General features: G+C 35.7%; 7 protein-coding genes across 7 annotated transcripts in view; 3 read left to right on the forward strand and 4 right to left on the reverse strand.

The window, feature by feature from the left end:
* Positions 1–1,555, reverse strand: part of LOC143632637 (uncharacterized) — a 2,122-nt gene extending 567 nt beyond the window's left edge. Inside the window, exons 1-3 of the mRNA XM_077101104.1 lie at positions 1,080–1,555; positions 197–500; positions 1–21 (exon numbers count right to left, since the gene is read on the reverse strand). The exon at positions 1–21 is cut by the window's left edge and continues 567 nt beyond it. Of these exons, the coding sequence (XP_076957219.1) occupies positions 1–21; positions 197–500; positions 1,080–1,555 (801 nt within the window). The remainder of the gene's footprint in view (positions 22–196; positions 501–1,079) is intronic.
* Positions 1,556–7,543: 5,988 nt separating this feature from the next.
* On the reverse strand, positions 7,544–9,266 carry LOC143632638 (UDP-glycosyltransferase 87A1-like). Its single transcript, XM_077101105.1, has 2 exons — positions 8,774–9,266; positions 7,544–8,424 (listed from the first exon to the last, which is right to left on the reverse strand). Exons 1-2 carry the CDS (start codon positions 9,264–9,266, stop codon positions 7,544–7,546), a joined length of 1,374 nt encoding a protein of 457 aa, XP_076957220.1.
* An 8,047-nt stretch (positions 9,267–17,313) lies between these two features.
* On the forward strand, positions 17,314–19,309 carry LOC143632691 (protein FLC EXPRESSOR-like). The gene is made up of 3 exons (XM_077101146.1): positions 17,314–17,819; positions 18,896–19,099; positions 19,219–19,309. The coding sequence occupies exons 1-3, from the start codon at positions 17,314–17,316 to the stop codon at positions 19,307–19,309; spliced, it is 801 nt and encodes a 266-aa protein (XP_076957261.1).
* Positions 19,310–20,575: 1,266 nt separating this feature from the next.
* Positions 20,576–28,939, reverse strand: LOC143632639 (gamma-interferon-responsive lysosomal thiol protein-like). Its single transcript, XM_077101106.1, has 5 exons — positions 28,659–28,939; positions 28,124–28,190; positions 21,292–21,432; positions 21,128–21,220; positions 20,576–20,791 (listed from the first exon to the last, which is right to left on the reverse strand). Exons 1-5 carry the CDS (start codon positions 28,937–28,939, stop codon positions 20,576–20,578), a joined length of 798 nt encoding a protein of 265 aa, XP_076957221.1.
* A 2,173-nt stretch (positions 28,940–31,112) lies between these two features.
* On the reverse strand, positions 31,113–36,108 carry LOC143632659 (transcription initiation factor TFIID subunit 15b-like). Its single transcript, XM_077101123.1, has 6 exons — positions 35,784–36,108; positions 35,575–35,680; positions 34,343–35,042; positions 33,409–33,559; positions 33,243–33,324; positions 31,113–31,498 (listed from the first exon to the last, which is right to left on the reverse strand). Exons 1-6 carry the CDS (start codon positions 36,088–36,090, stop codon positions 31,375–31,377), a joined length of 1,470 nt encoding a protein of 489 aa, XP_076957238.1. The 5' UTR covers positions 36,091–36,108; the 3' UTR covers positions 31,113–31,374.
* A 12,510-nt stretch (positions 36,109–48,618) lies between these two features.
* Positions 48,619–52,212, forward strand: LOC143632660 (gamma-interferon-responsive lysosomal thiol protein-like). The gene is made up of 5 exons (XM_077101125.1): positions 48,619–48,906; positions 49,521–49,586; positions 50,391–50,531; positions 50,615–50,707; positions 51,587–52,212. The coding sequence occupies exons 1-5, from the start codon at positions 48,619–48,621 to the stop codon at positions 51,812–51,814; spliced, it is 816 nt and encodes a 271-aa protein (XP_076957240.1). The 3' UTR covers positions 51,815–52,212.
* Positions 52,213–53,761: 1,549 nt separating this feature from the next.
* Positions 53,762–58,665, forward strand: LOC143632641 (gamma-interferon-responsive lysosomal thiol protein-like). The gene is made up of 5 exons (XM_077101108.1): positions 53,762–54,046; positions 57,734–57,799; positions 57,907–58,047; positions 58,139–58,231; positions 58,320–58,665. Exons 1-5 carry the CDS (start codon positions 53,777–53,779, stop codon positions 58,542–58,544), a joined length of 795 nt encoding a protein of 264 aa, XP_076957223.1. The 5' UTR covers positions 53,762–53,776; the 3' UTR covers positions 58,545–58,665.
* Positions 58,666–72,089: the final 13,424 nt, after the last annotated feature.

Here is a 72,089-nt window from a genome sequence, read left to right on the forward strand (position 1 = left end):
TCTATCACATCCACACACGCCCTGTAATTCAATAAATTGTAGTAAATATATAAGCAATTATATAGATTTTTTGTAACACCCAAACCTAAATATAGGCCAACGATTGAGATTAAAAAGCATAAATATTGAGTTCCAAACTTCCAAAAGCCAAATAAAGCAATTGACAGCACACTTATAACAGTTTTCATAATAATACCTGACACTGTAACTGAGTCTTGACAACATCAAGTGGAGTAGTAACAGCAGCAGCCAATGCCCCTGCAGCTGCACCGGCAGTAGCATGAACGACCAACAGCTCATCATTCGCACTTTCCATCGAAATGCCCATCAATCCTCTCTTCGCTGCCTCATACGTTGCAAAATGCACCGCCGTAAAAGGCGCGTTCATCAAAATCGTAGTCCTATACGAAGCATAAAAAGCCCTAAATCCCTCTTCTCTTAACACTGTCCGTACACAATCAAACACACCTTTATATGGACTCCCGCTCCCCAATTGCAACCTATTTCAAAAAAATATATACATAAAAAAAATTAACCGTGTTGACGATGAACATACTGATCACAATTCACATATAGGCCTGTAATCAAACCGAACAAACATGAACAAGGACATGTTCGTGTTCTTTCATTTATCTTTAACCGAACACAAACATATAATCAAACAAATTTTTTTTATTCATGTTCGTTCATTAAGAAAATGGGCGTGTTCATGTTCGTTTAAAACTAAACGACGTTCGCAAACATAAACAAACTTAAACAAGCATAACTAAACAAACATAGGCGAACACAAATTTACATAATTGACCAATCATAAACTAGCACAAACTATAGTGTATGATCACAATGATTTTTACTTTTTCAAAAATAAATAACAAAGCGTGCATGTGTATTAAATTTAAATGAACCTTTTTTATATTTAAATATAACTACTTATGTATTCACCAAAGTTCAATCAAACATAAGCAGACAATTTTTTCACTAACGAACTTCCCGCCGAACAATTCACAAACAACCCATAAACATTCAATTCATTTAAAACCCTAATCCCAATTAATAATAAAAATAATAATAATAACAACCTTTGTTTAACCATATCCATGGGAGTAAACACGGCGTCACTAGCCACCGTGGCCACCACTCCCGCCGCCGCATGGGCCGTCGGGTTATTAGGGTTTCCTCTCGTAAACGCCTCCTTACACATCTCATACACCGAAAAATAAACGGCATGGGCCGGGCCAGCACCAAGGCCTATGGCACCAATACCGCGGTAAAATCCGGCGGGCCCGTCGGACTTAAGAATCGACTGCAAAGCTTGGCGGAGGCCCGCGGACTTAATGGGGCAGGAGCCGAGAACCTGCATACGGGTCTTGATGGTGTCGATTGGGAACATGGCCATATGTTCGACCATGCCGGCGATTGAACCGGCGATCATGAACTCCCAGAAGTGAAGGCCGTCGTGGGCCGGTGAGACGACGAGTTCTGGGTGGTAGTCTGGTGGCTGTGGGATTGGGATTAGGTCTGATTTCTTGAATTTGGCTGCTTCAGTTGTTGCCATTGAAATGGATTTGGAAGAATGAATGGAATTAGGGTTTTGACATTGTTGTTCAGGACAGAGTTTGATGAGTAGATATTAGTGGGTTATGTATCGGTCCTTGTAATATTCGTAGGTTTAGGATTGGTCCTTTGGTCTTTTAAATCTTCTTTTTTCCTTTTTTTTATAGGCTGGACTCCTGCAAGAAGTGGGAGCCCGAACGAGATCAAACATGGATGTTCATTTTGTGTCCAATGGATATAAATAATTGCAGTCTTAGAGCATTCTCATCCAACCCTTTATTTTATGTGAAGGGTGTTTTTATAATTTAAAGAGTAATTCAGGGTGTTGTGAGTGAAGAGTTGTTATATTTTAGAAAAAGTAGTGATTTTTTTGTATATTTAAAAAGCTACTGTTCTTACTCTATAATTTTTTAATATATTTTCAAGGTGGTTGTGAGTGAATGAAAGAGAAAAAGTAATGATAAAAGGTATAAAAAATATTATTTAATTGAAATGGAGAGAGAAAATATAGTGAGTTTTAGTGTAATTTTTGGTTTAGAGATACGAGGTGGGATGTGAATGCTCTTATATCTTGTGTTCACGAGTTTAATTTACGAAAGGAAAAATCAAAAAAGGTGTTTCCAAGTTTCTTTAAAGGAAAGAAAATAAAAGAAATAAATAACAAAATAAGAACAAAAACTTTATTTCCAAATCGGAAAGAAAAAGGAGAAGTAGCGGAAAAGAACAAAGCATAAAGTGAAAAAAAAATTCTTTTCTTTTCTTTCATTAATTGTAAAATTGTGTGACTGTTTGGTCAAATCTAGGGCTGTAAACGAATACGAAAAAGGCCTTGTTCATGACCGTTCGTTAGAAATTAATGTGTTCACGAACACTTTCCGAACGAGATTTTGTGTTTGTGTTCGTTCATTAAGGAAATTAATGTGTTCACGAACGGTTCACGAACACAAATAAAATCAGCAGAGCCTAGATATTGAGAACGATGTATTCATCAATGTAAATAATGAAAGCTTGTAAACGAATCGAATGAACACGAACAAGGGCATGTTCGTGTTCGTTCATTTAATTTTAAAAGACAACGGACACTTAATCGAACAAATATTTATGTTAATGTTCGTTTATTTAAAAAGGGATATTTGTGTTCATTTGTTTAAAATCTAAACGAGCATACATGAACAAATGTAAATGAACACAAACAAACATAAACGAACTTAAATGAAAACACTTAAATGAACACAAATTAACAAATATAAAACCTTTAAGCAGACGACCTATCTAGATAATATTTAATTATTTTCTATTAATACATAAACGAACATAAATAAACAGACATGAACGAACTTAAATAAACGAACATAAACGAACGTTCATGAACATAAATGAACGAACGGAACATGTGTTCATGTTCGTCGTTTAATTAAACGAACACAATTTTTTTGTTCATGTTCGTTCGTTTATTAAATAAACGAACATAAACGAACTTACTGCCGAACGGTTCATAAAAGTTCACCGAACGTTCGGTTCGTTTACAGGCCTAGTCTAATCTAAATGTTTTGGGTTTTGGGTAGTCGTGTGTCGTTGAGTTTTTGTTGCGTTTACAATTTTAGAAGATGATAGACATTTATTCGTAAAAACTTGAATCAAATGAGAGCTAGTGTCGAGGTGCCAACAAAAGTGGCGCTGCAAGGGAGATATGGTTTTCCATGTGGTCCTGTTTGTCTAACTTAGCCTAGTAAGGGATGTGAGATGAGTACCCATTAATTATGGTCTCTCTCTCTCTCTTATGGTGAGCGGCATTATGGGAAATTTGGACGGATGGACACTTTGGTTGTTCCCAAATAATCCAAATTAGTTTTGATGTTTTCAAGGAAGGTTTCTGGTTTTCCGTATGAAACTCAATAGTTTTGAGCTATCAAATGTAACGCATAATTTGCCTTGAAAATATGATTTAAGTGTCACGACTTGATTCAACTAGTATAGCCAAACAGTCACACCCTGCCTTCAGGCCTAGGCGTGTGACTCACAGTTGGTACCACTTTTGTCAATTTATCAAAATTTGCAGCGGAAAATGTTAATTTAAAATATTTACTTTTATAATATAGGAAATTAAATACCCTTGATTGTTTTACAAAATTTACTTGCTTAAAAACAAGTTTAATATATATATATGCCTTATTACAAAATTAGCTGAGCCACAAGCTGTATTCTATACCTAGTGATCTTCTATCTCCACTGGCATATCCATCTCTATACCTTACTCTTGATTACCTGAAAACAATTTGAAAATACGTCAGCTATCTGCTGGTGAATACGCTGACTTGATAAAACATTTTCACAATTCGTAATGACACAACACCAATAGTGTTAAACGACTCAGTGGGTCTCAATCTCATCTCACCGGAACTAAACATACGCACAAACCACATAATCAGACTTCACTCGCCCTAGGACGGTCACTTGCCTCATGGTCAGTATGTCTGTAGTGTGCCTACTACAGTACATATATGTAAGGATCCAAACACATGTGTATTTTAGTCTAAGTGTTTAGTACCACCTTGTATCAAAACGTTTTAGAGGATTTAAACCAACCCTCATGCAAATACTTTCATAACTCTTTTACATATGGATAACAGTCCATAGTTTATAAGAGTAAATACCTTTTCAAAAAGACAGTACATAGACGTATTCACGTCATAAAACATTTCACACTATAAAAAGGTTTGGACGTATTCACCTTATAATCAATTTATCTCGGACCTATAGTACGAGAATAACATTTTATAAATAACTAGATCTACAATCTAGCTATAGACCTTAAGTCTATTTACATAACCTTTACCTTAATATTCATTTCATTTTATAAAATATTTATATACTACGTTTCTTCATCATGAAGAAACGCATATATATCACATTTCTTCATTCATAAGAAATATCTTTATAATAAAGAATAATATTTTATTCATAACCTTATCTTATGAAAGCTACATTTCACTTATTATCTGATCAAGGTATAGACTATACCCTCGACTAGGGTCTAAGCCATATAAACCATATATAATAAAATAATCGGGCAGAACCCCTACATGGTATGGCTTGTCTATACAATATACGGAATACTTAAACTTCCCGTGGGCAGCACTCCTACCTGCACGTACTTCTAGACAATTAACGCGTCGGAATTGTCGGGGCTATGGCACAGTTTTCGAGGTAAAGTGTGTGTGATGTGAGTGTGATGTGATGGGAACTTCATCTCATGGCCGGCTATTTATAGGCAAACTTTGTGCATCTTCGCGTATCGCGAAGGATTCTTCGCGATGCTCGAAGGACAAATGTAGCCACAATTATTATTATATTTTTTCGTGTATTACGAAGTTGCTCAATAGCTTTGCTGAGTCAACCACTCGACCTGTCACGTGTCAGCACCGGATGAGGTTACCTCATGCATCTTCACGTATCGCGAAGGTGCTAAATTTTCAGTTTCAGTCCCTAGTCTTTGGTAGATTGTCATATCTTGATCATAGTTCAAAAATACTAAAGCGACCCTTATGCGGCTCGCGGCGATGCGAGCGTGCAAAGTGCCAAGTGCGCCATCAAAACGCCACATTACGCCCATCGCCCGAGTCCGTGTCCGTTTCCGAGTCCGAGTCCGTGCGCGTGCGTGTCGGGTGCTTCGCACCCTCCGCTAGGACTAGTAAGAGTGGTTAGCCACACAAGAACATTACCATGGAAAACTCTTTCCTTATAAAGTGCTTCCATTTCTTTCCTACTTTCCATATGAGATGGAGTTTCCATACTTATTTCCTTAACATAAACATGCCTTTATTTCTTTACTTTACTTTTCCCGTTACTTATCTCATAAATATCTTTAGTCCTTTTACTTCATAAACTTGTCAAATTTGAACCAAAATTTTGTGGATGTTACATAAAGTAGCAATCCAATGGACATTAAATTAGTGGGAATATAACCCAATCCATCAGAATAAACCTCTAAATTTGATACAAGATTTATACGTGACCAATTATAGAATGCAATTAGGGATGACAATGGGCTGGGTTTAGGCCAAGTATTGGTAATCCTAGTATCATCTTTTAAAACGGTGTCCCCGGCCCATTACCATCGGGTATTTGTCAGCTAACTAACCGTCGGTTATTACATAGTATGTAATACATACTCAATGCAAATGAATACCAAAACTAAGGCAATGCTCGATATCAAAGTCGGCCCATTGATGTTCCCTCATGTGCCAATATCTAATCACGGGCTCAAACATAAATCTCCTATCTTATACATGGCCTAATAATAAACACATAAATTTTTCTACAAAACCACTTAGTAGGCTTGTAAATGAATGGACAGCGAACTATTTGTTTATCTTTGGCAAGAAATTCATTTACATAGTAAACGAACAAATATGAATTATTTTATTTATTTATTATTTACACGAAAACAAGAGCGCATGTCTCGTTTGCTCATTTTTTGTTCGTGAACGTTGCTTTATATATTCACTTAAAATTTTCGTTCGTTTACGTTCATTAGTTTACGTGTGTTTAAATTTGTTCATTCACGTAAATTTTTTAGACCATCACATTTATATCTACTTTGATTAATTTTTTAGGCCACACACATTGATATTCACGTTTAATTTTAACCGGGACTCGCTCTATTATGTTTGTTCATTTATGTTCAGTTTTATTCTATCGTTTGTGTTCGTCTATGTTCGCAAAGTGTTTGTTTATGCTAATAACAAACAAACATAAACAAGCGCACTCATTTTGTTTCCTTCTTCCTTACATTAGGTTTGTTTTCTTCTCTCTTCCTATGAATTTGATTGAATCTGACCCTTATTGTCACAATCTTAGTGTATTCAAATTGGGTTAAAATAAATTAGTCATTTAAAATCGGATTCTTCAGTTTTGTTTATCTTTCAGTTATATGCAAATGATGCGATTTAGTTGTTGTTGCAGACATTTTGGAAATTATATATTGGTTGCTGCAAAAGCTAATTAATCACTTGAAAGTTAGCAGGTATTATTCTTAACTAATTGATGTATTTAGTATTAGATATCAGTAGCTTTAATATAAAGGGAAATTCCCATAATGCCTATTCTCTTAAAAGATATCAAGGTTCCCATTTGACTAAAGTTTTTCCAAAATGTCCATCTCATTTACCGTCGACTACTACCTTATTTGTTGTTAGACAACGGTATTCTTATCCAATCGGTAGAAGCCACATGTCTTTTAAATAAGTTTACAAGTGAGGCCTAACTTTATATATGTAAGGCTGACTTTATAAATGTGAGGCTGACTTTAAGTGGAAAATTTCTAATTTGAATATTAAATTAATATGATTAATATCACTCTCATTTTTGTTTTTCTTTTCTAATTTTTTAATATTTAAAGTTTGACAAATTTTTGAACATACCATTGCAATATGATTACTTTTATCAACATGAGACATAAGTTTAACTAAAATCCGAGTTGAGTCAAATATATATCGAAACCCAAATAATTCAAGTTTACGATAAACGAAAGAACAATGGTTATTTGAATTTCTAATAATGTAATTTACATTTGCGTTTTTCAACATGAAGCAATCATATTTAGACAACCCAAATAATTCAAGTTTAAGATAAACGAAAGAACAAGAACACGTCCCGTTCAATCAGTTCATTTAAAAACCGATGGACCAAACCAGAAGTTGCACTCATCTTTGCAAGTCCAAACTAGGTTGGGCTTAACTTAGATAACTTCCGGTCAATCTAATATTCAGCCTACACCAAGCATTCGGATTCGGCTTAAACCCATAAATTTCATCATAAATAACCTGCCTAACATCCTTTGACTTCCGTTGACTCTGACTAATATTAACCAAAAAGTCAACGCTTACTTTATTACCCAGTTTCCAAATTTCATCCATTTTTTTTGTTTTCTATCATCAAAGCCTAAAATAACTAAAACCTAAACTACATTACACTAATACATATTTTATCAATTACTGACTCTACTCTTTGAAATGTCGCTAATGAACGAATCGATATCTATCTTAGAAGACCCTCTTTCTGCGACCGCTTGTTGGCAAGTCTTCCTGACTTCTTTTGCACGTTTCCTCATCTCTTTTCCTTCTTTGCTTTCTAGATCCATGAAACTCCTCACGAGTTTTGAAATTTCTACTCGAGTGACAAAAATACCCTCTCTGGCCGACACCCTCCTTCCCATTTTCCAATCTTCCACTATCATCTTACTATTCGGAACTTGATCAAAAAATATAGGAAAAGTGAGCATTGGCACCCCAGAAAAAGCACCTTCCTTCGTCGAGTTCCAGCCACAATGTGACCAAAATGCCCCTATGGAATCATGACACAACACTCTTAATTGGTCACACCAAGGTATCACAAGCCCTTTCTCATCATTTTCACAATTATGTTTAACCTTTTCCCCACGCGCAATCCACATGTATCGGACACCACTATCGAGTATACCAGCAATGATTTCATCCAGCTGGGCATCTGTGACAGAAAGAAAACTCCCTTGTGAAATATATAAAACCGAAGCCATGGGTTGACGATCTAACCATTTAAAGTATTCAAGGGTATTTTGGTCCTTTTTCATGTCGTTTAAACTAAAGTAAGGAATTGTGGGTCCAATGGTGTAAACAGGTACGGAAAGCTCAGATTTTAAAGCGTCAATGACTTGGGGTTCAAGCTCGTAAATTGATACGAAAAGAAGAAATTGAGCTTTGGTTGCCATTGAAATGGCTTGTAAAGCCGCCTGCCTAACTTCTTTCCCCTTGCCATTGAAGAATGTCACAAGATCAACAACCCGAATTGGAGGAACTCCGGGTATGTAATCCACTATATCCTCCACATTTCCTATAGATTTCAAATTAATTTTCAGTAAAATCGAGTGAAAATCAAGAGTAAATGTAAATATGTGATCATTAACTAATTATGTAAGTGAGATTCCCCTCACAACAAAAATGAAAGTTCACATTGTCAACATTGATTATTATCAGCCAATAGTTATGATTTGTAAATTGTAATATTAGAATCCAATTCGCATACTAATAAATAAGTCATTACTTAAAAAAAATGGCACCCAAATTATTTTGACCCAATTTATTTTCTGTCTAAATATTTTAAGCTTAAATGAAAAAAGCGAAAATGCAAAAACCAAACCCAAACTAAAACCAGAAAAAACGAACGGTTTCCACAAACTCACCTGAGAAGTTATCTCCGGCATGGCAGTTTTCAACAAGGAGCCGATAATAATAACACATCGAGAACACGGTCGCCGACATCGTAAACAAGCTCGCCACGGGAACATTCATCCGACCACCCATATTCACAACCCACAAAAGATAAGTATCATATACAATCACACTCACGGGTACCTCCATCCTCCTAATCACTTCCTCCACGGATTGTTCCATTTTAGTTAACGTAGCATGAAAGAACCCGGAGAAATCAGCCGCCCGGTTCAACTCGGATGGAATAACATTGGGGATGGTATCGAACCGGATGCAGTTTGGTTTGGGTTCGGTTTCGATGAAGCCGAGCCATTCCTCGGTTATTATGAAGGTGATGAGGAGGTTTGAAGGGTGGTGCTGAGCCATGAGCTTGCAGAGGTTCATCATGGGATTGACGTGGCCTCTGCCCGGATATGGTATTGCCACCACATGGTGGATGGTGGATGAGTTTGATGGTTTAGACATTGAAGAATTGGTTGCAGTTCAAGAGAGTGAGATGGAATTTGGATAATATAGGACATGTGCCGCCACCACATATTGCAAATCATATGCAATCATGCTGTTTGTTGTTTTGTTGATGTCATAAACATAAATACTGTATTAAGAAGGAATTTACGAAATTCAATTTAGCGAGAAAATTATATTGTTGTTGGTGTTATTATTATTATTATTATTATACAATCTAGGTACCGATTTTCTCATAATATTGGTACCAATACCAAAAATGTTTGATTCGGTAGCAGTATCGGTACCGATACCAAAACAATGTTCGAGAAATACTGGAACCAAATTCTACCGGTACGTGTACGGAGCATCGTTTAATCATCCCTAATTTACACAACCCAATTGTTCACCAAACACTAGACATTTAAATTTGTAACAGTTTAATTTACATTTAAGTTTTTCAATTTGAAGCAATTAATTTAGGACTGCAAACGAACTAAACGAACACGGCACAACCCAGTTGTTCACTAAACACTAGACATTTAAATTTGTAACAATGTAATTTACGTTTAAGTTTTTCAATTTGAAGCAATCAATTTAGGACTGCAAACGAACTAAACGAACAAGACACGACCCAATTGTTCACTAAACACTAGACATAAAAATTTGTAACAATGTAATTTACATTTAAGTTTTTCAATTTGAAGCAATCAATTTAGGGCTGTAAAGGAACTGAATGAACACGAATAAGACTTTGTTCATGTTCGTTCGCTAAGAAAATAATGTGTTCACGAACACTTACCGAATGAGATTTTATGTCCGTGTTCATTCATTAAGGAAATTAATGTGTTCACGAACGGTTCATGAATATAAATAAAATCGCAGGGCCTAGAGATTGAGACCGGTGTATTTATTAATGTGAATAGTAAAAGCCTGCAAACGAATTGAATGAACATGAATAAGGGCATATTCGTGTTCGTTCATTTAACTTTAAAAGAACACAAACACTTAATCGAACAAATATTTATGTTTATGTTCGTTTATTTAAAAATGGGCATTTGTGTTCGTTTATGTTTGTTTTTTTAATTCTGAACGAACATAACTGAACAAATATAAACGAACATATATGAATAAATGTAAATGAACAGAAACAAACATAAAAGAAATTAAATGAACACAAATTAACAAATATAAAGCCTTTAAGTAGATAATATATCCAGATAATATTTAATTATTTTCTATTAATACATAAAGGATCACAAAGAAACAGACATAAATGAACGTAAATAAATGAACATAAATGAACGTTCATAAACATAAATGAATGAACGGAACATGTGTTCATGTTCATTCGTTTAATTAAACGAACACAAATTATTTGTTCATGTTCGTTCGTTTATTAAATAAATGAACATAAACAAACTTTCCCCCCTAACGGTTCACGAACTGTTCATCGAACGTTCAGTTCGTTTACAGGCCTAGTAATCATAGTTATTCAACTCAAATAATTCAAGTACAAGATAAATGAAAGAACAACAACATGTCCCGCTCGATCAGTTCATTTAGAAACCTGTTGATCAAACCAAAAGTTGCACTCGTCTTTGCAACTTGCAAGTCCAAACTAGATTGGGCTTAACTTAGATAACTTCCGGTCAATCTAATATTCTGCCTACACAATGGGCTTAACCCATAGATTTCATCATAAACAACCTAGCTAACATCCTTTGACTTCCGTTGACTCTGGCCAGTGTTAACCAAAAGTCCGCGCTTACTTTATTACCCAGTTCCCAAATTTTATCCATTTCCCGTTTTCTACCATCAAAGCCTCCAATAACTAAATCCTAAGGTAGCGTTTGGTAGAAGAAAATGAGAGATGGAATGCAATAGGTCATTTGAAAGAAATGAAAAAACCATGTTTAGTTGTAATGTAGTAATGGAATGAATCATTCCATAATGAATGAAATTCCTTCTAAATATAGGATTTTCATTCTTTAAGTAGTATTTTTTTTTCATTCATTCAATTAATGGAATCAACAACAACACTACCAATAATAATAATAATAATAATAATAAAATATTATGATTATTATCATATTAGAATTATTATTATATTATTGTTATTAATTTTATTATATTATTATTATTTTTTATATTATAATATAACAATTATTATATTAGAGTTATTATCGTATTATCAATATTATTAAAATTATTTGATGAGCCAACGCTTCATAATACACATGTGTGATTCCAACATTTTTATAATTATTTTCATTCGCTTTAATGATCTCGTTGAAGTACGCAGGTCTTAAAAATGAATTAATACGAATATTCATATTATTTATTATTATTACTGGTAGTAGGAGTGATAATAATAATAATAATAATAATAAATTCATTCTTATATGGTAGCCAAACAATACAATGAAATGGTAATGGTCTATTTTATTCCTTTGTCCATTCCATTCCCATAGTCATTCCATTCTCTCATCAATTCCATTACGTTATACCAAACATACCCTAAACTACATTACACCAATACATATTTTATCAATTAATGACACTAATCTATGAAACCACCTTATGACTTATGGGATTCCTTATTTTTACATCCTTATGACTTATGAAAAAGTCATAAGTTATAACTTTATGACTTATGAAACTTTTCCTCTTTATTAAGCAAATCCAAACACCTTTTTAACTATGGAAGTCAAAATAAGGAATACCAAACACCCACTGAATTAAATAAACAATTTCACACTCCCGCAACGCGGAGGGTTTAACACTAGTTTTAATTTTAAATAGTAAGTTTTAGCATATAATAATGATGATGATGATAATTCAAAGTCTACATTCTGTGGAGATTTGCATTAAAAGATAAGATCAATTAATTAAATCATCATAAACATAATGAATTAATCATGTAACGTAACTTTAAAGTAAATAATAATTGAGCTAGTTACATGTAGAGTTTTATTGGTTTGTGTTTGTGGTGTAAGAAACAACTAAAAGGCAAAAGACGAGGATTAGTTAGTGATTGTCGATCTATAAACACTGATGTTTGGTATCAGTGTGAGCTCAATCGGTTTAGGCTTATTTCGATCAGAATGATTAGTTTGCTTGTTGCTGTGACACGTGTTTATAGGGTTGTATTAATTAGTTGGAATGTGATAAAGCATACGATTACCCTTAGTTGAGTCACACTAGCATGGACCGTTTGAAAACCAGTACGTGTGTTAGCGATTATTGATGCCTAAGGTTTAACTAGTTGATTAACCAGATTCGTTATCGATAATTAATCTGTTAAATGACATGAGATTGCTGTTTGTTAAATGCTTGAACCCCAGGTGTGATTTCCTGTTGTTAATTGTTTAAACTTAGATTAATTGCTTGCTTAGTATTAAAACTAATTCTTTGCTAGTGTGATCAGCACTCTTAATGGTTACTTCATAATTTTAGGAATTGATTGCATGTTACACTGACCACATACTCCTTGTGGATACGATACCTGATTTACCTTGGCTATTTAGGTTAGTTATGTTTTTGCATGAATCGAACGACGATCGTCAACCCGCTTATTTTTTTATTATAAAATTGTTTCTTAATTATAAATAATATATTTTTTTTAAATCAGATATTAATATTTAGTAAATCCCTATTTTATCTAATTAACATATCAAATATTTGGTGAGATTAATATTTAACTTAATGAGATATTATAACCCGTTTAATGGTTATCTGGGTTTGGTGAGACCCATACCCGCGAATTCAGGTCAAATGGATGAGAAGCCTGCATTTACAAATAGGGATTTTTACATATTTCGTCTTACTTTACACCCTTAGTTACATATTTTCTCATACCTAAACAAGCAATTACATATTTCCTTTTTTCATATCAAATTATCAAGTTACTCATATCTCTTACCATTAATAAATTAATTAAAAAACAAAGTTATATTAGTAATTATAGAGTTAAACCAACAACATCAAATAATCTTCTCCAACCTACTTCCGGCAAGCTCGATTTTTCCGGCAAGCTTCTGGTCATCTCATCACCGCCATAAATGACTACCACCACTTTTTCCCTCTCTGAATACTGTCGTCTCATGTACACTTTTTTATCATACTTGAGTTGTTTTTGTTGGTAAAAAAAATTAAATCCAAAACCTTTTATATTGACTATTGATTAAAAAGTTCGATGGCAATTGGTTTATTAGTGTTCGATATGTTGGCCTTTACATAGACTCGGTTTGGATTTAACTTGAGGAGATATGTACGTAATTGATGTTTTAAGGAAGAGGATATATGCAAATACTTATTTAATTATGTCTTTAAGGGTAAACGGTCATTTAATTAGTTACTTTTAATACAATGGGGAGATATGTAATATGCGTAGTTTAGTGAGGGGAAATATGTAATTGATTTTTAAGGGATGGGTAAATATGTAATAAGGTAACTTAGCAATGAGATATATGTAAATAACCCTTACAAATAAAACAATCTGGTGGCTTAAGAGGATGTAGGGATGTTTCGTTTATATATATTGAAGATACTATTATTAATTTTGTACTTATATTAATTACTAGCTTTAGAACCCCATGTATTACACAATATAAGTTAATGTATAAATTATAATTAATAATTTAATACAAATAAAATAAAAGATAATTAATGTAAAAAGCAATACCACTGGAAGCAGCATTTAAAACAATGAGTCATTTAGATCTGAAGGATGTAGTTAAAGACTTTCACAAAAATGTTTTTCACTTCATACCCTAACCCCTAAAATCATAAACAAAAAAAACACCAGATTTTTCTTTTTGAACAAACACGCTGTTTTTCAACTGTCACAATAGTCATATACTAAATATAAAAAATGGAAAATTTGTCTATGATTTTTAAGACTTATTATTAAACATTTTATATTTTTAAAAAGTAAACAAAATTATTATATTTTCTTAAATATGAAGATGTCTCAAGAATTAAATGTTAGTGTATTCTTTAAACACAAATTCTTTTATATACGTTCTAATTTCAAAGAAAATATCTTTATGACACGTAATTATTATATATATTAATATTTTTTTTATATTAAGTGTGTTTACAATATAATTTATATTATTAATAATTCAATTAATAGAGATTGACCAATTAATACGGTATGTTGAATTTGTAATCAATACTATATTTATAACAAGGATATTTTTTTTTCCTTTATATCAATAGAATAGAAATGATTTAGGCAGGAATTTGATAGTGAGAATTAACCTCAGAATGCCATGTGTTCAGATTATTTTCTTTTATTAGTATAGGTAGATTATGCAATTATTGTTATGATCTTATTATACTAATTCATTATATTATTATTGCAGTTGCTGTTGTTATTATTATTTATTCAACTTGATTTCTCACCAAAAATATTATTATACCATTATTATTATACTATTATTATAATAATTTATACTATTTTTATTTATATTAATTGTTGTACAATTGTTGTTATAATGTTATTACTAGGATAATAACCCGTGTTACACACGGATGGAAAACATATCAAGAAACAATATAAAATGTATAAAAATATTTAATTAACACAAATATTTGACATAAGTTTTTTATAGTCCATAGGCCCGTTAAGGATGGGATTGATATAAAATTCCTTACACTCTTATGGTAATTTTATAGTCCATAGATACGTAGAGTTGTGTATTCGACTTTTTATCCTCAATAACTCCTATTATATAGATTTTGTACGCATTGTTATTTTAATTCATTTTGGATTCATGTTTGTTGAAATATTTGTGAAACTTACATGCTTATTATTAATGTTGTGTTTCCGAGTTAATTTACTAAATGACAAGAAAGGAAATGATGGGATGAAAGAAAAAAATGGTTGTACGGGTTTAAATGTTTCTTTTTTTCTTTTCTTTCTTTTTTCTTTTTTTTTATTTTTTGAAAGAAAGGGAAGGAAAGAAGTGCTCCTAAGTTTACTTAAAGTTGAAAAGAGAGAGAAATGGTAAATGTCGTCCTTCCAGATTGGAAATCATTAGAAAGAAATGAAAGAAAACGAAAAAGGAAAAGTAGATAAAGGTAACAACAAGAAAATGTTTTCTTTATTCTCTTTCCTTACGTTAACTTGGGAACACGGGTGGTGAAAAACATCCTATCACTCCCATTTCACAACTCACCATCATCCACATTACTATCACATCACATTTTTTTTCCCATCTTATTCCTAAACCATAAAAAATACTTCTTTATTGTTGCTTCCCCTTGGATCTTATTTGTATATCACCTTGTGGATAAGCAAATGATTTCACAAAGGTTACCTAACTACGGTACATTCCATCAGAAAGACAATACACATGTATGTATTGTACTTCGTTAACCTGAAATGGACACTTTGGTGTTGATATGTGTACAAAGTTAATGAATAATGGCAATTAATAAAAACGTTAAGATCGTTGTTGGAAATGACGACACAAAGAAGGAATGTCCAAGCCATAATTTTTTATGTTTTGGTGATCTCCTCTCATGTATTGTCTTCATCATTTCATTGGGAGTTCCTTCAAGTCCATTGTGTACGAGCAATCAGTAGTATCTACCATTTCAAAAAAATCATGTTTTCTTTCATGTACGACATACAAATATTATACAAATGTTGAATGTGTATATAGGTTGGATCTATGCAAATATTATTCTTTTATATACAACTTGATAACACATTCACAAAAGTGTCATAGACTTTCATATGAGGTTCTTAATTTTAGTCATATTCAAGTACTTATCATATGTGCCCAGGGCACTCCTGTATGCTATTTGATGTATCGTCAATGTGCACTTATGCAATGAAGTAAAGGTCTTTTTTCGTCTAGTATCATGTCATGTTTGGAAATCTTCAAATTACTTTTCATATCACCAACTATCTGTACGATAATTCTCTTCACATCTGAAACCTTCACCTAAACATCTCATTGTTGTATATAGGATTCTTATCAAAGTAATATATGGACGTCACAATCTCTAGGTTCATGAACTCTTTTCCTTGTGTGTTTTCAACTTCATGACATAACGATGGCAAGAAATCCAAGGAGAACGTAGGGCCAGGCGCTTTTTGTCGTGGGAATGGAAGAGGATGCTGATAAGAGGAATTTAATTAGAAGAATTGGCACCCTTTGATTATGGAAATGAATCTATTAGCTTATCGGACCAAGGTGATACATAATATTCATTAGGAAATGCCTCATGAATGTTCTCTGTAAAATCATTTAGGAACCTTCATGGATGTTAACATTAAGGATCAACATGATGCTTTCATTTACCTAAATTAGATTACTTTAGAGGTTAGTTGCTTCATTTGATGTCTAAGAAATTCGATGCATAGAGGCATTATGACACCGTATTCAAACTACCATTTTTACAAGCCTCTTAAAAAGGCCATAAATAGTTTATTTTTCTCATGTGATTTCCCTGCATCCTTGGTGAACTGGTCATCTTCGTGAACGAGATTTATGAATCATTCTCTTATCAAACAAAGCGAATCTTCAACCCTTGTTGAAGGTCTCTTCTGCTTCCGCTTATTGGCACATCAACCTATACTGTTAAAACAAAACTACTTTTTTTATATGTCATTCAACTAGAATAGGCAACTAATACTATTACCATTTATAAAAATGATTACTTTAAATGTTATATTAACGGAGTTTTTAGATATTTATGAATTATAAAATTTTATTTATTATTATATATATCATATAAATCTATAAGATATGTTATTATGTATATTATTAAATTTAACTTTTTTAAATATTTTTTTAACCATCAATATATTACGTATACTAGTAATAAAAAGAGAGGGAGAAAGAAAAAAGACAAAAAATTCACTTTTATATTAAAAAACAAAAAAAATATATATATATAGTAACGCTTGCTGACACCAGTGGTGCTACTGCTATATAAACATAATAAACCCACGCCGCCGTGACCACTGTGGCACTGCGGCTGACAACCATAATCATAAGTCATAACCCACTCCACCAATACCCACACTCACTCCGATCCAGCAAAAATGAACCGACGAAACCACATTCCACCACTACTCCCAACTCCACCTCCTCAATTCATGATCAGAAACCATAATACCACCACCGCCGCCAACGCCGCCGCTGCTGCCGTCCACCTCCATCAAACCCACCTCATATTCACCGAAAACCAACGTCTTGCAGCCGTCAACGTATCCCTCTCACAGTCACTCGCCGCCGCGCAACAAGAACTCCGCCACCTTTCGGCGGCGGCCGGAAAAGTGAAGGCGGAGAGGGAGGCGGCGGTGCGTGAGGTGGAAGATCGGGTGGAAAAGATGGCGGCGGAGGTTAAGGTGGCCGGTGAGTCGAAGGATGAGCTGGCGAAAACGTTCGGTGAGTTAAGGAGGTTGGTGTCCGAGAACAAGGAGCTTGAGGAGAAGTTGAACAAGGTTAAGGATGACGTGGCGGAAGTTGAGGGGTCTGATGAGTGGAAGCAGGTTCCCATGGTGAAACAGGAGATTGAAATGATGAAGAAAGAAATTGAAAGAGGGAGGTAATATTATTATTATTATTATTATTTGAAACGCTAGCCCTAAATATTTTGATTTTATTTAGGGTGCAATCCAAGCGTACCGAACGAACACGAATGGGACAAGTTCATTTTCATTCATTTAATTTTAACAGAACACACACACGATCGTATAATCAAACAAATTTATTGTTCATGTCCATTCGTTTAATAAGAAAATGGGTGAGCAAGGCATGTTCGTGTTCGTTCGTTTGAATTACTGAACCAATCGAAAAAGTGTAACTCAAGTGGACGATCACGATGATTTATTTTTTTCAATAAAAAATAACCAAATGTGTGTGTGTGTGTGTGTATATATATATATATAATTTAAATGAGCCACTTGGTGTTTACAGGGTTGTGTTTCTTACATAACTCAAAAAAAACTTAAGAACTTTATTTATATAAATATAACTACTTATGCATTTTATAAAATATAAATGAACAAACATAAATGGATGAACAGAATATGTGTTCATATTTGTTTATTTATCAAAATAAACAAACATAAAAGAGTTACCCAACGAAGAGTTCATGAACGTTCAATTTGTTTACAGCCCTATGCGGTTTGGTTTTATGTCAACATCAGTTAGGTGTTTTAATGTTTAATTATGTATTTCTAAATTCTGATTTAGAAGGTAGAACATGAACGGTCAACAGGGGATCTTGTTGATATCTGAACTTAATTATGTTATATCGCGTATTATGTAACGCTAAGACATATGTTGCTTTATTAGTTAAGTAATTAATGCAGGGTAACGGCTGTTAATTAATCGGTATATAGCCGATGTTACAGTTAGTAGTTATGGGTTTGTTACCGTTAAAACAGTTTAAGACATAACTGCCACCGCGTGCATATTTAAACCCTTGATTGTATCCGTATTTACTTACCAAGTTATTCGATAATTCGTTTAACCATTTCTGCTGTTCACAGTTCACTTACCAAGTTATATTCAGCACCATCAAGTTATTCAATAATTCGTTTCTTGATATCCATCAGATCAATAAGCCGTATGGATTAGACAAATCAATTAATTTGTGATTTGTGATTATGTTTGCAGGGCTGTAATTGAGCATGAGCGAAGAGTTTATGACTGCAGCGTCAACCAAGGTCAAGTAATGGAGAATTATAAGATCTTAATGGCTGCTGAAATCGTGAAGCAGCAGGTGGAAGTTAGTGACGCAGAGAAGATAGCCAGGGCTGCAGCTGCATTAGAAGCTGCAGAAGTTAGTGACCCAAGGAAGAGAGCCAGGGCTGCAGCTTCGTTAGAAGCCACTTTGATTCCATGTAGTTTTCTACTCTACATCTGCTTTATTCCTTTATTTCTAGTATTGTATTCGAGTCAATAAGCAAAAAGGTTTAAGATTTGAGTTCTTTAAACAGGTACTTCAAAATCGACATAATGCAGTATACATCGCTTACAAGGTTGAAGATCAAGTTCCGTTATCATCATGGAAGCATAGTTTTTGGTTAGTGATTACATATTACAAAAGAATACCATAGTACACATGGTATATAACAGTCTTTGACATATTAATGAATACCGCAGATTTTTGGGTTTTGGAGTCAAGTTTTATGAACTATCTTGGTAATATTAGTTTCGCGTATGTTTTATAAACTTTATATGAATGCATATGAAATTATCCCTTTTATTAGCGTATTTAGTATACTTGCGTGTTTCTGTTTTTAGTATTTTAGAAATCTTATTGCTCATGTTTCCTTAGCACAACATGCATTAATATCCCGTCTGCCATGGCAAGAAGTTTAGACGATGTTTTGGCTTTTATATAATCAACGAGCGACTTTAAACACTTTTTCTTGTTCGTTTAATTAAAAGAACAAACAAGAATTTAGGTTTTAGGCCCGTTAGCTTATCATTGTGATTTTATGATATGATGCAGTCGGTTCTTTTAAAGTATTTAGGCTCATTAGCTTATCAAGTTAGCCCGTTAGGTTATCATTTAGTATATGTTTATTAATAGTATGAAGTAGTTATTAGATGTCATAACCGATTACTCCAATAGAACCAAAACCAGTTGGTAACCGATGGATAGAAACTGGTTATACATATTTGAAGTAGAACGATTACAAGGTGGTTAACCGGAACTAGTTATTATTAATAGCTTAGCAACCGGTTACTAACGTTAGCATGAGATTTTAAACATTATGAACGTTGTTAACATGAGATTTTAAACATTATGAACGTTTTCTGACGGCTATATAGCCGTTAGAAACCGGTTGTTGACCATTTTAAGCATCCTAACTTAGTATAAACCTGTTTTTTTTTTACTATGTTTATTTGTTTGCTTTTTTTGTTCTCTCTGTTTGTTTGTTATTTCTTTTTTAAGTTTAATAAAGTGTGTCTATTAAACATTTTAGAATTTAATAATTAATTACTTTTATTTAACTATTGTAAAACAAACGGTCATTGGTTAACTGGTTCGGTTAGGAAACGCACACGGACAAGAAAATATTTTAGGTTAGTTGTTCATGTTTGTTTGTTTATTCGATTAAAGAAATAACAAGTTAACGACCAACACAGGAAAAGCGAAGAGTAGCAGGCAAAAAATAATTGGAACACCAAGAATTTATTTGAAGTTGTTTATTTGTTTGCCTTAGAACTTAAGAGGTTAATACATCAAGTTTATAACATTTTATCCCACACTGAAGCAAATGTTACACTTACGAAAACTACTAGGAAAACAATGTGTAAACATGCCTTAATCTTACACCAACTTTCTTATGCCAACATGGTCATCCAAGAAGCTGCCATTGATGAGATGATTTCTGATAGTGTTGACATTGACTTCGCATCATCTTCTTTGTAGCAGACATGATCGGACGGTTTTACTGCCTCATTTGGAGCGGTAATCGGGTGGGATAAATCGAGGCAAGCTTGCGGCACGTTAGAACCTTTATAAGCTTTACATACGTAGCTTATGAAATTTGCATAATCCTACAACTCGCAAACATAAATGTCACTATTCTAATTTTATTTAATGCTTACAAACTTACAATTTTTAATGATAACTCTCACTAAGGGCTGTCTTGTGACTCACTCGGAAAAAGTTCAAAATAGATAATACAAACTTACAGTTGTATATATTACGTTTCTTTTTAAAAAGATAATACAAAAACTTTCAAAACTATTTATCAAATTTCTTTTTACAAACCGAGCCGCGCTCAAGCTCAACTGATCAAGCTTAAATTTTCAGCTTGGTTTCAAAACTGAGCCAAGCCTGAGTTTGGTCTGGCTCGGCTCGGCTTGTGAACATCCCTACAAAACACTCACATCATAAAGTGGTTGACCGTCAATGACGACCCATGGCACATAAGCATGAGGAGGTTGAAGAGCCTTAGTTTCATCTGCATATTGAACCTCAAGCTGCATAATAAATGCATAATATAATCGAATCCCATGTGAAGAAGCAAGAACTTATTAACAAGAAAACGAACCTCGTGTCCAAGACCGCTACTATAACAATCAGCAACAGGTTTTGGATCCAAATTCAGGGTCTCAAAACATGATTCCCCCTCAGTGTACTTTCCTTCATGATTTAATCTTTCCACACAATAGATAAAAGGAAAGTGGTCGGTCTGCATTAAAGATTTGTGTTAGGAGCATCCTTCTAAAACTACAATATCTTCGAGATTTTGGATGCCTCGAGCATTTTTTCCCCATAGATTGATGATACTTGCGATAAAAAAAGTTATTGCTATAACTTTTATCGTCTTTTTAAAAAAATTAGCTTACACTATTTAGTTTGTTAAGGCATAAGGGGCATATTTTTCGGGTTCGGCCGGGGCACGTGAATTTTCAGGTCACCATTGATTATAGCAATAAACAAAACAATAAATAAAGCATAGTTGTTATGGTAATAAATAGTGTAGGGACTATATTTTTTTTACAGAAATATCGAAGTTTTATATAATTTACTATAAAACGATTACAATAAAGTGGCAGGCAAACGGGTAACAAGTTGCGCCGCAACCCCCTTTTGAACAGCAAAGCCAATCCTGCTAAAAACGTAGCTTTGGGACCTAGAAGCTGAAGAGGTTCCGTGTACGACGCGCTGAACCCTACTCAAAAATTTCACAGCCTCTGGAGCCAGAAAACCAAATGTATCAAAGGCAAATGGTAGAAAGACATGTTGATTATCTAAACAAGCTTTCTCGTGTTTAACAACTTTGCCCGATTCAGCCTTCAACGCAGCCCGACCCACAACAAATCCACGGTCCCTGAGCCCAACAAGAGGAGACACTCCTGTAAGATCCACACAGGCGTGTTTCCCCCCTGCCCACCCGAACACAAGAATATCAGCTGGTCGTAAAGTAGACCTCCCTTCAATAGGATCCGTGAGAAAGTTAACAGGGGCCTCCTTTTTAGCAGAAATCCCTGCCCGTTTAAGAACATCACACAGAACATCCCTAACCAGATCATGTCTGTATTTAAAGCCAGACAATTCTTTGCAATGCACCGCATGGTCACCAAAAGAATCCAAACAGACCTTACGACAAATTGGGCAAGGTTCATCCGTCGGGAACATAGGGATCATTAACCGGTACTTAAGGATAGCCCGATACTCCAAACCCGACATACGTTGGCCTAATCCTTCAATGGGGATGGCCGTTAGAAAATCCTGAGCCCGAGGACTATATTGTAATTATTGAATAGTATGAGGGGTCCTTTGTAATAAATAGTATAGTTGTACAAAAGGAACAATTGAACATTTTTTCTTAGTTTCTTCTCTCTAATTCTCTGTATCAATTTTGCACTAATTGATAGTTATTATGTGTATTTTCGTGTAATGAGCTAAAGGGTAACGTGGATCTTGTTTTTATTTTTAATGTTTAATGAGGTATTTTGGATAATGTGTTGTATCTGTATTGGGCTATGTTTGTCGTTCTTGAGTTTTAAATTGGACAATTGGCTAATGAGGTAAATATTTGCTGAGTATTAAAAATGAGTTGGTTTAAGAAAAGTTTATGGATTTAGTCATAAAATGTTTTAAGTGTTATTGTTTTAAAATTTCTTTTGTAAAATATATGAAAAAGTTATTTCTAAAAATTTGGGCCTAGTAGGAATGGAAACGTAAGCAGGGGATAGCGTAAGCTATCGTCTATCCCCGCCCGCCCCACCTAAAAGACGGCCCTGATACGCTACCAAAAAATGACTATTAATCAAAGCGCTCTAAAAAGACTACTTGCAGCGATTAAAATGGCCGCAAAACAGTCAGACATGTTGCAACCTTTTGTGGCCTGTGGTTGCATAAACCTTGTCTCATTTTCGTGCTGTAATAAATTTGCAACCAAATTTAGCAACCAAAATATCCGTTTAAGAAATTAGTTAGGAAATTTATGAGTGGCTGACTTTTTTTAACAAATTTTCGATCAAACCAATTAGCTGTCGATTTGCACCCATCCATTTGTATTCGGTCACTACTTATGCGTTTGGTCACTAAATCTGCAACTAATTTGTTTCCGGTCGTGAAATACTGAATCGACAACCCATTTGTTTATTGTATATATTGCGTACCTGGATGATAAATTCGATCAAGTATTTAAACCTATGATCTTGAATTCAATCTTCTTAAATAATCAATAACCTTGATTAATCTCTTTAAATCATGTGAAAACTTTTAGATAAACCTATTTCGCAAGTTACACACAAATGATTTATCGAATAAGAAAGAGATTTCTCTTGTTACTGGAATTGAATTCGTATGTTGCTGTGAATTCTTTCAAGAACAGATGGTAACCGTCCTTTTGTCGATCTGAAATTATCTACCCTATATATAGTCTCCATCCTTGAAATAAAATTGATGTCATGGGTTTTAAACCAAATGATCATACGAAAACTTTTTGGGAATTGAGAAATATGAGAACAATTTTGAACTACAAAAAACAAAAAAATAAAAAAAAATCATAAAACAAAAAAAAAACACAAAAATAAAAAATAAAAGTAAAAAACCAAAGTTCTTATATTTCATTCCGATTTCATAAAAATAATAAAAAAACCCGCAAAAAATTCTTGGTTTTTGCAAAATTATATATATATATATATATATATATATATATATATAAGGTCAGGATCATGTGAGAACTTTTTAGGAATTGAGAACTATGTAAATCATTTTGGACCACAAAAAAAACCCATAAATAAAAAAAAAATCATAAAATAAAAAAAAACACAAAAATAAAAAAAGTAAAAGAACCAAAGTTCTTATTTATCATCCCGGTTTCTTAAAAAAATATAAAAAAAAAATTCTCGGTTTAGCTAAATTATACATATACATATATGTATAATATGTACACACATGTTTTTTTTCCTATACACATATGTATAATTTAAGGTAAATGATAATGTACATATGTGTACATTACATAACTAGAGATTAAATGAAATTACACATATGTGTATAGGTATAGTACGAATTAAAAAGAAAAAAAAATCGGTTTTTTTTATTATACATATATGTATAATATTGTAAGGCCCCGAACCCGGTAGCCCTACTTTCGCGTCGGATTTACTCATAAACACAGTTCTTACAAATCAGAGTTCATTAAAACTTTCGCGGAATATAAAAACTTTCATGAAACGTTACAGCAATCCAAAACTTGCCTTAATTAAACATTCTTGTCTTTCAAAATAAACGTCAATTACATTAAAACATCTTGAGTCTTCAGATGCCAGTCTCCTATTCGCCCACCATGTGCCCGCTCAAGCTAGCTGTCTCATTCTACTCACCTGCGTGCATACTAAAAGTCAGCTACGCTGAGTGAGTTCTAGTTAATCAAGCAACTTATCATACAACCACGACATACAATATATACGTATCCGAAGACACATAGTCCACAGTCTAACATGCCACTGCTTAACCACTTAATTACCCCTATAGCTTAGCCTCTTAATTACCCCTACAGCTTAGCCACTTATGCCACTTTATGCCACTTGATGCCACTTTAATAACGAATATCGTTATGCCACTTTGCCACTTTAATAACGAAGTCACGTATAGGCTTACCCTACCACGTACTATCGTCATGCCACTAACACTCTTACTAGACTCTGCCACTTCTATCACAATCTACCCCTACTTGTCTACAGCACACTTTATATCAATACAATATTTACATAATAAGCAAGTCACATCATAGAATACATACACACTAACAACCACTTGACAATCACTATCCTTGGCGATACGTGCAATATCCGAAGATCGTTCACATACCGACAAGCATTACATAATAGCTACTTGTATAACATCTATACACTTACCACTTAAGGTAAGTGTATTCCCACTTTCACATCTAACCTGCTTACCTTACCACTTAGCCTCTTATTTACACCTACCACCTTGCCACTTTAATAACGTATAACGTTATGCCACTTTGCCACTTTAATAACGTATAACGTTATGCCACTTTGCCACTTTAATAACGTATATCGTTATGCCACTTTGCTACTTTAATAACGTAAAACGTTATGCCACTTTGCCACTTTAATAACGTAAAACGTTATGCCACTTTGCCACTTTAATGACGTAGTCACGTATAGGCTTACCCTACCACGTACTATCGTCATGCCACTAACACTCTTACTACACTCTTGCCACTTCTAACACGCTCTACCTCTACTTGTCTACAACATGCTTCATATCATTTACATAATAAGCAAGTCACATCATAGCATTCATACCCACGTAATAACGATGGCACGTACAGGCTTTCCCTATCACGCGCTCACATTATGCCACTAACACCCTTAGACTCTTGCCACTTCTAACACACTCTACCTCTACCTGCCTATATCACACTTCATATCAGTTCAGTATTTACGTAATGAACAAGTCACATCATAACATTCATACACGCTATCAACCACTTGGAATTTACTTTCCTTGGCGATACGTGCAATATCCGAAGATCGTTCACGTACTGACATGCATTATAAAACATATACCTCGTATAACATCTATAGCATACACTCACCACTTAAGGTAAGTGTATTCACACTTCATATCGAGTATGCACACAGCCCCGAAAACATAACAAGGAATGGGGCTAGAAACTCACCTGAACTCTGCTTCTTCCTCCGATAGTTGTAAATCCCTTCTTTAACTGAGCTCGGCTGACTGTATAAGTTACACGTATCAATACTCGCCTGATTTAATCTGGTGGCCTAGTATTAGCTTACTTTTACTTATCGTTTTTAATCTATTTTCTAATCGAACTTGACTTTAGGCGAAGTTAAACCTTAGGCGAACTTGGCTTTAGGCGAAGTTGCCATCAGGCGAACTTAGCTTTAGGCGAAGTTGTCATCTGGCAAACTTAGCTTTAGGCGAAGTTGCCATCAGGCGAACTTAGCTTTAGGCGAAGTTGTCATCAGGCGAACTTAGCTTTAGGCGAAGTTATCAGTTAGGCGAACTTGGCCGTAAGCGAAGTTATCAATTAGGCGAACTTGGCCTCAGGCGAAGTTATCGCTTTGAAGGCGAAGTTGCCCAGTTCGCGGCGAAGTTGCCCAGTCCAGCCGCTGTTTGGTTTCTATCAAGCATTTTGGCGATTTTAACACCCTTGTTATGGTTCAACATCACCCACTACGTTCCCCAACCGTTTTCGGTCGTTTATACACTATAAAGCTTGGATCTTTAAACTTCAAAGATCAAGAATCATACCTTTTTGAGCTTGTTTGGATCTAATTTAACTTGTTTAATCACAACTAATCGCTCATCCTCTCTCGGATCTTGTTCGTTCCTCTCCTCGGCCGCCGGCGGTGTATGTGGTGTGTGTGTTTTGGGTGTGTGTAGAGATATGGATAAATGGATGGAATGGAAAGGATTGGGGTTTAAGGGGGTATTTATACTCCCTCAAGCCCATGGACCGAAGGCCCATATTTCCTTTTGGTCCATATCCAAACCCATCTAATTATCCTACTAAGTCTTCATATTATGCTGTTCCACTAACTCGTTTATTTCACCCGACAAAATAATATATTAAATATTACTTAGAAATTTCGGGATGTTACAAATATGTACACATATGTTTTTTCCTATACAGATATGTATAATTTAAGGTAAATGATAATGTACATATGTGTATATTACGTAACTAGAGATTAAATGAAAGTATACATATGTGTATAGGTATAATACGAATTAAAAAGAAAAAAAATCGGTTTTTTTTAATGAAACTGGAATGAAATATAAGAATTTTGGTTTTTTAACTTTTTTAAAATTTTTGGTTTTGTTTGTTTTATAATTTTTTTAATATTTTTTTGAGGGTTTTTTTAGTGGTCCAAAATGGTTCTTTAAGTTCTCAATTTGCCAATGATTCTCTTAGGATCCTTACCCTATATATATATATATATATATATATATATATATATATATATATATTATGTACATATATGTACACACATGTTTTTTAATACATATATGTATAATTTAAGGTAAATGATAATGCACATATGTGTACATTACGTAACTAGAGATTAAATGTAATTATACACATGTGTATAGATATAATGCGAATTAATTAATTTTTCTTTGTGTTTTTTTTATAAAACCGGAATGAAATATAAGAATTTTGGTTTTTTTACTTTTTTAAAATTTTTGGGTTTTTTTTGTTTTATAATTTTTTTAATGTTTTTAGTGGTCCAAATGATTCTCAAAGTTCTCAATTTGTAAAGGGTTATCTTAGTAATGTTACCCTTAAACCAAAACCCATTTAATTAGTAGCCCCTAGATACTATATTAGGGCCCAGGTTATTATTATAATAACAAAACCCAAATAACGTCTAGAATTAAATCAAGCTCGCTCAACCACGCCACCCAACTTGTTTAATCTCTAACGTTGCTTATTCGATCGACCAGTTACCAATATACTAAAATACCCGTTGACAACACTAAAATTACCAACATTGTTTTCTGTCCTAATTGTGTGATCGATACAATTTTACGAGCAGTTTGGTGTTGGTCACTAACTCACTAAATCTGCAACTCATTTGTTTCTGGTCCCTAATTTGCGACGATCTATTGGAGTTCTTTCCTGAATCCAAAAGAGTGTACGTGGGATCTCCAGATAGAGTATAAGTCAATGAATTGAGTTTCATTCATCGATAGACATTTTTTTTCTTTCTGTTTGAATTTATTTTAATAATTCTTTTAGTTTGTGGTGAGTTATTTTCCGAGAGGTTTGTTTCGATCACTACTTTTACTCAAATCGCCGAAAGTGTCCACAAAACTACTGAAATAAATTTATCAACAAACAATTTGTTGAATCTTACCACATCAGGCCATGCATGAATTGCACAAGCTTCTACAGTATTAAGCAAGCATTCCCATTCACCATGCAGCAACATTACATAAAAAAATAAAAATAAAAAATCTTCACAAATCAAACAGCATTTGTTGTCTCAATGAACTAGGGGTTCAAACGAGCCGAGCCATTCGCGGACTAATTTAAATTTGGTCAATAAAAAAGTTTGAGCCTGTATGGAAAGAGTGAAAGACCTATATATTTTAAAACTTTAGCTCTTTTGGACTACTAGGTAATAGTTTCGCACTACACAACCAAGCTCGATTCGAACTTTAGCTCGAGTAAGGTACTGCACTACTCGCCCTTTGGCTCGTTTAAGGTTTCTCGAAATATATAAAAATAATTAACAATGTTAATAATTAATAAGTTAACTAATGGTAATAAATAATATGAGAGTGACATCAAGCTTTAGAAAAAGAGCTCGAGCTTGGCTTGGCTCGTCTGCACCACAAATGTTTAAACCACTCAAAGCGATACGATAATGATCGAATAAACCACAAACCTGACATGCAATTGTCCCATTAGAGCTAATCTTAGCATTTCCATAAGGACTAAGCTTGAGATCAACGATCGAAATTAAACCGTTATCAAATATCTTGTATAGATGGTTGATTATGAAATCTTCACTTGATGGACACAAAGTTTCAAAGTATACTGTTAATTTCACTTTTTCTTCATTAGCGAAGACGATTTGCGACGACAATGCAGGTAAGGAGACTATTAGAAGAAGTATGACGGCATGTGATCGGTGGTTTTTGGGACGGTGTGGTCGATGAGAATCCATCTAAGGTGGTAGCCCGGGTGACTTGAAAGTTTGGGTGTTTATTTGTAGTGGTTTTCTAGACAAGATTGTCATTGTAAGTGTGCTAATTGTCAATTTGTCAGTTTCCTTGAATACGTGCTATGCAATTCACCGACTCCAATGACAAAAAGGAATAATGACAAGCGGTGAGGTTATCTTCTTCACAAGTGTCTCTCTAAAATGTATAGGTGACTTGTCAAATTGCTTGTAGGTTATTTGAGATCAACTCGTTAGAGCCTCCAAGGCTCGTACGAATGAGTTTAAATGAACTTGATGAGCTCAAGTTTATATTAAAGCTCAACTTTACATAAGAGATTTAACTAGGCTAGTGAGTTTAAATTCTGTGTAAGCTTAAACAAGCTTATAATTTATATAATTATTATTATTATTATTATATATTTAAAGACAACTTGACAAGTTGCATTTCTTAGACTTTTACCACTAAATTTTGATATGTATAATACATTTAACTCCCCCGTCACAATGATCGAGTAGAATTATTTATTTACTCTGGTCGTTGATTTTATAAGAAATTCCTTTCATGTCTCTCTTTGCTCTAAGGAAAAACTATTTTTTAATTAAGATTTTGGCATAGTAGATAAGGTTTTCGACTAGTAAAAACTTCCTCTCAAGTTGCTGATGTTGAATCTATGCACCAAAGATATATATATGACAACGTTGATATTGTCAAGACAAACGCAAAAGGTCACGCACTAAGCGATTATTTTTAATACGCATTTAAACTCAATCGCAAATGGTCATACTAAGCAATTATTTTTATTACACATTTAAACTCGAATATAACGTAGGCAACCCGATAATAATCTCAACATATTACTATTAAGTAAAACGATAATATAAAGTTGGAATTCAGGCCAAACATATTATATATTAGAAAAGTTAATTTTGATCAGGGTATAGAGAAAAAAAAAAGAAGAGTATCAAAATGAGTAGCAACTTGCTGATGACGACCCCCAAAGGCGGTTGAAATGCCAGTACAAGAAATGGCAGCAACACAACATTAGTTGGTGGTGCTCACGGCTTGTCAACTTAAAAGTTAAAACTCATTTTAAATTATGAAGTTCTATAACAATAGCAAGACAGACATAATATATAATTCGAACAAAACACCAAATTGAACTTTTAATTTTTAGTAAACCGAAATGAACTCTTAAATATATCAACCCATTCTTGATGAATGATTAAACATCGACTATAGTTTTTGAGGCTGAAAACAAAATATTCATTTACATAACTGACTTCTGAAAAACGATTTTAGTTTTGAGCAACACAATGTTTTAGTAGAGGTAGTAATCGTGTCAAGTCACCCTCAAAAACAAAGCGCGTGTAGCACGAACTTAGCCATTTATACAAGTTGTAAATAAATCTATAAATTAAACCAATTTTAAACACAACTACTTCACCTACATATTCTACGATAACACATACAATATGTTAATTAAATAAATTGAATCAAACATTGTCGTGTTTGCCGTCCCAAAAACCTATTCTTTTCTCAACAAAATGATAAATGAATTCTAGATAAACAGAAGACTTTATGTTTGTTAAGCCCTGGTTCTACTTAATCATACATGAGGCGAGTCTTTACATTTCTAGGTTTAAGTGGTCAGCGTGAGGTCAAAAAGAAATTATTAGGCATGTTAGTCGTGCCATTCAACAATCGTCATTGCTCCATTTTCTCCCAGCTTCACCACAAAACTAACAAAAAAACAACATAAAATCTATGGTACTTAAATATTAGAGAAAAGTATAGATCAACCTACAGTTGGCTCCCAAATCTATGTTAACTAATGTTAAGAGAATGATCCAATTTGATTTGTATAATTTAAGTATTACAACACGGCCCATTAATTGATAAACACATCATAATTACCACGCTCAGGTCAACCCTGTTTGACCTTTCTCGACTACCTTTTGACATGCTACTTAACCCGCTCATCTAATCTTGGAGCAATCCTTGATATCTAGAATCTAATCAAGATACTAAAATTAGGCATGTACGAATGGAGTTAACAAATGTCAGCCACAAAAGCCCAAAAACCAATTTTACAACGACCGATTCTGGATACTGGTCTTTTGACAGATATAAGGTCTATATCTACTACTTGTATTTGGTTATTCAAAGCAACAACACTCACCTGAAAATCTCAACCAACCTACCTTAAAGAAGCATTTGGAGTACATATATCATCCACTTGGTCTCTATAAAAACATTTGACACAATTCAGACCAACAATAATAATCTCAACCCAACATGTTCCAAAAGATAAGATAAAGAAAGGAGAAAAGAAAGGTGGAATTAACCTACCTCTTAATCTCCTCCTTGTAATGCAATGGACTACAAGAAAGCCTTCTCTTTTCGTTCACAGTTTTACTCTTAACTTAACTGTGCTCGTTTAGTATGGACGAGAGCGGTTTCCTCCATGATAATTCCTATCTGGCCCACCATCTCTGTTGTTGTCTCTACGCCTATCACCACCACCACCATAGCCGCCGCCACCTCTTCCACCACCGCCGCCACTGCTTCAACAAACAAGCAATGTTAGTATAAGTACAGTGCAGTCATTTCAACCCATTTTCTTGTGTACCCCAATTTGCATTTTTAATGCATAAAAACTCCTTAAAATCATTTTATTAAAAAATCACGTCTGACACACTAATTATTCATTTCAAAGTTTAAATAATAGTATGACGAAAGATGCTCCAGATCAACCCGGTCCATTTCAACTAGTACTATAAAAACCTTTTCCAACTCATTCCCCAGCTTTGCCCGACCCACCCATTTTGTCACAGCTAAACTTCTATGAAGAAAGATATTAAAATAGCACATAATAAAAACACAATTGTTTGTGCCAGTCAAATATAATGAAATCATATCCTCAAAAGTGGGAATTGAGAATTAGCATACAGTTATACAAAACAGAACACACTTAACGGGGTCGTGTTGTTATGATGTGTTTATCACACTGCTGACGAACATCATAAAAGCACACTGCTGACGAACATTATAATAACACAATCGTTAATTTTTACAACTCATCAGTGTGTAATCAAGGCAACTGCGCTGACGAACAGTATAATAACACACTACAACAGCAAGCGTATATCCTTTAGGCAAAACGCTACATGATGCTATCTAATGGCCTTCACAGATTCTGATCAAACTTAGCACAGCAATACATGAAATACATTAAGAAGAAAAGATGAAAAAATTTGTAGAACATTTTGGTCAACTGATTGGAACTTATTAAACAAAAACAGAAAACTGAACTTAATAAAATAACTTTAAATAGAAAGACAAGAAACCCTAAAACCAATCAAATAGAAAACTAAATAAAGACAATTATCTAAATCAGTAAATCCTAACATAAGACTCCTATAGTAAACAAACCCGATATAAACTAATAACCAGAACTGACCCACAATTTATAAAGACTAAACAACCCTTAGAATATTCTAACCCACATCAGACTTGAACCCTTGCACACCAAAATTAATCAAATCTCCCCACTTCACAGCTTTTCATATGCGAACCCAAACAATCAAGTCTTAAAGCTATCAACTTGCAAGAAACAGAACCCTTATAAACCTAATAGCTTGCTGAAGCTTATAAGCCGTTATGTTCTTCTGATTTTATCCTATACATACTTCACGATTGACTAAAATTATCAACAATAGTACAAGTCATGAATATAATATGCATGACGCCATGACGGTATACAATTACAAATGATGCTTTCCAGTTTCAAAGGAATTGAAACCACAACTCACAAACTTTGACCCGCAATAATCGTCCCTATTTAAACAGACCGAAAACCCAAACCTACAATGGCTAGAAACCCAATTAAACAACTAAACAAGACCTACCTACAAATACCAATAAACATAACCGATTTGAATTCAAATACTAATCTAACAACTCAATAATTATAACTAAATAAATAAATAAAACAGCTTTATCTTTCGCCTCTTGGTTTTACCCGTAACCGGTGAGGATTGATGCTTCAAAGTCCAGGTCATATACATAAAGAATATCTTAAAACAGAATTAATGCTTCAATGTCCAAGTCATATACATGAAGGTTATCATAAATCATGATCTTTGATTGCATATAAAACAGTAATGAAAGCAAGAGAAGAATTCTAATCAAAGGCTATTAACTAAACATTGAATTTTCCCTGTCCCCAATATCATGACTACATTTGTAACATATTTTTGGTGAAATAATCCTCATAATTGTATAAAAAGGTAAATAACAACATACCCTTGACCATATGCAGAAGGGGGCCTCGGAGCAGATTTCTCAGCCATTCCAACACTAATTTTGTGGCCTCTCAACTCATAACCTGATAACAATAAAACCATTAAATTTAACCATATAATACAATAGCATAACCTTAAAAGAGAAGAAACTAAGAATAAAACTGCACCGTTGTAAAATCCACCAGCCGAATGTGCAGCAGAAGGATCCTCATAAACCAAAGCAGCGTCTCCTTTATTCTTTCCTTGTTCATCAGTGTAAATCTTTATGTTATAAGGCCACTGATCCTTATAACCACGTTTCTGCTTAATTCTCCCAACCTATAAACAGGATTTGCATGCAACTGTTAAATTAGGGGTAGGGGGTACAAGAAACCGTAAAACCCGATCCGTAACCGAAAAAACCAATATAACTTAACCCAAACAAAAACCAACGTTTTCGTAAAAACCAAAGCTACCGTTCGGTTTCGTTTTGCACGTATTTAAAAGCAAAAAAACGAAACCGAACCAAAATAACTAAAGCCAAATAAAAACCGATGGTTTGGTTTTATGTTTCCGTAAACAAAAAAATTGGTTTGGTTTCGGTTTGAAAGTAACTAAAACTGGAAAGACCGAACCAAAATAATGAAACCCTGACAAAAATCAACGGTTTGGTTTTGTATTTTGTTTTCATAAAAACCAAATTTTCGATTCGCTTATTAAAACACGAAATAACCAAAGCAAACCTAAAATATATAACTTCCATTTTTATATTGAATGAAGAAGTAACTTATAACAAATTAATCAACAATGCACCCAAATAGTTTAGCCCAAATGTATAATAAGCAATTAATCATTAACAAAAAAAATATTTAATTGACCAATTTATTTTAGCCCAAAATTTTCAAGCTCAAATGGTAAAATATAAAAAACCAAAACCAAAACCAAACCAAACCCAAAACAAAAAAGATAAAGGGAACGGATTTCAAGAACTCAATCCAAATACTCAGTTTTTATTAAGTGTGAGCCCAAACCCAGCCCATACACACCCCTAAGTGTCATTAATAAAATTGAAAAGAAGAGAATATGGCTCAATACTGTAATAGAAATAAAAGTGGTGTTTACTTGTCCAATGCCTCCAAACAGCTCTTTCAATTCATCAACAGTGACATCCGGAGGCAGATTTGAAATGTAGATGCGTGCATTATCACACGATTCATCGCAATTCTCGTCACACTGTTTGACCTTTGCAGGTGCTTCATCAGTAAGACCACCACCACCATAACTGCCTTGATTCTGTTGACCACCACCATAACTTCCTTGATTCTGTTGACCACCACCATATCCACCAGTTGACTCACCACGATCGCCAGCATAACCACCACCACCTCCTCCTCCATAGGATGGTGGATATGAAGTTGGTCCACCATTGTAGCTTGCAGGAGGAGGAACAGCATCAGTTCCATAACCAGAATTACCCCCATATGAGCTCGGTGGTTGAGGGTAACCGCTATCAGATCCACCATACCCAGCTGCAGCACCCTGACCATAACCGCCGCCACCGTCTCTACCCTGGTTGCCACCATAAGAACCGCCACCACTTCCTCTGCTTCCTCCGCCACTTCCACCATCATAGTTACCCCTAGATCCTCTATCACCACCATATCCCCCTCCACCACCTCCACTGCCGCCCCTATTGTAACTACCACCATCAGTGCGTCCACCGCCACCTCTACGATCACCTCCAGCCCCGCCAGTGCCAGCGGGAGAAGGGGTACCACATTTGTTGCATTCAGTTCTCCAAGAAAAATTTGAGTTGCCACAGCTGCACATACAATATGAAGACAAATTTTGAAAATTAAATTAATTGCGATAATAAGTTCCTTCTGAAAATTGAGATTTCAAAAAACATAAAGCATAAAACTTAAAAACAAAACAAGTCATCTTCTATATCATATATGATAAAAGCAACTGAATTGGTAAAAAAAAGGTACTCATTCAACAACAGTATATGAATATAGCACACACGTTCGATGGGCATAGAACATTACAACATGCCAAAAAAAAAAGAATAACCTAATTAAATCATACTTAAAAATGACAAAGAAAATAATAGCCTAATTGTATTTGCCTGTATCAAATGATAGTTAAGCTAACAACAAGAACTAGTAGAATAATAATTTCCTCTGTAAAAACTGTCTATTTCTAAAAGAAACACATTTATACAAGGCTCAAATAGCTTTCAGGTTAAACACATTAAACTAATGAATTGTCAATCAAATGAATCAAGTACAAAGCTTAATAAACAAATTAGTATGCACAATTGTGCCAAAAAAGCTCAAAAATGATCAAATTACCCTGGATTAGGACACGGCCAGTCTCCTTCTCTACCGCCTCTCCCACCCCCGCCTCCCCCTCTACCGCCTCCACGTCCTCGGTCTCCACCACCATATCCACCTCCACCTGAATTAACCACAACAAAACACAAAATTCAATTAAATGTTTTTAAAAACACAATCACAACCGAAACTCGAACCGATTCACCAACCTCGATTCTGCGAATTACCGTATCCTCCACCACCACCACCTCCTTCTCTACCACCACCGCCACCACCACCTCGACTCCCATACCCTCCGCCTCCGCCACCACCTCCTCCGCGTCCGCCACTGCCACCACCATATCCACTACCTCCACCACGGTTTCCGCCGTAAGATCCACCTCCACCAACACCGTATCCACCGCCGCCGCCACTGGCTCCGTAACCTCCGCCACCGCTGCTTCCGTATCCTCCCCCACCTCCGTATCCACCACCGTAACCTCCACCGGCGGGCGGCGGAGCAGATCCGTCTCCGTCGTGACCGTAACCTGACATCTGGTTGTTAGGGTTTGGCTTTTGGTGTTTGAGATAGAATAGAAATAGAGTGAAAAGAGAACGAGTCAGGAGAATTTAAGCATATTTATAGTGGCCGACTACTCGTTATAACTTACAAGGGAACACACAAGTATACACAACAAGGTTTTATTTATAAAAATAGAATTCTTTTAGAAAAAAATCAAAAAAAGAAAGGAAACATATATGATGTGAGTAAACCTTAGAGGCTCCCTATATGATGGTAAGGTGTGCTCTCACAACCGTGAAATCCTTGATTACGATCCCATTCAAAGGATCTCACCTTCGGGCATCACGACAGCGCTGATATTGAGAGTAAAAATCGGTCTAGTCGTTTGTTTTAGAGTGTGATGACGGTGGCGAACTGGCGATTGGAAAGCAGCCTAAGGGTAGAGCCAGCATGCCACAATGGCGTCATTAGCGGCTTGATGTGATTTTCTTGTTTCTTCTAGGATTAACCTAGACTGAGCCTCATAGGATTCCGGGAGGGCACGCTTATGAAATCGTCATGGCTATACCTTTGTAGCATTCGTTGAGTTCGACAATTAGTTGGAGTGCCAACTTTTGGTTGGTAACTGGAACACCTACATTGGCTAATTGATCTACTAACATTTTCGATGCCTTCCAATATTTAAGAAGTGATGTTATAAAAAAAATCAAGTTTGGTGGTTATAAACTTATATTCTATGTAAACAACCCTAAAACTTGGATTACAGCGAAAAATGATTAGCAAACTATACCCTTAGTGGCAATATGACTACTGCTTGTTGGGCAACAGGTTCAAAGGATAGTATTGTGTGTGTGTGTATTTAGTAGGTAAGTGGATAGGATCTGCTTCACCCTACTAAGTGAACAAACCTATTTACTATGAAATAATGAACTTAAAATACTTTTGTGTTAGTTAACGTTTCACCATCATATAGCTGAGTGTTTTTTAAAGTATTTTAAGGTAATCAGGCATAGAGGTTTAAGGATAGCATGCTATTGGAGTTTGAAGTTCATAAATGACGTTACATGCTGATGGCTCATACTCAATTTTTGTTATATCTTAATCCTTGTATTTTGTAATAAACCAAACATGTTTTGTAATAGTTAACGGGTGTTTAAATCTTGATGTATAAATTAATATTTTAGTCTTTTTTTGTTGCATAACATGAAGTTCAGTATATTTACAAAACTAGTACCAATTATTGGTCATATGTCTATGCCCTGAAGCCGGGTGTGATAGTTTTACTTCTTCATCTTCATATGTTTTGCATTTCTACACTTAACCAATTAAGTATGCATTAAAATCATTTATACACTTGCTTAATGCGGACACTAAACAGATAGCTCTTTCATTTTAGGCATAAAAAAAGCAAATAACATAAGTTCTATAAAAATATATATTTTATGTGTTTTTTTATTTAATGCACACTTGCTTTTAATTTTTAAACATTTTTCAACGTTTTAGAAAAAAAATTATGTCGTTTTTTCATGTTTTTTTTGTTTTTCATGTTATAGATAACTTTCTAGCATACTTGGTGTTTCAAAAAAATATTTTTTTTTTCACATAATGCTATAGATATTGCTTGATATCCATATCTTTGTGTCAACAAGATTGGCATAACTGGAATCAACACAAGCAGCCATCGTCTTTATCAATCCATACTTCCCATAAATATCAAAGCTACAGCGTGTCAACAGGTGATAGACAAAAGAAATTTACATGTTTAAGAAACACTAACCAAAACATACCTAACCAACTATCGCCAAAATATCAAGGTTGAAAGCATTGGGCTCATCCGAGAGCAAAGCCACAATAAATGAACTCAACAGCAAGAATACCACAAACAACAAGGTAGCAAGTTGTAATTAAAAGCGAACTTTACTGTCATGTTGAGAATTGTCTATGACGATTTATTTTAAACATTGTATACTTATTTCATACGACAACGATCAAACTTCACGTGCATAGCCGTATCAAAGATATCTATGCTCATTGTACATGATACAATGCGCATTGCTCAAAGTGTCCTAGACCTCTAAACCAATAATACAATAACACTATTTACTTCGTCAGTGAATTTCACGACGATAATGAACCAAAATTTAAGTATCAACAGATGTAGGCAAATAATACTTATATGTATTTAGCCAACAATAACAATTTTCCTATGACTCCACAAGGTGTTGTGCAAACGTGTTCATCATAGATGAAAAGAGACAACTAATGTCATGTTCATCATATATGTTGTGCAAATCTATATTAGGAGATGCCTCAATTATTATGAAAAAAGAAAAAAAGAAGACAGTACCTAACATCATACCAAAAAAAAAACTTGTTCATAACTTGATTGTTTTTTTTTCTTTTCACAAGGATTTACGTATATAAGTTATTTATATCATAATATAAGATCTAAAATGTTAAGGTTGATTTTGTACTGATTTGTCCTAACAAGAGCCGCAAGCTCCTTAGTCCATGGAGGCCTGTTGTACAATTGCATTATTATAATGCCAGTTGGTCTATGCACTCTACAGCGAAGGATAGAAGAACAACAGAAGTACCCCTTATACTTCTAACATTTTGATTTTGTGTCCTATATTGCCTTTGAAAGAAACACAAGAGATGCTTATAAACCATTATAATCTATCGAACCATCTAAATAAGAATAAACTAACGGGATGATTGAAACTTACAATATATGGTTCTACCAACAATTTACTACTCGAAAAAAAACCATGAACCTATTATGTAAATACTAAATCAAATAAATCAAGTTTCACTCTATACGTCTCTACGTGTGAAGTATTTATGAATGAACTTATCATTTTAGAAAGAAATATTGCATTTTAATAATTCATACTATAACTCAATGACCGATAATAATTCATGCTAACAATGTTATCAGTAAAACTCCTAATTCCACCTTTGTTGCCAAAGACAATCCAACTTTAACAAAAACAAAAAAAACAATACAATACAATACAATAAAAAACCCTAATATCCATTGTTACCAAAGACTATCCAACTTCAACCAACAAAAAAAAATGAAAATACCTTGAAGAAACACTAAGTGACCCCGGCAGATTACGGATAATCTTAGGGTCAAGTAGATGTTTCCCACGAGGTTTAGGTCCGGCAAAGATGGTTATTCTTCTGATGACCTGCAAAACAGACACCATGAGCTCGTCACTGAGAAGGGGGGGTACCTCCTTGTGACCACCCTCCGGCGTGAGAATCAGACTAGATTGCTCTGAATATAAATGTATATTAAGAGAAATAGCTAGAGCAGATAAGATATGTGATGGTATGAGAGTATATGATACCGTTCCAAGGCGTTGGAGTATTTATAGCCGAAGGTAGGTTTCCAAGCAGGTACAGCCAGCTGTATAATATTCCTTTTCTACCAACTGTGGGCTACGCACGTGCCATGCTGGTGGTTGGTGGGTAGGCAGTGGCTGATAGTGACATGGCCGGCTGTGTACTATTCCTTTTCCACCAACTGCAGGCTATGTACGTGCCACGACAAGGGTTGGTGAGTAGGCAGCGGCTGATAGTGACATTTTGTACTAGAGCGTGCTCCTCGTCGTACTGTTTTCAGTGAGCTGTCACCCTGTGATTGGTTCATGGGCTGCTTTGGTCAGATCTTGTATATTTTGTCCATACCTTGGCAGGTATAGTACAAAAGATCCTCCAGAAGCGTACGGACTGGCTCATTTGGGCGGGAGTATTCCCGCCTTGCTCATTCCTTCTTCAGGTGACATTACTGAATTATTGAGAGTTAGTGCCTTGTGCGTGTAGCCTTGCTATTAGTGCGGGTAGCCTTCCCTGATGGCTTGTATCCGCAGCTGCGGGAACAGGCGGGGTACTTCACCATTGGGAGGCTTTTCCTGCGAGAACAGCTGGCGTACTGCGCGTAAGGTCTTCATCTCTGAGCATGGTGGGTCCTGCGGAACCAGTTGGTCTTTGCGCAGACGTCCCTCTTCAAGGTGAGTCTTGCGGGTCCAACTGGGCCCTGCTGGGACCTACCTCTTCAAGCCCCTCCAGTCCAATGTTCTTCTCATGAATTGTTAATAAGTGAGGTGAACTTTTGGACTTAAGCAAAGGGTTTTGAAAAGGGTTTTTAGTTTTAAGGTTTTCCGTGGGGATTCTTCCCGTGGTTTTCCTAATGTCACGTGCAGAAATTCCCGACTTTTCTGCTTGATCTTTGGGTATGATGCGGGTAGGTGTGTAACCTCCTCGCAAGTCAGGAGCGTTGAGTTTCACTTGTGTAGATTCTCCACGAGGTTTTGGTAGTTTTAGACATAGTGATCAATTATGTTAAACAACCAATTCCATCTTGGAGCTTCAAACACTCTAGTTCTCAACGTTCCCGCTATGCGGGGATGTTATTTCCCTTTCCACAAGCATGGCCCAGAAGATCCTTTTTGGTTTTAATTCCCTGCAAGTGCTAAGTATGTGAAGGGTTTCGCCTTGACACTGTACCCGCACTCGTCTTATAGTTACTTGACTTCCAAGGTATTCTTGGCTTCAATTCCCTGCAGGTGCTAAGTATACGAAGGGTTTCGCCTTGACACTGTACCCGCACTTGTCTTACGGTTTCTTGGTTACCAAGGTATTCTTGGCTTCAATTCCCTGCAGGTGCTAAGTATGTGAAGGGTTTCGCCTTGACACTGTACCCGCACTTGTCTTACGGTTTCTTGGTTACCAAGGTAAGGGGGTATATTCCCCTTATTTTTGAATCTTTGTTTCACGCATATTTTAGTTTAACTTAGCAATTTATTGAGTAGTTTGGATAAGTTAACATTTCAACGTGGCAGATGACAGGTTAAAGTTTTGCTCTCTTTCGTGATTGTGCGGGTAAGACCGTCACTTTCACTTGGCTAAATTTTACCTATATCTGACCTGCGTGAAGGTTTTCCTCATCTTTTCCTTAGAAATTTTCTAAGTGTTTTAAATAAGTTAACCTTTCGACGCGCGGTTGTCAATAGGTTGATGTTCAGTTTCCTCTATCATGATTGTGCGGGTAGGACCGTCACTTTCATTTAGTGGGATGACCAAACTTTACCTATAACTGACCTGCATGAAGGTTTTCCTCATCTTTTCCTTAGAAATTTTTGCCGTTTTGTGTTTATGCGGGTTTTGCCGCCTTCCACACGCAACGACTTACTTTCCCACTTATTTATGCGGTGAATATCGGCATATCAGTGTTTTGAATAAGTTAACCTTTCGACGCGCGGTTGTCAATAGGTTAATGTTCAGTTTCCTCTATCATGGTTGTGCGGGTAGGACCGTCACTTTCATTTAGTGGGATGACCAAACTTCACCTATAACTGACCTGCGTGAAGGTTTTCCTCATCTTTTCCTTAGAAATTTTTGCCGTTTTGTGTTTATGCGGGTTTTGCCGCCTTCCACACGCAACGACTTACTTCCCCAGTTATCTATGCGGTGAATACCGGCATATCAGTGTTTTGAATAAGTATAAAGGTAAGGCTATCAACACAATGTGATAAAGGAGAATCATTTCCATTAGAAGTGGCTCTAGGCATTTTCTTTATAAGTTTGGAATTGATCTACATGTAACATTTGCGTAATTGAGCTCCATTCCATGTTCTTGGGATGGGGGTGCCATCGAGCCTTTCGAGCCGGTATGCGCCCTTTCCCAAAACTTATTTGATAATGTATGGCCCTTCCCAGACCGGGGCCAGCTTTCCTAGGCGTTCTTGGTTCGAAGCCTCGTTGTTACGCAGTATGTAGTCTCCGACATTGAAGTTGCAGAGTTTTACCTGCGTGTTGTAGTACTTTTGCATTTGTCGTTTGTAGTTCTCTTCACGCGCTGCGGCTAAGTCTCTGCGTTCTTCGGTTAGCATAAGGTCTAACCGTCTTTCCGCATCATTGTCTTCTGGCTGAATCAAGACCCTTGGTGAGGGTAAACCAATTTCGACCGGGACCATGGCTTCAGTGCCATAAGTGAGGCTGAACGGGGTTTCTCCCGTACTGACCTTTTTCAGCGTTCTGTTTGCCCAAAGGACGTGTGGAACTTCGTCCACCCAGCCGGATCTGTGTTCCAAGAGTCTTTTCTTTATGCCGTCGACTATGCTCTTATTTGCTCTTTCCACCTCACCATTACCCTGCGGGTGCGCCACTGAGGTAAAGGTGTGGGTGATTTGAAGTTCTTCCAGCCACTTTTGTAGCTTCTTGTCAGCAAAGTTGGTGCCGTTATCGCTCACCAAATTCTGGGGAAGTCCAAAACGACAAATAATAAATTCCCAAATAAATTTTTTGATATGTTTTGCGGTTGTTTGGGCTAAGGGTTTTGCTTCTATCCACTTGGTGAAGTAGTCGATGGATACCACCAGAAACTGAACGTTCCCTGCTGCTGTGGGAAATGGGCCTGTCACATCGATGGCCCACTTCTGAAATGGCCATGAAGAGGTGACTGGAACAAGTTCATTCTTCGGGCGATGCGTGTTGGGTGCGTAGAGTTGGCAAGACCTACACTTTCTGATGTATGCCAGCGCATCTGTATGCATCCCCGGCCAAAAGTATCCCGCGTTATTTAGCTTAGCTACAACAGCGCGTGGACCTGCGTGTACTCCACAGATGCCCTCGTGCACTTCCCTTAGGAGGTAGCCAGCATCTTGGTTGTCCACGCATCTTAGGAGTGGGCCAAGAAAATTACGCCTGTAAAGGATGTCATCGATGAGTTGATAGTTCAGTGCTTTACAGCGTATTTTTCTTGCCTGTGTTTTTGACTCTGGTAGTATATCCACCGCAAGGTAATTTTATTATTGGTGTCATCCACGTTTCTGTGCCGGTTTGGATGACACAGATTTCCTTGTGCGGGACTGATGGTGCTCCAAGGAGTTCAATGCGGATGTCCTTTCCCAAGTGGGTGAAGGCTAATGATGCAAGCTTGCTTAACGCATCCGCAGATTTGTTTTCGCTACGCTTGACGTGTATGACCTTACAATCGTTAAAGTCGCGCATAAGGGTTTTTGCTTGTGCGAGGTACAGGGCCATTGTGTCGTTCACGGCCGTGTACGTCCCGTTTATTTGGTTGGCTATTAACATGGAATCCACGTGGGCTTCCAAGTTTTTCACTCCCATCTTACGCGCAATTCTCAGCCCGGCCAAGAATGCTTCATACTCTGCTTCGTTATTTGTACTTGGAAAATCCAGTCGAATAGCGTAAGTGTATTCTTGGCCTGCTGGGTTGGTTAGTTTCAACCCTGCGCTTGAGCCCTCGTTGCTGGCTGCTCCATCAGTGTAGAGTCGCCAGACATCATCGATGTCCTGTGCTGGAGAGGGTTGAGCCTCCTCCTGGCCCTCTTTCTCCCGCGAAGCGGGGACTTCTGCAATAAAGTCGGCCAAGACCTGGCCTTTTATGGCTGGCCTCGGCTTGTACTTTATCGCGTATTCTCCCAATTCTATTGCCCATTTGGCTAGGCGTCCTGACAATTCGGGTTTGCCTAGAACGTTTGCGAGTTTGAAGTTGGTGAGAATGGTGATTGGGTGACCTTGGAAATATCGTCTTAGCCTGCGTGAAGCCTGTACAAGTGCTAAGACTAATTTTTCCAGGGTAGAGTACCGGGTTTCTACGTCTGTTAGGACACGGCTAACATAGTAGATTGGCATCTGGATGCCTTTTCGTTCTACTAGCAGGACGGCCCCGGTTGCTCTATCTGTGGCGGAAAGGTATAGGATTAATTCCTCCCCCGCTTCTGGTGCTGTGAGCGTTGGGAGTTCGATCAAGATTGACCGAATTTCCTGAAAAGCTGCTTCCGCTTCTGGTGTCCAGCGGAAGTGCGTTTTCTTTAAACAGTTTCTCAATGTTGACACAAATGGGAACGACCTATCCGCATGGTTTGCCAAAAAGCGGTTAAGTGCGACTAGGCGTCCATTCAGTGTCTGAGCTTGCTTGATGGTAGTAGGTGATTCCATTTTGATAATGGCTTCGACCTTTTCAGGGTTCGCTCTGAAGCCATCTTTAGTAACAATGACTCCTAAGAACTTCCCTTCTTCCATCCCAAAGGAACACTTGCTTGGGTTGAGCTTCATGTTTATCTTTCTGAGCGTGTTGAAAGTTTCTTCGATGTCTTTCAACATCGTTTCTGGGTCAGGGCTTTTGATGACCAAGTCATCCATGTAGACTTCCAAGTTCCTCCCAATTTGGGCATGAAACTCTTTGTCCATCAGGCGTTGGTATGTGGACCCGGCATTCTTAAGTCCGAATGGCATCATTTGATAACAAAATGTGCCATCGGGCGTCCGAAATGCGGTTTTGTCCTGATCGTCAACGGCCATGTGGATTTGATGGTACCCCTTATACGCATCAAGGAAGCATTTAAGGCGAAACGGTGCTAACGAATCTACCTTAAGATCAATTTCGGGTAACGGGTAACAATCTTTGGGGCATGCTTTGTTTAAGTCTTTGAAATCTATGCACATGCGCCATTGTTTGTTAGACTTCGGTACCATGACGGGATTTGCAACCCATGTTTGATATCTGCTAACGCGTACGATGCCCGCGTCAAGGAGTTCCTTGACTTGGGTTCTACACGCGTTAGCTTGTTCCGCCTCCATTACTCTGCGCTTTTGTATGACTGGCGTGAAAGCCGGGTCACACTTGAGCTTATGCTCTTCCTTACTTCGAGGTACACCAGTCATGTCAGCTGGTGTCCACGCGAACATGTCAGCGTTTTTCTGTAGTAAGCGTTTGAGTAAGGTGCGCGTAGGATCAGTGACTGTTGGGCCAATGGTAACAGCCTGGTCAGGGTATTTGCCATTGAAGGCCCATTCTTCTGGTTCGGCGATTGTTGGTTTAGCCATCTTTGGTTTGGGTTTTGATGAGACAGATGCGATGCATACCTGGGGAATACCGGTGATCATCGCTACACCCTCAGCTGTTGGCCATCCCATCATGCCGTGGACTGAAGATACCACGGTATTGAATCTTGCCATCCCGTCTCTCCCGAAGAGAATGTCATATGTGTGGTGTGGCTTCCTCATTACGACAAAGTCCACGTCTTCTGTGCGGGAGTGTTTCCCGTCTGTGAGAATGACGGGGAAAGATAGGATGCCCAGGGGGTGTTTGTGCTGCCGTCGAACCCTTCCATCGAGGCGTAGACCGTTTCCAGGCGTTCCTTGTCTTCGTCGTCTAGCTTGTCGAAGAACTGCCTGTACATAACCGTTGACGAGGCGCCGTTGTCAACAAGAGTGCGGGAAGTGATGTAGTGCCCCAGCTGGCTTTTGATGACGATAGGGCCTTCTTTGCTGGGTCCTCCTGGCACTCGCGGGAAGCGCACCTCAGCTTCCTTCCACGCGCATGGTTCTGTCGTTCGTCTTTTTCTTCCTCTGACGTTACTATGAACCATGTGGATGCTGATGTCAACGGGCTTTCGTCCGTTGCTTTTGTATCGGTTATCATTCTTCCCTCCATTCTTGATTGATGCCACAAGGTGTGTAAGTTTTCCATCCTTGACGAATGTTTCAACAATATCCCTCAAGGATATACACTCCTCAGTGGTGTGACCCTTTGTCCCGTGGAAGTCACAGGATTTGCTCTGATCCGCGTTATGTCGCTGCCGGACCATTGGAGCTTTTGGCTATGGGAGTTTTTCGGTGGCAAATATCTCCGTGACGCTTTTGGTGAGTGGCGTCCACCGGGGGTTTCGGCTTGATGGGTGCGTGTTATCCCTTCCGCCTACTAGAGGGCGAGAGCTGGATGAGGTGTCAAAGTTTACCCTTGACTGCCAAATACCTAGCTTCCTCTTTTTGTTTTGCCTGGCGGTCCGGACGTTGTTTTCTCTAGTCCTCTGCGTGTAGAGGTTTGTACTCTGGGGAAGATCCCTACCCAGTTGCTTCTCCGTTTCGGCAAAGCGCTTGGCCGCCGTCATGATGGCATCCCATGTGGATGGCATGCCGTCTTTACCCGTCAACGTGCGGATAAGCTCTGGGTATTCGGCGCCCTGGATGAAAGCGGCGCGAACAAGATCTTCGCTTATGGTGACTCAGCTTTTTCGAGTTGAAGTGAGTGATGAAGTCTAGTAAAGATTCATCTTCTTCTCTAACGCAGTTGAGGATCGTCCACTGCTCTTCAGTATATTTCCTCTGTTGGCTGAAGTGCTGGCTGAACTTGTGTTGGAAGTCCGCCCAATCATAGATGTGGTGGACCGGTAAACGATCAAACCACGCCCTGGCCGCTCCAACCAGCGTCATCTGGAACATATAACACCACGTGGGTTCCGTTCAGTTGCTGACGGTTGCCCCCGCTATGAATCTGTTCAAGTGATCATCTGGGTCGGATATACCATCATAAGTGCCGATGTTGGACATCTGTTTGGCACTCTTCGGGGCGATTGCTTCCGCAATGTCCCTTGCAAACTTGGACGTTCCCGCATTTGCAACAGTTGGTCTAAAGGTTTTAGAGAAGTCACGTGGGTTTCTCCCCGCGTTCCTTGGTTTGAAAGTTTCTCCAAAATTCCTTTTCGGTTGGAAGTCCGTTTCCTTGTGCTTCCCTTTCGCCCTATGACGAGGGTTTGCGTCACTGTCGGACTCCTCCCAATCATCGTCCAAGTACTCGCACTCGTTGCTCATGTTGAGCTGTTGAGTGTTCCCGAACTCGTCATTAGCCTGTTGGAGTGAACGTAAACGTTCATCCAACTCAGCTTGGAATTCTTTCTGACGTGCTTCTGCCCACGCTTTAACTTGATCAAGTGTTTGGCGGGGGAGCCTCGTCTGTTGTCTCTCCAACTGGGTATCGGTGAATCCCAGGGGAGGATTATTTACTGCACTTGCCCCGGGTTGGGTAACCGGGGTAGTGTTCGTAAATATTGTGTACTCGCCGGTGTTCCCCCCAGTAGCTGGGGTTTTGGTTACCGGGGTTTCTTGGTCACTCGCTGGCCTTGGCACCGGAGTAACCTTAACCATCTTTCCAGAGGTTTTGAAAAAACTGAAAATTAGTTCTTGCTTTTATGCACGGATGGCGCCAATGAAGAAACCCTATGTGACCCCGGCAGATTACGGATAATCTTAGGGTCAAGTAGATGTTTCCCACGAGGGTTAGGTCCGGCAAAGATGGTTATTCTTCTGATGACCTGCAAAACAGACACCGTGAGCTCGTCACTGAGAAGGGGGGGGTACCTCCTTGTGACCACCCTCCGGCGTGAGAATCAGACTAGATTGCTCTGAATATAAATGTATATTAAAAGAAATAGCTAGAGCAGATAAGATATGTGATGGTATGAGAGTATATGATACCGTTCCAAGGTGTTGGAGTATTTATAGCCGAAGGTAGGTTTCCAAGCAGGTACAGCCAGCTGTATAATATTCCTTTTCTACCAACTGTGGGCTACGCACGTGCCATGCTGGTGGTTGGTGGGTAGGCAGCGGCTGATAGTGACATGGCCGGCTGTGTACTATTCCTTTTCCACCAACTGCAGGCTATGTACGTGCCACGACAAGGGTTGGTGAGTAGGCAGCGGCTGATAGTGACATTTTGTACTAGAGCGTGCTCCTCGTCGTACTGTTTTCAGTGAGCTGTCACCCTGTGATTGGTTCATGGGCTGCTTTGGTTAGATCTTGTATATTTTGTCCATACCTTGGCAGGTATAGTACAAAAGATCCTCCAGAAGCGTACGGACTGGCTCATTTGGGCGGGAGTATTCCCGCCTTGCTCATTCCTTCTTCAGGTGACATTACTGAATTATTGAGAGTTAGTGCCTTGTGCGTGTAGCCTTGCTATTAGTGCGGGTAGCCTTCCCTGATGGCTTGTATCCGCAGCTGCGGGAACAGGCGGGGTACTTCACCATTGGGAGGCTTTTCCTGCGGGAACAGCTGGCGTACTGCGCGTAAGGTCTTCATCTCTGAGCATGGTGGGTCCTGCGGAACCAGTTGGTCTTTGCGCAGACGTCCCTCTTCAAGGTGAGTCTTGCGGGTCCAACTGGGCCCTGCTGGGACCTACCTCTTCATACCTAAATCACCTAACCCCAATATCATCACTTTGATTAACAAAAAAATCAGTCAATTATTCATCGGGACAAACATAAATACTTTTCCATTACAGTGCGATTGTCATTATCAACAAAAGTTAAAGTCAGAGATATCATTTCCCACACTTTCAGTATAAACTATTATTGACTAATAAGTTAATGTATAAACTATTAAAGTCCAATTTGTCTTTTCAAAACATAATACAAACCAAAGATACAAAAGAATAATAATATAAAACACTCTTCAAGTCACCTAAACCGGTTTTTGACACGTGTGGTTGACTCAACTAGTTTGATTTTATGATTTATCATTTTCTAAAACCACATATTGAAAAACTTTAATAAAAATCATCCACACCAGACTCTAAACACCAATAAATCATAAAACACAACATTTAGAAATTGCATTAAGGAGGAGGACTAAACTTGTAAATCCTCCAAATTATCCAAAATATCAGGAAACCCTCATTTCTTATAATAACTACCACTCAAACAAACCATTGGCATTGAAGCTCCACTAAACTTGAACCAACCATGGAAGCTCGCTTCTTCCTTATCTGCTTACTCACACTCAACACGTGCTCATCTTCAACTGATTCTGTTGAGATCGTTCCTGTGCAAGATTTGCAGGACGTTCAAGTAACTGAAGCCGAGAAGGTTCAAGTGACTGTCTACTACGAATCACTCTGTCCGTACTGCGAGAATTTTATTGTTAATTATCTGATCGATGTGTTTACCCAAGGAATTGACGCAATCGCCGATGTGAAACTGTATCCGTACGGTAACGCTAAGGTCAACTCCAACGGCAACATCACCTGCCAGGTTTTCCAGATCTCCTTTTAACAGTTTTTCCGATTATTATTATTAGTATATTATCATAATGTGTAATTAGAATGTAATTTTAGGTTTTAAGCAGGGCTATTCACTAGCTGAGCCGAGCCAGGGCAAGCTCGGGATTTTGAAACCGAGCTGAAAATTTGAAGTCGAGCTGGATCAGTTATAAAACAGAAATTTTATAAATAAATTTTAACCGAATACAACATAAGTTTTTAATGAGTTCAACCAAATACATAACGAGTTCAATCGAATACAAAATAAGTTGAACATAATACATAACAAGTTCAAATCAAGTTTAACAAATACATAATTACATAACATATATGTATTAAATATTAATACATAAAAAGTTGTAAATATACATAATTATATATATAGGCTATATGTAGAGTAATAATATTTGTTTTATAACCGAGCGAGCCACCTATGGCTCGAACTTGGCTTGTTTACAAATGGAGACGGCTCGACTTGGTTACGATCCGAGCCAATCCAAGTGAGCTTTTTCCGAGCGAGCTTGGAGCTCTTTGGACAGCGCTGGGTTTTAAGTAGGAATATAATAAGATCTAACTTGTTGCTTGTTCTGTGTGAATTAATTGCAGCATGGTGAAAATGAATGTTTGCTTAATACTGTGGAAGCCTGCGCGATTAATACTTGGCCTGATGTGGTAAGATTTGACCTCTTTTGTGTCTGCATGGTTTCGAATTTTAGGATAAACATGATTTCTGTGATGATTGAATGACTGGATTTGTTATAGTTTGGATTGGAAATCCAAACATACTTGAATATATTGATTTTTGTTGTAGTAAGCTTAGCTTGTTTTGATATAATCATGATTATTAGGATCAGTGTTGTAGAACTCGCTAGTCGGGCGGGGGTACCGACTACTGATTAATCGGATTGGAATTTTTATAATTTTCAAATACATATATAATTTTGAAAAATTACATATAGTTGTTCACATAAATACTTCTAAAACATAACAAATTAATGAGAAAACGAAGGTCCGATTGCCTTTCGAAAAATAAAAATAAAATAAAAATAAGAAATAGGTCCGATTTGGGCCGACTTTTGACCGATTTGATGATTACCAACTAATGTCATCGATTAGCAAAAAATCAATCAGTAGCCCACCTATTAGCGACTTGTCACCGAGTAATTCCGATTTTTATTACACTGATTAGGATTGTAAATCGGGATTAGATATCTTTATCAAGATAATTAATATCTTCTTGTATTTTAAATCAGTAAGAGTACATCTGTGCAGTTCAATTTCTGACTTTTCTTGCTTGTAGTTGACTTTATTTGCAGTGTACTAATAATTAATCCAACTTTATGTAAATGATGATTTGACGCTGTGATGATCCATATGTTTTAACTTGTATAAGTGTTACCTAATATGTTTAAATAATTTCAAGTGACAATTTGACACTCATGAATATTATTTCCTCAAACTGTAATATGTATGCAGCATGATCACTTCCCTTTCATCTTCTGCGTGGAAAGATACCTATACTATGACAAGTTTGATAAGTGGGAATCATGCTTTGAAGAACTAAATTTGGACCCAACACCCGTGAAGGAGTGTTACACTAGCGGGTTAGGAAACCAGGTAAACACTTCTCACATGTTTTATTAATTATTTGAGCACTTAAAGTTAAAATCCACATATGAACTTGAATTCACATATTGCAGCTTGAACTACAATATGCAGACGTGACGAATTCTCTTCAACCACCAAAGAAATATGTCCCGTGGGTTGTTGTCAATGGAAAACCGCTTTATGATGTTAGTTTCTTCAACTCTACTCTTAAAACCATCAATACTTCAATTTATAGCAGTAATATATTACTCATGAATGGGTCAATTGGGAATGCGTTATAATGTTATATCCTAAGCCGTTGAAACAATAATGTATTTGCTAAGACCACCCAAATAGGCTTGTAAGCGAACTGAATGAACGCGAATGGAACAGAATGTTTGGTTCGCTTACATGCTCGCACCAAACTATTAAAATTACTTTATAATTCATCCAAATATGCATCCGGTTTTGTGTCGGTTCATAGAAATAAATCTATCCAGTTTCGTTTATACCAAATTTAACAAAAACCATGTGAATGATAAAAGTCTCACTCAATCCTTTTGGCGTTTGATAATTTTTTTAATTCACATGTTACAAAAAGTAACCACGAGTATCTTCGTTTGTTTAAAAAACTTTATGGCCGCATTCAATATTCATCGCCTAGCTAGTTTTCGACCGGATTTGATCTACACAAAGCCACATACATATTTTGGTACCGCGTAAAGTAGTTTCAATATTCATCACCTAGCTTGTTTTTGACTGGATTTGATCTACACAAAACCACATATACATTTTGGTACCGCGTAAAGTAGTTTCAAATTCATCACCTAGCTTGCTGTTGACCGGATTTGATCTACACAAAACCACATATACATTTTGGTACCGGGTAAAGTAGTTTCAATATTTACGTCATTTTTATGAAAAAAGTTGAATAGTTGGGTGGCCTACTTGTCAACATCCCTGAATAGACGATGTTGTTTTGAATCATCATATAAAAAATATATATACAAAAATGTTTGCTGGTCAACCCGCATCATACTAAAGCTACTCATTCATCATAAACTCATTCTGATATGTGGTTTCAGGACTACATTTACATTATAACCAACATATGTGGAATGTACACGGGGCCCACTTTGCCTAAAGCTTGTTTGAGGTGCCTCGCATCAGCTAAAAACCCGATTGTTGCCCCTCATGAAAGAGTCATCCCTCTTCATCCAGTTACTTATCCAGATGACTCATCAAGTCCTTTATTGTCAAAGTTAAGATCAAATCTTATGTCCTTAATGTTTATGAGAAACAGGGCAGCATAAAAGAAGGCAACACAACCACTGCAAGCAAATGAAAAAAAACTTAAAACCCCAATGTAAATTTGTGTAATAGTTTTTATAAAGTGCTCTCTGCACGTCAAAAAATGATGTCTGAACGGTGTTTCTCTGATCAGAGTAACAAAGTTCAAACGTTGTTTCTTGACGGACAAATTATGTGATTGAAGTTTAAATAGGGGTGGGATATGCTGCTATTTGAATATTGGATGTTGTACTTTATGTAGAGGACAAAAACATATTATGGTGTATATTGCTTTACTTAATTAGTTACAAGTTACAACTATTTGGCATGTATTTAAAGGCTAAATAATCAGCATAATCTTTTATTATGTTTGTAAAGCCTCTTGTATCTTCAGAATATTCTATTAATGGTTGGTTTGTAAAATATTGGATCTTTATGGATAACATGTGGGTTCCACAAAAAGGGAGTGGCATGGATGACTGGATGGATATTTTCTTTATGATTTTGTGACAATGTGGTTTTCTTAATTCACTCCTTAACTTTTGATATTTTGGTTCCTTTAAAGAAACATATTGGTTAATGTTGCATGCAATATGATGATGTGTTTGTGAAAATCAGAAAACGAGCTTTTGTTTGTGGAAATCGCGGAACGAGCCTTTGCTTAACCAGGAAGTCGGTTTCTCCTTTTAAGAAACACCATACGTATCCCATATTATGTAGTAAAAACTAAAAACTAATCAGTTAAAAGAACAAGCGAGCATTACATGTTATGTACATAACTTCTTCCATCGTAAGATCAAATCTCATACAATGTTTGCTTAAGTTATTATATTTGGTAGATAAACAATCTTAACAATAAAGATGGCATCCTCTAATTATGCTAACTAAGCCAATTATATTCAATACAATATACACCACGAGGTGCAGGTGTTGGTTGTTAGGATAGACTCCCTCTATTAATTTACTCCTTTTTTTGCATACTCAACATGACAAATTTTATATTCACAGTTTTCAAAAAACCACTCACATGGTCAGAGACACGATTCCACCCTTTCGTCCCTCGCCTAACTCATCCCCCACACAAATGTCAAAAGCTTTAACGAACAGAATCGTATGAGGTCTTTGTTCATGTTTGTTAGTTAAACTTTTATCGAGCTAACAAAAGATTTACAAACAAGAATGAAATTTCTTGTTTGTGTTTGTTCATTAAGGAAATGAACTTGTTCGTGAGCGGTTCAAGAACACAAGTGTACATCTACAAATGAACATAAACAACGTTTTATTTGAATTTGCTAACCGATAATGGAGACTGGCAAGTGTCGTCAACGGTTAGGTCCGGCTACCAAGTTTGTATTCATGTTTTCTAACATTCAAATTCATACGTTAATGAAATACAAACATTTATCATGTTCATATAATGCTCATAAAATTTTTATAGTAAATAATTTTACTTAAATCTATATAATATAATCAGAAAAATCATTAAAAGCTAAAAAAACGATTTTTTATATAACAAACAGACGTTAGCGAACATAAATAGACGTTAACGAACACCTTATCGAACGTTTACAAACACAATTGAACGAACATGACCTTTGTTTGTGTTCATTCATTTAAATAACCGAACGAATATAAACAAGCTTTTTGTTAGACAGTTCATCAAACGCTCGGTTCGTTTACGAGTCATAATCTAATAATCTAATGGTGCCTATTAGGAGGATCACCCTTCTTACTCATCAACAGGACACATTTTAGATTCAAACCTTGTACAAAAATTTCTCAAATAATAAGATGGACGATTTCACCCTTTTGGTTAGGTAGCTCCCTAAAACCCCAAAACGAGATAAATACATAATGGCACCAATGTAAATAACTCCAATACGAACACTAATTACAAGTTTTTAACCCCATATCATCTCTATAAACAAACAAACAGTTTTCAACTCTTCATTCACAGTGTGGGGTAGGTAGTAAGATCATCAACAATGGAGATTCATCATCACCATCATCGCCGATCAAATCTTCTTCTTACACTTGTTCTAATCATAGCTACAACTGTGCTTCCGTCGCCGGTGGCCGCCGGAGAGAAAGTAGAACTGTCGTTATACTACGAAGCGCTGTGTCCGTACTGTGAGAATTTCATTCTTAATTATTTGTACAAGATATTCGATAACGGATTGATTTCAATCGTTGACATCAAGCTCAGTCCCTACGGAAACGCTAAGCTTCGGTCCAATGGGACTATCGTCTGTCAGGTTCATTTAATTGATTCAAATTATTATTAGGTTTTACCTTTCGTTAGCCTAATAGTATGCATCATCTGGATTTAATCATTTGATAGATTAGAAAAAAATTGTAAAATGATGGTATAAATAGCCAAAGCCAAGCCCGACCTCGTTTAAACTCGAGCTAGGCTCGTTTTAGTTTTAGAGGGTTCGGGTCGTCGTTGAGCTCGGTTCCTATTTATTATTTATTTTTAGATTGTTTAGTTATAAAAAATGGAAAATATAATTTATAGGATAGTTAATAATTATTTTTTAGTCTTGGTTGTTCATTTTGATATGTTGTTAAATTACGGGTTTTAATTTACTAAATTAGTAACTAGGCAAAAAACTTTTTTAAAAAATAGATTAAATTAATTGTTACTAAATTTATATGCATTTAATAAATGAATAATAATAATAATAAATTTTTATAAAAATTATGAGGATTAAATTTGGAGTGACAAGTGTCAAAACATGTAGATTTTTATTAGAGATCAGAATATAGAATATAGATGTAGATGTTAACTTAGAGCTGAAATGAGTAAACAATTTCCAAAATAGCCTTATATTGGAAACTAGACGGGTGCCCGCGCGATGCAGCGGTGTTTGAGCACGGACCCCATAAATCACGTAGCCATTATGAGTGTTCATGGTTCGGTTTAAAACCTTGAAACAGTTTAAACCAGTCATCGGTTTGGTTTCACGGCTGGGTTTTTTGTTTTCGGTCAGTTGGTCGGTTTCAAAATTTTCAAATCGTAGCGAACAGTTTGATTTGCGTTTATATCGGAAACCGACCATATGAAACCAGACCAGACTGCAAACGTTGAATGCATTTTAATTTTTTATTATATAGTATTAGATATGCTTTGTTATATATAGTTGGGTGTCTGCGCGATGTAGCGGAGTACGTACGCAAACATGGCATCGAACGCGTAACCGGTGTTACTATTTAAGTAAGTCTGTGACTTCACAACAATACACGCATAACCTAGCGATAGTTGCTCGTAATGCGGCAGTGGAAGCTTAACCGGTGTTAGTAAGCACCTCGTAGAACGATTGTATGCGCGCAATCAGGTGTCGGTGCACACGTAATGCTACATTGAGTGTGCCTTGGCTCGTAACCTGTTTTGTCTAACACTGCTCTAACACGAAATTTGTTCTGATTTGACCCCTTTCGGCCCGAACCCGTCCCGACCCAAAACAAACTAACCTTTTTTGTATTGACCCATTCCGACCATAACCTTTAGACCCATGACCCTAACAGCCGAACCCGCCCAACCCGTTTGCCGGTCCTTGATGTTAATCACGTAACACATTAAGTTTTTAAAATGAAAAAAATATAGCAATACCATACTCAAATTAAAGAGAATATAATACTCATTTTTATGGTATAATGTTTTTTAAAAAATATTAACGTGTGAAAAAGTTATAAACGTTTAAACGTCGTAAGGGTGGTTGGTTTAAAATAAGTGGTATATGTTAACTATTTTATAAATTAACAAAACGTGATTAAAGTTAAAGGACCAAACTTGTAATTATTTTTGAATAAATTAAAATTAAGTATATGATTTTGCTAAAAAACAAAATTATCAAAAGACAAACTTGCCCCTAAAATGTCTTAATTTTATGCATTGGTACCTCTTAAAATTTAAGAGGTCCCTTACTCATGCTTTATATATAGTATAGATATAGATATAGATAATTGAAATGAGTAGGTACATAAGCATGGTAAATTAGAGACGTTGATTTATTAGAGTCGACGTGTATCATTTGTTTACTTTTAAAAATAGTTGGTGCAGAAGCATGGTAAATTAAAATTATTAAATAAGAAGGCGGTTTAGATTCACGTGCTGAAGCTTAGAAGTGCGGTGTGTGATTTGTTTTTTAAATAATTGAAATGAGTAGGTTATGCTCCGTCATTTCTCCTTATTGATACATGAAACTTAGAGCTGTCTTATAGCCATGACATATAAAGTGGTTAAATGAGTCGTATTCATGATTGATACTTGTGTTAAGCGTAAGGGTGGCAAATGGGTTGGGTTGGGTTGAAACAGGCCATGGGTCGGAACGGGTTAGGGTCAAAATGGGTTAGGGTCGGAATGGGTCAACTAAAAAAGGGTTGTTTTGGTTTGGGTCGTAACGGGTAAGGGTCAAAAGGTTCGGGTCAGAATGGGTCAAGGTCAGGACAGGTCAAAACGGGTTTTGGATCGGGTTTTTTTTTTTTTAATATTTAAGAACGTAGGCAAAGACGGAAACGTTTTGGTTTTTTTACATTTTTCGTTTTTGATTTATATTTTGAGTTATGATTTTTTTATTAATTTTTTTGGAGGGGTTTTTATTGTTAATAAAAACCCCTCCAAAAAATATTCAAAAAAATTAATAAAAAAATCATAACTCAAAGTATAAATCGAAAACGAAAAATGTAAAAAAACCAAAACTTTTCCTCCGTTGTCCTCATTCTTCAAAAAAAAAAAAAAAAAACGAGAAATGAACTGAATCCGAAACTTGACGAAAACGAAACATAAACCAAAACTGAACCGAATTGATCGAAATCGAAAAACTCGATCAAAACGAAACTGAAACCGAACAGAAATAAAATTGAAAAAACAGACCACAACGAAACAAAAAGCCGAAAACGAATCCGAAACCGACCAAAAGCAAACAAAAGAAACCGAAACTCAACCCGTCCAGTGCTCCGAAACCGACCAAAAAGAAACAAAGGAAACCGAAACCCAATCCGTCCAGTGCGAAAACTCGTGTCGGCTCGAAACCTAAACCGAACTCGTTCCAATCCAAAACCCGTTTCAACCCGAGCTTGCCACTTTTCCTTAAGACACTAACCCACATCAACCCATTTCTTTAAATTTGTCGACCCATTTTGACTCGAAAATAAGGTGGAATTTCAAGTGACCCATTTTGACCCATCTTATTAAAATCTATGACCCAAACCAACCCATATGATTTTTAAAACAACCCAAATTGACCCATTTGAAATGGTTTGGGTCAAGATTGCCACCCGTAGACTTAAGCGCGTCGTTTCTAACCTGCTAAACACTTTTAAGACACGAACTTACATCCCTACGGGCTGCCTCGAGTTCGTGCTAGTTTAGTAAATTAGCCTTAATAAAAGCTCAGGCTCAAGCTCGTTTAGGCTCACGAGCTGGCTCGAGCTTGTGCTAGTTTTTTAAATGAGCCTTAATAAAAGCTCGGGCCAAGCTTGTTTAAGCTCAGCTCGATTCGAGTTTTTAACACGTCGATCTCAAGTAACTCAAGAGCGGGTTAGGTCGGGTCGTTACACCCCTAAGCAGTGTTGTAGAACTCGCTAGGTGCTACGCGAGCGGTAGGGTAGGGTCAGCGATTAATCAGGATTAATAGGGATTAATCGGACTGGAACTTTTGTGTAATTTTCCAAATGTACATATACATACCAAAATATATATAAAGTTTTCAATTTTGACTGATTTTGACCAAATAGCGATTAATTTTCAACTAGTTGGTGGGATAGCAACTAGCGATTAATCTGCAGTTAGTAGAGATATTTACAACCATCTAACTGTATAGAAAATAAGTTAGCTGATAGCATGATGATCAAACTTGGTTACAGCTAATATATATGAAGATCTAAATACTTAAACACCACAAACAAGCTAAGATGATTTCATGTTGTTTTTGTTGCAGCATGGTGAATGGGAATGTGTGCTAAATAATGTAGAGGCCTGTGCAATCCATGCTTGGCCTGTAGTGGTAAGATTCAACACAAAGTGTTTTTGACTATAGTCAAGCATCTTAATTGTTCTTCAGTGATTACAATGTGTAATAATTTACATTTCCAACACAAAATCTTTATGCAGAGTGACCACTTCCCTTTTATCTATTGTGTGGAAAGTTTAACTTATGAAGAGAAATATGATGAGTGGGAAACTTGTTTTGAGAAACTAAATTTGGACCCAAAACCTGTTACTGATTGCATCACCAGTGGGTACAGTTACGAGGTTAGTTACTTGATTACATGTTTATCCTTATCCACATATCATTTGTTGAATTACTAATTTGTGATTTATTAATCATAAATTTATTATGCAGCTTGCGCTGCAATATGCGGATGAAATAAACGCTCTTGAGCCTCCTCATACTTATGTGCCATGGGTCGTTGTGGACGGTCAACCACTTTATGATGTGAGTATATTGTGTTATTTTTAATAATGCAAGTTTGTAACATAAATGAGTAAATGACATTTGGCATATCTTGTTTTGTATGTTGCAGGATTACCCTTATTTCATAAGCTTCATATGTAAAGCTTATAAAGGACCAAACGTGCCCCAAGCTTGCCTCGATTTATCCCTCCCGACTACCACTCCAAACTACAGTGCGAAACGTTTCAATAATGTATGCTATAAAGAAGACGTTAATGAAAAGTCAAAGTCAAGACTTTCGGAAACCATCTCAGCAACTGATGCTTCTTATGTTAGCTTGGCGGAATCTATATAAGATTAATGTGGTCTGTTTTTACAACTCTTTCTAGTAGCTACTTTTTCTCGGATTTGTGGACTTTTAAGTGGTGTGTTGGCAACATATAAACATGTATAATTATGATACCGATCTAGACAAAGTTTGTTGCATGCATGTGGTTAGTGTTTTTTTTTCATATAATTGTTTTGAGGGCTGCTTTATACTTCACTGTTACGTGATCCAATACCAAGTAAATGTTGGAAGTAATCAATCTGAATAACACCTTATTATCACAAATCTTGATTTTATAAGAGCATACTCTTTAAAATAAAAGTTGGTATTTGATTACACTGTTTATTTATATAGAAAATAGAATAGTATGCATTCGAGAATTTATGTGGAGATCTGGGATCAAATTCTGGCATCACCCAATTTACTTGGGACGTGATGTTGCTGTTGGACCAGTTGGTGGGGGACCCAATTTACTTGGGGACATGTGATTTACCTCTTCATGTTGGTGTTGGACCAGTCGGTGGGGGACGCCCAATGATGGCGTGCGACCGTGCGTCCTAAACAAGCAAGCTCTTGAGAAATCTAAGTTGGGCCTTGAAAAATACCCATAGAATCTTACTATGCATTTAAAGCAATATAAGGTTTTCACATGACATTCAACTAACATATTTATATAGTCATCAATTTTTCATTTATATAATTTTCACATGTTAATTTAACATAAATTTTAAATATTAACTTCTAAGTTGAAGAAAATTTCAAAATAAATTCTTATAATTATCATTTATTGAGTAATAAAGACAATTAATTGTTTTCACATTTTTAGCATTTTTTATTTTGTGTACTTAAATGTTTTATAATTTCAATAAAAATATTTTTTATAACACACAACTTATGTTACAACATCTACATGTGTATGTTTTATAGTTTATAACATATGACTTCAGTAGATTATGAAGTTTTAATTAATGTCTTTTTTGTTTCATTATATAAGTTAGAAATATGTGGCATAACTTAGAATTATGTTTTAAATTGTTATTTTTCTTTATTTGTCTTTGTATGTTGGATTCTTTTAATTAAAGTAACAATGTGATAATAATAATAATATAATAATAATAATAATATATTATCTGACATTTACAATTCACTAAAATGTACATAACACACACATGTATATATATAGGGAAGAGTTATCCTAAAAACAAGTAGTTTTCTATGAAGACTAAGAATAAATTTTAGTCATTGAATCATGTTAAGTAATGGTTGAGATTTAAAATTACCAAAAACCGACATAGTTTTTTATACTCTTTTATCATTATAACTTCATAGTTTTCTAGAATTACTTTTTCACCATTATTTGTAATGCCACATGTCAAAAATCTATTAATTCTTACCATTCATAAGAAATTTTTTATTTTTATTTGACCATTTTCTATATATGTGTGTATTTATATATATGAAGTTTTATATATTTTCTGTCTGTGTGTAACACAGGATCTAACCTAGTACTTGTAATACAAGTAGAAATTTATTAGGAACGAGAGAACATAAAAGAACAGAAAACCGTATGAAGAAACTATATAATTTGGATGAACAATTGAACACAATAAACAAACATCAATTGAGTTAAATGATCATTAAAAAAAAAAAAAGTGGTACATAAAACATAGCTATAAACATAAAATTAATATTTGCAAATTCTTTTCATAACTTTTTTTCGCTGCATCTTTAGTTGTGAATAATGTATTCATAACAAAAGTTGATTTAGATGGTGTTGTTTTTTTCTTTTCTATATTTCATTATTTATTACTTTATATTGGGCAACCTGTATAAAGCAATAAAGGTAGGGATGGGTTCTGTATTGAGTACTTAGTACTGGGACCACATTGAATCTGCAGTGTACATCTACCAATAAGGTTTATTGGATTTTAATCCCTATTGAATGGTATTTGCCACTAATAATCCCTATTTATTTTATCGTACCGGTGGTCCTAAATTTTAAAAAGTTGCTCCCAGTGGTTCCCAAATTTAAAAAAGATTGTAGGTCCCAAAACCAGATCCGACAACAAACGTCTTTGTTCTTAATAATCGTGCGAGACGGTGCGGTAAATCATACGATCGAACAAAAACAAATAAAGATAATAAGTATAGTGAACGACTCCGTAATCGATTACCAGATTTATAATAAACGAACCGACCCCACCCAATGTTAGCTCCCCTTGGGTGGGTGAAAACACCATACAAAACACAAACACACACACACACACACACAAAAAAAAAAACTAAACAAGTGTTCTATTTATAACCAAACAACTAACATTCTAGAGGATCTCCTCCTTGTTGAAGCTAAACTTGTATACTGAAGCTCTCGTCTTGCATCTGGATTTCTCGCTCACTTTAATAATTTTCTTGACCATAATACATATAACGAGTTTCGTTCTTTTGATATCGTAAGTCACAAATTATTGGCCTTACAATCACCCCCTTTACTTGTGATATCAAAACATTGTCAAACCGGATCTCGCATCTTCATAAATCACTCGATATATCGAAGCCTATTTGTTTCAATTCACCCCCTCAGGTATGACCCACCTAATTTCAGTCATGGAGGAATTCCTGCTTCTTTATCCATTCTCTCGGATCTTAAGCAATATAGGTTGAAAAGAGCTCGAATATCCACAAATTGATTTTGAATTATCGGATTCAACGATCAAATGACAAAACTCATTATTTCTTCTTTAAATCCATATCCAGTTTATTCAAAGTTCACCACTAACTTCTCTCGAACGCCAGGTGTGGTGAATGAGTGACATCAGCAAACCCTAGCCACAACCAAATCAGCCACCATATTTTTTCAAAGAAGAAAAGTTGCCGGATTAGGGTTCCGGCGCCGCCATTGGTGCCATTGTGGTGGCCGGAAAATCATGTTTCTACTGTTAGTAATCAGCATCGCTGCCTACCATCACCTCTCTGTAACACTGTGAAAATACCCCATCTAATTTTGGGCCAAAAATGTCAATTCTGAAAGTTAAAGGACTGAAAATGAAAATTTTGAGTTTTTAGACCCATCGCGCTACGCGATGGTCTCCTGATGAACTTCGTCGCGCTACGTGACAGAGAATCACACAATTCAAGAAAAAGGGGGTCCATCGCGCAACGCGATGACCAGGTTAAGTAACCCGGGACACGTGGCCAACCACATGTCAACACGTGGCAGCTTCTGATTAATTGCGGCGTCGCGCTACGCGACGGCCTTGGGGAAAAGGCCATCGCGATGGTCTGTAAAACTCGCCTATAAAAGGGCAGCTACTGGTTTAAGCCAATGCATCTCATTCTCACCTTCATTTCACACACTTAACCTAGGTAATCGTGCCAAGGGTGTTCTAGGGTGTCGAGGGTTGTTTTCGTGAAGAAACAAGGTGTCGTTACGCTGTTTAACGAGCTGCTGATCTTGTAACGAAGTACTAGCTGAATTGCTGCTGAATTCTTAAGTTCTCAAGTTCCATCAAGCCGATTAAGGTTGGATTAAGGTTAAGTTACTTTACTAGTTACTTTAAATACATAAGATATAGCTTAGTTAAGGGTATAGTCGTTAAACTATAATTATTTTCCAATTAATGTTTTATAATGCAAAGACATTGCTTCCACGTGAAGTAATGTTATCAAAACTATTATTTTGACGGGCATGTAGTAACTGGAAGGGGGGTATCATTAATAGACTCTTCTTGCCTAAGGAAAGCAATTCGTACAAATCCCAATCAACCGCAGGACCCGTTTGCTTACCTGGAGAAGTTTGCCAACGTGATATCCTTTATCAGGCCAAAGCGTGCTATTCCAAACGTCATATGTAAATTCAAAGTATTTTCATAAAACGACTATAACTATACTAAGGTTAGGTCAGACCTAAGAGTCTGCTGATCAGACCTCGAGTCTGCTGAACTGAATCAGACATCAAGTCTGCTGATCAGACCTCGAGTCTGCTGAAATTGAACAGACTTAAAGTCTGCTGAGTTGGGTACTTATGCATACCTATTATGAATATAGGTTAATAGCATACTGAAGCCAAGGAGATTGATATTTCCTACTGATAATATAAGGTGAACACGTTAACCTTTACTGTCTGAACTGATTTTACTTTTGTATTAGACTGGTTGTTTATTACAAAGAGTCTGATAAATGTTTGCATGAGATATAATCTCTAAAATCGTTATAATACAAAATAGATAATAAAAAGTAACTCAGACCGAATACACATGTGTTTGGATCCAAACATAACTGATAATAGGCATACAAAACCAAGTCAGTCATAACCGGTTCTCCAACAGGGTTACATAGCATAGGGGAAGGTTGTCTCCGAACAGGGGCTATGTACTCGGGGAATCTTTGAATTGTGTGTGTACGGCAGTGGTACAAATCCCGGGAATGGACAGGCATTCCTGCTGAGATTGTGAACAGAAAACTATGTTTGTATTTAACGATTGTTATAAATGTTTTATTGAGTCAACGTTTCACCAGCATATAGCTGACGTGTTTTTTTCCCACCCTTGCAGGTAACTAGATGATATACAAGGATTGGAGTCATAGAAGATCGCTCATGATGGCTCGTTTTTGAATATTACAAATCCTTGTATTATTAATATCACGGTTTTGTAAAATTGAAACTCGGGTGTTTAATTCCCGAGTAGTTTTGATAATGTAAATTAATATTTTAATATTTAAAGACTTCCGCTAAAATAAACCCGCTACTCTAATATATTTACAAAACAGGTACCAACTGATAGTCACACTCTTAGGCCCAGAAACGGGGTGTGACACTCTCCGTCACTGTCACCTCTGTCGGTACAACACACCACAACCGCCCAAGGTCACTGACGCCGCTCCCGATAGCCAGAAAAACGTTATGGCACAAAAACATGTCACAAACTGCGATGGTGTTCAACCAGCACCACCATAACCACATGTCACCGCCGCCGCCAAATAACCACGTGTGACTGGCCACCCTTTGCTGGAAAAACGATCCTCCAACAACAATCAGAGATAACCAACATTTCGCCGGATACATACTGAATGTCGGGGTTTGATTTGCACATCTCCAATCTCTGGAATCGTCCCCGGAAAAGAACGCAAGGCTCGCCGGAATTTCAGCGCATGGCGGAACGGTCCCGAAACGTCAGATCTACAAAGACGAACGTCTAGCACAATTATTTCCAACTTTATTTCCAAGATCTTCAAACTTTATTTTCAAAACTTCAACGAGACTTTAATAAATTAACGTCTCAGTTCGGGTAATCGCGAAATTAGAACCTGAATATCAAGAACAAAGTTGAATCAGCTGATTCGACCCAAGACCGTCTAACCCAACCCAACCCAACCCATCCCATCCCATCCCATCCCATCCCATCCCATGGTCTTTACCAATTCTTAACAAGCCCAATGAGCTTGTTAGGGCTACTTGGTGTTTTTTGTAATAAAAACAACTCCTCTTGATTATCGTTGTTATTTTCTCTCGTAAGAAAAAAACAAATCAAATTTATGGCGGATGAGAACATCTTGGAGGTTGATTGGAGGCATGCTTTTGGTCTCGTGAAAGATCAGCGAAAACAACGTATGATTGTTTAATATTATATTGTTTTATATCATTCAATTTTCAACACAACATTGTTTTTATTAACTTTTTACGTAGATATCTAAGTTTAGATTTAGGGGCTGTCTGGGATTCCTTATTTTTACCTTCTTATACTTATAACTTATGATAAGTTAAAAAAAATGTTTTGGTTTTCTTATTATATGAAAGGAAATGTTGATAAATTACACTTTTGTAACTTATGACTTATAAATTATAAGAAGGTGAAAATAAGGAATCCCAAATAACCCCTTGTCTGCTTTAATATTATATTGTTTAATATCATTCAGTTTTCAACACAACATTGCTTTTATTAACTTTTTACGCAAATATCTAGGTTTGGATTTAATGTTGTTTGCTTTATAATTTATATTAACTATTTTACCTAAATATCTAGGTTTAGATTTTTTATTGATTATTTTAATATATATATTTTTTTTATGTTTGTGGCTGTTTGTTGGGTTTTCGCCCTTGCAGGTGCCATCAAAGCTCATGTGTATCTTGCTGAACAGTGAAGGGTTAGAATATCCAAACAGCAGATTATTGATTGTGAGGATAGTAAAAAATTCAATCATGGATTTAATCCGGGCAGTTCGCTCAAAGCCGAGATGTTTATTGTAAAAAACGGCGGTCGCGTGTACTCCGAAAAAATATCCCTATGTAGCCCAACCGGAGAAGCGGAAGAGATAACATTTTAATTTTGATTTAAGTTCACACAGCTTTTGTTTATTCAATTGAATGGTTGAACGTTTTTAATTGATATCATATAATGTGTGCAACACGGGTTTGACGAAATATTTAGATTGAAGATGCTCTGTTTTTTAATAAGCAGCTGATTTGGTGATATATGTTGATGTATATTGTTTTAATGGTGATGCAAGTTTTTAAACTTAAATTAATGTAGTTTATTGTTGAATAAACTATCAGTTCTTTTAATTGAAATGCTTGTATAATTCTTTTGCCGATGTGTAGAGTGGCTAGAATTTCATGCTGTGCGAAGGTCACAAAAGAATATGAGACTGTGTTGGAAGCAATGGTAAGAAATGATCCGGTTGTGGTTGCCATATATGCTACTGGCCCACGCCACAAGCCAAATTCGAGTGATTGAGTTACGAAACTAAATCATTTTGAACACAAATGCGAGAGGAAATATAGAGAGAGAATGAAGGGGTAGGTGATAATACGGTTATACTTGGGTCAAATTACTATTTATAATTCCACCCCTCAAAAATTGTGATTGTATTAAAATACATCAAGCCCATCTGGTTAAAGCCCGTACATTTATAGGCCCGGTTCGGTATATATCCTTGTAAGGCATGTCCAACTAGCTAGCTTAATTCAATACCATTATCACACTAAGTAAATTACAAAAACAAACAATAAAATTAGTAGTGATTTAACATGCTTGTTAATATTTATAAGAAACAAGGGAAATCAAAAGAAAACGTATACAATTTGGATAAACACTTGAACACAATAGAAAAAAAAATATTAACAATAAAACTGTCACATGTTTAATATGACATGTTAGAATTGAGCTAAATGGTTTAAAAGAAAATAAGGAAAATGATTATTTTTATTATATGTTCTTTTCAAAGTTCCATATCAACTTTTTCCTCTGCATTTTCTGTTATAAATATTGTACTCACAATCGTTGATTACTTGATTTAGACAGTTTTGTTTTTTTATACATTTCATAATTATTACATTATTTGGACAACCTATATAAAGCATCAAAAGTACTAAGCATTTGGTACCGAGTACTCAACAGTGGGATTGTACCGAACTGGTACCTTACATCTACCAAAAGGCTTTATAAAATGAGTTATGGGAAAGCTGAGGGTATATCTACTAATTCAGTGCAATCTAATCTAATCTAACTATACTATTAAAGCAAAACATATTATTCACATGGCATCACTAGCTTATCCGTATATGATGCCACACAATCTATTATTATTTATAATATTTCCACCCAATTCTTTATTAATTAAATTCAATAATCACTTAATTGACTTTTATTATTCAATTTCCTAAATATTATTTCTTTTTACAATTTTAAACTCTTTTGTTACTAGAATTCAAAGTTAACATATGTAACTGACATTCTTAATTGTGATAATTAACTAACGTTTTATTTTAGAAAAACAACTAAAAAATATATTTCAAATATATAACATTAAGATTATTGCAAAACTTTCTGAAGTCAATCTTTTACAGTATAACAATATTTTCGATAGTGTATGGTAATTATTAAAACAAAGATATAATATTCCTCGGTTTTTTGATGATTCCTTATTTTATTATTTGTATATATTATTCATGATCCGCTAACTTGTTTTTTAAATCAACTATTAAGTTTTTTTTGTATTTCAAATAAAGTTTGTCACCAGTTAATTTTTAAGTTTTGTTGAATACAGGGGAATCGAATTCAAGCTAAAGCAGTGGATTTTCCGAAAGGTTCCTTTAGCTTTTAAGTTTTGCAAATGTTGTATGATGTTTTAAGTAATATAAATATTTGGAGATGTAATTTTATTACAAAAAAAAAAGTTGTTAACTTGGATGGTTTATAATAAACATTCACATCTAAATGGTAATTTCAATATTATTTTATGGTTTAAAGTTATCAATAGTAGATTTTTAGTGTTAATGACAAATAATAAAATAAATGTTTCATAAATAGTTATTGTGTAATACTTATTAATTTAAAAAATTAATTACTTTCAAATTGTTAGGTTTTTAACTTATATTATGTTTTTTCAAGGTTAACCTTATAATTATAAGTTTAAAAATTATTAATTTCAAGGCTACAAATAATAAGTTATGTGACATTTGTCAATTTCGGGTTATTTTATACTTGTATTCTTAATGTAAATCCGACCTGTTTTGTATCCCGAACCTTTCGATATTATCAAAATGATGAATTGTGTATTAAATATTTGTTTTACAGTTGTTGGAGAAAAAAAACACCATTTTCGGTTCTTAAAATTCCCCGAAAACACTCAAAACAAACTCCAGGGACTAAAACTACCAAAATGGAGACTTGAAGGACCCATTTGCAGTTTGTGCTTTCTTGGGTCTATAACCAACCCATTTTCATGAAACACCCTTTATGAAAAACCCATTCAACTTACCCTATATATACACACTCATCTTCTTCATTTGTGCTAGCTCATTTCTTCATTTATCTCTCAAATTCTTGAATTCTAAGGTTGTTCTTCATAAGCTAATCTTTCATTTTAACTAACTTCTCAATACTTAAAGCTTGATGTTACAACATATATATATAATATACACTCCTTGTTTACCTTCGGTCTTTCATTTCTCCGATCTCGGCCGGTTGAAATGTCGGGCTAGTAAGGCAAGGTTACATGGAGGACTTTGTAGTCCTTGTTTATATATTTAACAAATCTAACCATATAACTTGTTATACTTGCTTAACTTCTACATATTTTAGTTTATTGTTCATATTTGTCAAGTTCCATGGTATTGGGTATGTGGTGACTAGCCTCGGTTTCATCCGAGTTGAGAACCGAACCAAAAACCGAACTTTTGTTTAAAAGCATTATTGTTAACTTTTTAAATGTAAAACTTGAGTATTATTATTTATAAGTTATTTTACAAGTCCCATGGTAATCGGGTATGTGGTAACCATCCTCAGTCTTATTCCGAGTTAAGGACCGAACCAAAAACCGAACTTTTGTTTAAAAGCTTTATTGTTAACTTTTTGAATGTAAAACTTGAGTATTATTATTTATAAGTTATTTTACAAGTTCCATGGTAATTGGGTATGTGGTAACCATCCTCGGTCTTATTCCGAGTCAAGGACCGAACCAAAAACCGAACTAAACCGAGTTCACTCGCTTAAGACACACAAGTGTGTTTTTAGCCACCAAAACTCATATTTTTCTTCAAAATTATATTTTAAATCAATTTTAGTTAATTTCTAAACATACTTGGCATGTCGGTAACCAAACTTGATCTTATAACAAGTTCGAACCGATATGGTCGTATACTCGCTTAACGAACGTTAAGGTTCTTCACAATAGAAATACATACTTGGTTAAGTCTATTTTGATTTTATTGGGTTATCTCATAACATTTATTATTTTGGGAAGTTAACTGTGAGCTTGGTCAATTATCAAGTCTCGAACCGACAAACCCGAACACTCGTTTAAACCTCGTTTTGGTATTCTTATAACCAAGGGTTTTGCAATATCGCATTTTAACCCACATTATTACTTAACATAGGTTGAGTAAAAAAAAAAAAATCTAATGAATAGAATACCGAGACCCGGTTTCGAGTAAACTTATTTTACAAAACTCGTTTATTTAATTTCTCAAATATTTACATTTTAAATCCTAAACTTTATTTATTTACTTTATTTGTCATGTATTTTATTTTAAACCCTTCCAAGACTACCTACTAACACAAGACTCGTTTAATATAGGTCTTGCTCGTTAAACCGATCCCTCCGATTATTCACGACACTATCTTTCAAGTTACTTGTTAATGTGAGTACTTTTTCATCCCCCGTTTTCCATTTTTCGTTTTGGGGGTGGCATTGCATACTTATTCAAATTCAAATGATTTATACTTGAGTCTTAAACCACAACATGTATTGTATATGTTTACTTAAATATATGCCTGATTTGGTGTTATATGCTTTACATGATTATATGCAAATTCTTGAATGCTAAGGCGGGTAGCCTCATCAAAGTATGATCATACGTTAATTCCGAGTATATATGGTATCCCTATATAGAAAGGTGTCGTCAATGTATTCTTATTGACGATTTCATTATTGTCGTCAACGTATTCTTATTGACGGTTCGTCAATGTATTCTTATTGACGGTTTTATTATCTAAATTGTTGCTATTATTTATTGTTTTCATATGCTAGTTGTGGATTTCATATTATATACTTATTGTCCAAAACTATGAAAATTGCTCACCAACCTTCGTGTTGACAACCTCTATTTTATGCAATGTTACAGGTTTGATGTTAGCTTGATTGGATTACTTGAAGAAACATATTATCTTGGCTTTAGGATATTAGAAAATAAAAGAACAAGTTATTTGTTTATCTATCTATTTGGCATTTTGTATGAACAATTGTTGTGTTATTTGTAATGATATGGATTTAAATGAGTTGTTTAAATATTATAACTTTATAGTGTCATTGTGCAATGAGCAATCATATCGCGCCTCGACGTTTCCGCCTTCACTGGTCGGGGTGTGACAAGTTAAATGCTAAATTTACCTAACAAATTTATTATTTTCCGCCCGTGTATTACACGGACAAGTATCCTAGTTAATTCACTAAAGCATAAAGTGACAATATCTGCTACTAGTCGTGTCTATATCTTAAAAACTATACTGTAATACTATATCATATATGCGGTTATCTTTTGTTTAAAAAAATAATAATTAAATGGGTGGGGGCATATTATTTAATAAATGTCTTTTAAGACATTGGTTGGATCATTTATTTATTAATTATATAATAATAGAAAAAAATAACCGAACATGTTTCGATAACTTTTCGACCATATTTTAAGGGTGTAAATGAGCTGAGCGAAGCTCGAGCTTGACTTACTTTGACTTTTGAGAGCTTGACTTTGGCTCATGAGTTATTTTTTAAAGTTCGAGTTTAGCTCATTGGTTATTCATTAATAAATTTATATACATTTTCAACTATTTTTATTTGTTTTGAGAAAAATTGTAACGAGCCTAAGTTCTAAGCTCAACTCAAACTCGTGTGTAATAACTTAAACGAGCCAAATCTCGGCTCGAGCCTAGTTTTGAAGTGTGAGACTAGTACATAAAAATCCAAAAGAGTTATACCTAATATACACTAGGCTTGCTAAGGCTCAACGAGCCTAAACAATCTTATATAAGGCTCAAACTCGAGCTCGATCAATAAACGGGCTTAATTGAGGCTTGAGCACGGCTCACTCGAGCTGTGAACACCCCCACTTTCTGCTACACGTGCCCGCAAGAAGTGATTTTATCAAATGGTAGGTTGCTTCAAGGTTGATGAATTTATAGTAACCAATGAGAACGAAGAAAAAAAGAAATCACAATTGGTATGTCATATTTAGGAAGAAAATTACAATTAACTGAATTTAACTGAATGACAATAGTTAGACATAATCTAAAGAATGCATCAAACGTATACATAATTCAAATTATTCACAACCCTACTAGTTATTTTTTCACATGAAGACCTAGTCAACACATCACATCAATTTTTTGCTCATTATTCTCACATGTTAATTTTACCTCAAAACACTATCATTCGCATCCTTCACATGCAACCTTATTTTTTCCACATAAACGTTATTTTTTAAGTTAATTAAATAATAAAGTAATTAAGCAACTTTAAAATTAAATAATTATGTAATTTAATAATTTTGTAATATATAGTTATGTTTCAAATTATGTTTAGAATATTTACAATAAAGAAATATTTGTAATTAAATTATGTAATATTTAAATTTTGTATGTGTTCTAATTTAACGGCTATTTTGAAATAATCCTATAAATACATAAATACGAGATTCACTTCTCAACACTTCGCAGCCTTCAACTAAAACTCTAAATTGTGTCATACGTAGGGGTGTTCAGAAAAATCTGAATTCGAGACTTTGTTATTTTATTTTATTTTGGGATTTTGAGAAATTATTCATGAACGTTTGGACTGGATGTTTGGATTGAAATGGTGGCTTAAGTCACGAGGTTTGGATTATATTATTGCCTTATTAAACGCGCGGTTTATAAAAATTATAATTGCATCTCATTGTTATATTCATGTTTTTAACATTTTTTATGTTGTGTACTTAAATGTTTTATAATTTCAATAAAAATAGTTTTTGTAACACACAACTTATGTTATAACATCTACATGTTTACGCTTCATAGTTTAAAACTTATGACTTTCAGTAGATGATGAAGTTTTAACTAATATGTCTTTTTTGTTACATGATATAAGCTAGAAATATGTGGCATAACTTAGAATTATATTTTAAATTGTAAATTTTCTTTATTTGTCTTTGTATGTTGGGTTCTTTTAATTAAAATAACAATGTGCTACCTTATAACAATAATAATGTTAGACTATCTAACGTTTACAATTCATTAAAATGTATATAACATACACACGCACACACACATATATATGGTCTCACCTGAAGCAGTCTCTCTATTCCTATGGGGTATCTTAACCTCCTCAGACCCTATCATAGTTTTGCTATTGATGGATTTACTGAGTACAATGATAATGAAGTTTTATATATTTTCCATCCGTGTGTAACACGGGATCTAACCTAGTATGCACTATTAACAAAGCTTGTGAAAGCTTCCTTGGCTAGAAAAAAGATAAACATGGAAAGCGGATCACCTTGATGGACCCCACGTTGTGGGTGACCCGATTACAAGAATCGGAGTCCCAAAGTGGTAGAAAGATTAATTGACGCAAAACAGGAAATTCCAGTTGAGAGAATCGAAGGCATTTTCAAAGTTGATATCGAATAGCAGAGTACTCAACTTTGATTTCTTTAGCCATGATATTGTCTCGTTGATAAAAATAGGCCTGTCAAGTATATTCCGTTAGCATACATAGTTTCTTGAAAACAAACATAATTAATACCATGTGTTCTTTTAAAATTTTTGATCCCGGATACCTTGTTCTCATCCCTCACCTGCTTATGTAAATACTTCAATAATTCATTGGCCCAACAAGTATATTGGTGGTGTGGAAAGAGTATACACTCCGAATTATTATCACATCTAATGGATATGGGTCAGAAACCTGAGTCCATCATTAAACATATATAGGCCCAACAATATTTTTCTCCATGAAGTTGCCATTGGGCTCATTTGACAGGGCCATCCACATTTAAGTCTCATGCTATTAAAAATTGAAATACACATTTTAACTTTAATT

Source organism: Bidens hawaiensis, unplaced genomic scaffold (genome assembly GCF_021521415.1).
Source record: "Bidens hawaiensis isolate Kalapana, Puna unplaced genomic scaffold, B.hawaiensis_p1.1 tig00006520_1, whole genome shotgun sequence".
Lineage (NCBI taxonomy): Eukaryota > Viridiplantae > Streptophyta > Magnoliopsida > Asterales > Asteraceae > Bidens > Bidens hawaiensis.

Coding starts and splice junctions, on each gene's coding strand:
- LOC143632638 (XM_077101105.1), bottom strand. CDS start 9,266: ATGTCTAAACCATCAAACTCATCCACCATCCACCATGTGGTGGCAATA. Junction 8,425..8,773: donor TGCCGGAGATAACTTCTCAG/GTGAGTTTGTGG, acceptor TGAAATCTATAG/GAAATGTGGAGGATATAGTG.
- LOC143632691 (XM_077101146.1), top strand. CDS start 17,314: ATGAACCGACGAAACCACATTCCACCACTACTCCCAACTCCACCTCCT. Junction 17,820..18,895: donor AAAGAAATTGAAAGAGGGAG/GTAATATTATTA, acceptor TTATGTTTGCAG/GGCTGTAATTGAGCATGAGC. Junction 19,100..19,218: donor AGAGCCAGGGCTGCAGCTTC/GTTAGAAGCCAC, acceptor TTCTTTAAACAG/GTACTTCAAAATCGACATAA.
- LOC143632639 (XM_077101106.1), bottom strand. CDS start 28,939: ATGGATTCTCATCGACCACACCGTCCCAAAAACCACCGATCACATGCC. Junction 28,191..28,658: donor AATGGGACAATTGCATGTCA/GGTTTGTGGTTT, acceptor TGTAATGTTGCT/GCATGGTGAATGGGAATGCT. Junction 20,792..21,127: donor ACGGTCAACCACTTTATGAT/GTGAGTGTTTTG, acceptor TGCGAGTTGTAG/GATTATGCAAATTTCATAAG.
- LOC143632659 (XM_077101123.1), bottom strand. CDS start 36,090: ATGTCAGGTTACGGTCACGACGGAGACGGATCTGCTCCGCCGCCCGCC. Junction 35,043..35,574: donor TGGCCGTGTCCTAATCCAGG/GTAATTTGATCA, acceptor TTGTATGTGCAG/CTGTGGCAACTCAAATTTTT. Junction 33,325..33,408: donor GGCTGGTGGATTTTACAACG/GTGCAGTTTTAT, acceptor TATTGTTATCAG/GTTATGAGTTGAGAGGCCAC.
- LOC143632660 (XM_077101125.1), top strand. CDS start 48,619: ATGGAAGCTCGCTTCTTCCTTATCTGCTTACTCACACTCAACACGTGC. Junction 48,907..49,520: donor ACGGCAACATCACCTGCCAG/GTTTTCCAGATC, acceptor AATTAATTGCAG/CATGGTGAAAATGAATGTTT. Junction 49,587..50,390: donor TTAATACTTGGCCTGATGTG/GTAAGATTTGAC, acceptor ATATGTATGCAG/CATGATCACTTCCCTTTCAT.
- LOC143632641 (XM_077101108.1), top strand. CDS start 53,777: ATGGAGATTCATCATCACCATCATCGCCGATCAAATCTTCTTCTTACA. Junction 54,047..57,733: donor ATGGGACTATCGTCTGTCAG/GTTCATTTAATT, acceptor TTTTTGTTGCAG/CATGGTGAATGGGAATGTGT. Junction 58,048..58,138: donor CCAGTGGGTACAGTTACGAG/GTTAGTTACTTG, acceptor TTTATTATGCAG/CTTGCGCTGCAATATGCGGA.